This window comes from Haemaphysalis longicornis, unplaced genomic scaffold (assembly GCF_048455015.1).
Source record: "Haemaphysalis longicornis isolate Haplotype H1 unplaced genomic scaffold, Haemaphysalis longicornis Haplotype H1 scaffold_2, whole genome shotgun sequence".
In the NCBI taxonomy this organism is placed as follows: Eukaryota; Metazoa; Arthropoda; class Arachnida; order Ixodida; family Ixodidae; genus Haemaphysalis; species Haemaphysalis longicornis.
In genome coordinates, this window is record NW_027526295.1 from 149,049,762 (window position 1) to 149,114,001 (window position 64,240).

At 48.7% G+C, this 64,240-nt stretch overlaps 1 protein-coding gene across 1 annotated transcript; it reads left to right on the forward strand.

Annotated features, from left to right (window-relative positions):
- Positions 1 to 24,497: 24,497 nt before the first annotated feature.
- Positions 24,498 to 59,465, forward strand: LOC144168351 (acetylcholinesterase-like). The gene is made up of 7 exons (XM_077697356.1): positions 24,498 to 24,533; positions 25,863 to 26,015; positions 33,323 to 33,651; positions 40,846 to 41,062; positions 42,509 to 42,676; positions 45,778 to 46,052; positions 59,351 to 59,465. Exons 1-7 carry the CDS (start codon positions 24,498 to 24,500, stop codon positions 59,463 to 59,465), a joined length of 1,293 nt encoding a protein of 430 aa, XP_077553482.1.
- Positions 59,466 to 64,240: the final 4,775 nt, after the last annotated feature.

The following is a 64,240-nucleotide window of genomic DNA, read 5'->3' on the forward strand; positions in this document are numbered from 1 at the left end:
TTCCCTGCACAGAGCCCCCACGTGGTATGTCTGTTCGCGTGACGGAGAACGGTAATTCGACGTGGTCATTGGCTGCGCTCCAAGTCTAAAGTGACCTAACACATACCAAATCCCCATTAGTAACAAAAAACGTGTAGATCTGAGCTTAGAAAAACATTTAATTTCGAAAAAAAATTCGGGAATAAAAAATTGCCCCCACCTCCCCGAAGGGAATCGTGAGGAAGTGCGAATGCATTTCTTGCGCCGAGAGTACACGGCGTAGTAATTCTGCCATCGCCTTGAGAGGCGCAGTACCGGCGAGGGGGAGCTGTCAGGCGAGGGGAGAGGCGCGCGCCGAGGGTGAGTGCAAACCTAACGGGGGGAGGGCTGCGGATCCCGAACTCCGCGCTCGGGAGGCCGAAGGGAGACGTAAGCGGCGCATCGCCTGCGGTGATGAAGGCCGGCAGCGAGACGCCGAACGAAAGCGTGCGAAGCGAGCCGAGGACCCCGAAGGCGTTCTGGCCCGGGAGCGCGCGGCGCGTGAGCGTGTGCGGGCCCTCGAATTCGATCGGCCGGACGCGCGCTTCAAGCGAGACTTCCTGGACCGCAGCTTCGGCAACAGCTGCGCCGTGTGCGACCGGCTGTGGTTCGATAACAACCTAAGCTGCATTTCCGGCGTGAGGAACGAGACCAACAGGTTGAACGCGTTGCGGGGTCTTTGGAACGAGTTCGGAAGACGGTCGGGCGAACACCGATGCGAGGACATGGATGCGCAAGACCCGCGGTCGGCTCCCTTCGGTGCGTTCCGGGTGTGTGCCTCGTGCCGAGAGTCCCTGCTGGCCGGACGGGTCCCGCCGTTGAGCAAGAGTCACGGCTACGCCTACCCGCCTCGTCCCGCTCACCTTCCCGATCTGAACTCGGTCGAAGAGCGCCTCATCTCGCCTCGCCTCCCCTTCATGGCCATCAGGCATTCGCACTTATTCCTGGCCAATCTCCCACGTGGGTATGTGCCATGTCAGCGGCCAGGCAGCGCGCGCCCATCTCCCCCCGTTGCTAAGGAAGACGAAAAGCGCGCGCATCCGCAGCTGTTGCTATGCGGACGGCGGAAGGTTCGGGGTCGCTTATAAAGTGCATTCGCACTTAAAAAAGAAGAAATTTGCCAGCTGGGGCTCGAACACAAGGCATCAGCGCCAGTACCCAGTATTCTACATCGAGGCTATAGAGCCGAAACTGTGGGTTCATTTTAGCAGGCGCTGAAATAAATTGCGCCCGCAGTGACGTCACACATGTCACGTGGGTGCTCTGTACAGCGAAGCGTTTGGAAACACGCTTCCTGGAAGGGTGTAGTGGGCCGGTGGATATTTGCATCTGGATAACCTGTAGCGATTTATTATATTCCTGTATGTGACTGTCTGTCTTTGTGAGATCTAATAATATGTGCTTGTTCTTGGCTTTCCTGTGCTGTCTGGTGTTGGTATGATAGTGGTTGCGGTGGCATCGTAGTAACACAGCTCGGTTGACTAGAGCTCGACCTGTTGCGTGGGCGAGTTCATTTCCCTGTAGAAGGTATGAGAAAATTTTAGTTTTCTTCGAGCGTGGATGGTGATCAACTCTGTGAACTTTGGTTTCCCGCGCACGATACATACATCCAACTGTAGCCATACATTCTTTCTCGAGGTTGAGCATGGTTAAACCACGTTTGTCGAGCTGAAACGCAGTTTTCGGGATACAGCACGCCGTGAACGCGCGCGAAGTTGCACGGCATGACAAAACACGGACTCTACTCGGCGCAGTGCGGCTGTCAGGGTGAACGCGCAGTGAACTTCTATGCAGACAACGCATTCTTGTATCGTTTTCTGATGGAATGCGCCCTTACTCTTTCCCAGCATGCCCCTCTCCGCGTCCGTCCTCTTGGAACGAACCAGCGATTAGACGCTTTCGCTGAGGAGGCTATGGACGCAGCGAATTGGTCCGATCAGTGGCCTAGGCCCGGTTGGTGGCGCTTCCGACGGCGCCGCGAAACCGCACCAGCCGCTTACCTTGCTTGATCTTCACCGCACGAGGCGCTCGCTTGAAGGTCAGAAGGACGCTACCAGGTGTTTCCTGGGTTTGTACCTGGACTAATAAGCTTCGCTTAAAATCCCGTTCACGCAGGTTCAGAAATTAAGGCTTGTGGCGCGGTGCCATGCCATGGATCTTAGTCCAAGAAGTACGGCAACCGAACACGTGAATATATCTACCTGCTTCTGTCAACATCACTGAACACAGTCTGCATCGCGCTCTTTGTCCGCAGGATCAACCTGGACTAATTCTAGTTTCGTTCAGAGGAAGCGACGCCGAACTGGAACAAAATACTTTCAGCCAAAGCACGAAGGTCAACCAAGGCATTCGGCACCAGTCATGAAGGACCTGAAAACGTGCCCCAAGCTAACTATATCACAGAATACTCTCAAATGAGGTTGCTTTCCCTATTACGACACAGAGCAGAGATGAAAAGTCTGGCCGGTAGAACAGCTGAAACAGCTGCTCAACAAGCAATTTAGTTTGTTCCGACTCGCAACACTTGAACGCAGGGCGGCGCAACTTCATTCATTCTGCCGGAATTGTCCACAGCATATCCTCGGCAAATGTACCATAGCCAAGGAAGAGTCATGAATACAATAGTCACACTTTCTTACTGGTCGTTTATGAAGTTCAGTAATTTCTGCTGCTTATCCGATGAAAATGTCGAACAATTTTTCTCCATTGCCACCGATTTTGGACGGCTATAAAGGTACTTTGATAAACCGCATGGGGCTTACCATTGCTCTGTCACTTATTCTCTGTTTTGAGGCCTGCAACCTGGCTATGTAAAAAAATGTGATTTGTAATTTTACTCAAGTTTGTCTTTCGCAAGACCACAAAATTTGGATTTCCCTACTGCTTAGACAAGATATCAGGGTAACTCCGCTACCACGACAAACGCACGCAGTTTGCAATCAACTCGCTGCATCACACCATCCAGAGTCATGAACAAAAAGTATCGCCAAAACCCGATAAAAAGGTACGCTGGCGTGTCCCCTTTATCTTCGACGGCCAGCCAACGCAGTGTGCGTCACCAACACAACAGGACAAGAAATGACCGGCCTCATCGTCTGTACAACACCCACGGAAACCACAGAGGAAGTGGCTATTGTCATGGCCTCAACGACGAGTGAGGCCGCCATCACAGCGCTTACGGATTCTCAAGCAGCGTGTCGCTATTATCTACGGGGACGCATCTCCAAAACAGCCCTTCGCATCCTCAAAACCAAGGCTCAGCTACCCGAGATACAAATTGTATTGGTACATGGTGGCCTATGCCGCTGCCCGCCCGCATGTACACCGGGTCATTAACTACGAGAGACAAGCATGGCCATCCGCTCCCAAGACGAAACCTCTTGGTAAGTATGGAAACATTCCTGGCCCACTACAACCAAAGCAGAACAATATTCCTGGCTCCCCATCCAGATCTACCCTGACGAGAAGCCCGTCCGAAGACTGCCAACTCCTTAACCCCATCCCGCCCTTCATGCAATCTTCCCCACCTCATACCCGGCCACCTGCAGTTTCTGTACCGTACCCTGTAGCCTATACCATCATGTGTGGGAGTGCCGTAAAACTCACACCTATCCCCGAACCCTTTCTCTCCTCACATGCAGTGGGTAGCTTGCCTGAAAATGCCCGTACCGTGGGACCCAGCGAATACTGGTGAAGCGGACGTGGAAACTCCTAGCTAAGGACGGGGCATTCAGGACTACGGACACCCCCTACCGTGCGGGTGCTTTAACAGCAACACCAAACGCCTGTGAAATAAATATTTATTCCTTTTCCTCCGACATCGATTTCTAAGAATGTCACATTTTTTAAACAGCAGAGCTGTTTAAGCTCTTGGTTGCGCCGTCCATAGACAGAAAGGATACCAAAGAAATGCCGGGAGCACGTGAGCGTGCGTCTCGTGAGGAGCGCCCAGCATCGTCAGGCTTGCGCCACGTGAGGGGCTTAAAAAAGAAAGGAAAAAATAGCGCCAATCCATGCTGTAAAGGTGGTTGGAAAGCAACGCTTCAAACTACGCCCACAACAATTGCCCATGCGACGTAACTTTAATTCGCACACGTGACTCTACAAAGAGCGAAACCAGATATTCTTCCAGCCGTTAGTTGGAATTCGCGCCGCCGCTGCAGCCCGGGCGTGAGTCGGAAGTGAGAGAAAAGGGAGAGGAGGGTCTTTTGAAGGGTGAGACAGCGGAACCTAGCCATCCTGATCGGTTAGCTTGATGCTACACCACCGCGCGACACAAGCGCAGACACCGAAACAATTCGGCATGTGGACTTGGTGATTCCCATTTATACCGATTTAAACTAGTTAGTTTAGTAAGTTTGAGAATTGCGAGAAAGCTGAGGCGACTTTTATAAGCGCTATTTATCAGAACCAGTTGCTACTTTCGCAGTTTGGAATACCGCTTAAAGGGACACTGAAGTGAATTTGTCAAGCTCCCATTTTTGCTTGCACTGCGTAGACTGGCTCAAATTAGCACACTTTTCATCGTTTATCCGGTTGACAAATCGGTAATTATTTTACAAAGCGCGAAAGAAGAAAAACTACCATGCGCGGTTTGCGGCGGCCGCACCAACTAAGGCTGTGACGTTGGGAGGAGGGGCGCCATGATTGGACGATGCCCAAGGTTAGCAATCACACAAGTTTCGGTTTCGGTTTCGGTTCTGTAAAACATAACCAATGGCGTTGTTGGATGGGCATTCTCAATATCTCAGTAATCATCGTACCGCGCTTCTGCCATGTTGTCGGCTGTAAAATGCACAAGATAAGCCTCCCAGGACGGCTTGTAGTCGTAGCATTCACTAGCCGAGACCTACGCAGTGTATGAACGCCCTCCGCGTACCCGCAGACGCCCAAATGTCATGCGCTTTTCCCCCATATTTGGAGCTTGCCTCCCTCATGCATGTATCGTAAAAAGCCTGTTCGCACCAGGCCAAGGGTCTGTTCATTCTGGCCTGTGCCCACTGCCTGCAAGCAGTCGGTGCTTATGGCAACAGCACGCAAACGAGAACTCGCTAGCGCGCCAGTGCCAGCCTGCGCGCGTTTTGTGAACTAGTTCGTGTAGCCATGAACGTTGCGGCCCAAAAAAAGGTGAACTCAATATAGAAAACATCGGCGGAAAACAAAAAAGTTAACTTACAAAAAAAAAAAAAAGCACGTACCCGCGGGGACTCGAACTCGTGACTCGCAAGACATTTGCGGTGACATACCTAGCACCCTAGACCGCTGAGCCACGGAGCGGGACGCGAAGGTATGGCTAATATAGGGTATATATTGTACAACCGGTTTACACTTTTATTTAGTTTTGGCATTTCAAGCAGCTTAGGTGACTGTCACAAACTGCAGGCCAGACCCTCCATTTTTTATTTCCGGACGGCCTCCCGGACGGAGTCGGCCATTTTGCGCCGCGCGGGGGAATTCGGTGTCCCCCCTTCGGCTTTGTGCGCACCTCCTTTGTTTCGTCCTGCCTGCTACCAGAACAATGCGAGCTGCCGCATTCCAGCGTTGTTGTCCCAGGGTGACGTCACGGTCGCTGGCGTGGACGCGCGCTTGCGATCGTAGCGAAGGAAGCAAGGGCCCCCAGGAGGGGGAAAAGAGGAACAATGGGAATACTTCGAAGTGGGTCTACGGGACGGCCGGCGGAGGTTATTTAAGCGGACGCAAGCGATCGCTTGGGGCAGTCGGCGGAGATTTCAGAACGTGCTACGCGGGGAAAGGCCCGGGGGTGACGCGCTTTAGCAGAAGCACATAGGCTCAGCGCTCGAGTTCGCCCGTCGCCGCGAGTCCCATGGCCGACCAGCTTCTGCACCCCGGAGCCCCGAAACACGTGAGCTGCTGCCCGGCGAGGCCGTCTCCACCTCGTCGTGACTTTCTGCCGTTCAACCGGCGGGTTCTACTTGTCTCGTAGAGACTTTCTCTCCCCGCGCTCCCTCCTTCATAATTGTTTGTCGTATCGGACTAAGATATCCGCCTTCGGTTTTTCTTTTCTTTCTAGCGTCACTTGTAACTAATGATGTTTGTCCCCTAGAGGGTTTTGTGTGTTGCGTAATTGTTAGTATTTTTTGGTAGTTGCGTTGTTGAGGTTTAAACAAGTGTTTGCCTCTAGAGTGTTTTGCGTGTTGCGTACTTGTTAGTACTTTTGTTGTAGTTGCGTTGTCAAGGTTAGAACAAGTGTTTGCCTCTAGAGTGTGTCGCGTACGGCTGTCTGAGTATGTTTTCGAGGTAGAAGGTTAAGTCGTAGCCCACGGCGGATTAGTGCCTGCGCGCACAGGCCGATGGCATTGTGAAGGTTTTTTTTCTCTTCTTCTGTCGGGCGTTGCCCTGTAGTCTTTTTGTTTGTACAGTAAACCTATATAGCTCAAAACATAGCCGAGCATCTCCGTTGTGATTTCCTTCACACCAGCAATCTCGGCACACGTGAAAACTCACGGGCCGACCACCCTGTTAAAATACAAATAACAGTTGCCTCGCGCCCCTCCTTTGGTATTTGCAATCGGACGCAATTACTCGGGGGAGGAGTGTGTGACAGTGACTATTTGTTGTACTGCGATCGTGCAGTAAGCGTCGCCCGAGTTTCCATAGTAGCTCACGTATAGCAATTGCATTTCGTAGACGGAAAAGCGTTCGCAGATGCGTAGTCGTGCTGCTGACCGCTGTGCTTGTTCGCCCAGCGCAAAAAAGTGCTTCCCGCGCCCTAGTTTTACGCTGTACGGTAAAAATATCAGTTGATTTTATTTCCTTAGTACCTATATTGACTTCGCTGACTCTTCTCCCGCCTTCAAGAGGCCTTAAATTTTCCTACTGGCGTACCAGTCAGCGAAGCGTCGCATGTGCGCTTGTGCAGCGCTTGTGTGAAGCGACCTTGACTTGGAGCTAGATACAGTGTACAAACAAACCAAGTAAAAAAAGGCACATTCTTCCATTCACAAACGTGTCCTGGCTTCGTTTCAACTAAGCGAACGAATTGCGACCAAGCAATTTTTTTTAACCTCCTTGATTGCGTCGACGACCCGCCGGCGGCCCGCTGACGAAACGCTGGGCCACTCTGTCGGCCGGGGAGCCGTGCAGTAGCGCAGCCGTGGCGCAGCCAATTGCCAGCTCATCCCCTCCTGACGTCACACGAAAACGCCACAGAAAATGGGCGAGCGTAAAGAGAGGAGGACAGCATTTTCGAATTAGTTTTTCTACTAAATAAAATCGCGTAAACGCGCCTAGAGTGGTCGAAACATGGCCTGGGGACTCCGGACTACAATTTGCGCTAGTAATCCCGGAATGTTTACATATCACTTCAGTGTCCCTTTAAAACACAACCGAATAGATGTTTACCAATTCAGAAAACCGAGTCCCATTCGTGGCAAGCAGTGCGCAATAGGAAGCGTTTCTCTAGCGGCCAGATGTCTGTATGTAGTTTCTACATTTTGTTTTCCCGCCTGCCAGCCAATCCTTAACGTATGTTTGCCGTACGACCACTTAATTCCGTCGGGTCCGGGTTACACAGGAGGTGCTGTCGAACAAGTTAATAAAGCCGTGCAAAGGAAGCGCGCAATCTAAGCGAATCATGCCAGAACAGGCCAAAAATAACCACCGCTAAAGCAGACGACAAGGCCGTCACTCCAACGCGCCCGCCGGTGCGAGCATGCAGCTGCGCGCGGGGAACGCTGGTTAAAGAGCCCTATCGCCGCGCCATCTAAACTGTGCTCCGGGGGGGAAAACCGGCCTCCGCCTTCTCATCCGCTTCGGAGTTTCTTGTCCCGCACGCCACGAAGGAATCGTTGGCTGGTAGCGGTAGAAAACTTGCTTTAAAATCCCCCGGCAATCTCCACTAACGTGAAACCTGGGAGGGGCGGAACATGAAGTGTATAAGTATATTCGAAGATTGTACGTCTCCCTTTTCCCACACGGGGAGCGCTGATTGGGCGCGGAAGAGCGCCCGTGGGAGGAGCAATCGCGCGTTTGCTGAGGCGGTGGCACCCTCTCTTGCGTTTAAGGGGATTTAAGCAATTAAATGAACGACAAACTGGCCGTAAGTTATCTTTATGCCACACGCCGCAGTTTTCTAAGAAGTATGTTAAAGGAGCCATGAAGAAAAATACAAGTTTGTTTTATTCGAAAGATTTCGTGTTTTAGAGTGCCCCCAGCGCTTGTGCGGATACAAACTATGCTTTATTCACTGACAAATTAATAAATTTAAGTTAGAAGTTTGATTTTCCGGCTAAAGCGTGTGTTTTCGTGGTCTGCAATGACATCACAGGAGCCGACCGCTCTGCAGCTTAGGGCACCTTGATTCTGCAGAATCAAGGTGCCCTAAGCGAACGCCATGGCGTTCGCCGTACAGGGTGGAGACACGTATACGCTGGCGCTGCCAGGGAAGGATGCAATCGCCCAGAAGAGCAATATTGCCGCGAACCATGTATGCGATTGTTTGTTTGTTTGTTTATTTATTGTTTGTTTTTACTGCCCGGCCACGCCCGGCTCTGTTACCTGTGTTAAGCGAAGCGCGTCTTGCATTCTTTATTTTTATGCCGCACGGGCTATTTTATTCAGATAAGCAGACTGTTTCGTCTTAACGTCACTAGCCCAGAATAATCGCCTCTGATCTAGAATGTTCTGGATGTAAATCGACGGCTCCAGAAACACTCGCGCCGAAAGATAAAAGCCTCCAGAGCAGACGCCACGGCATTCCGATCGTCGACGCTCGCCCGCACACGTCACTTTGTTGACTGCTGCTTCACCGCCTGTGTATTCTTTGAGTTGTTAGGGGAGCACAAGTTCGCTCCAATAAACGTGTTTTCCTTCAAGACAATTGCGTCGTCTCTGGCTTCGTGACAATAGGAAGGGCAGGTCTTCAACGGCGGGGAGTGTTCTACGAAGACTTTGCGGCGGCGGACGATGAAGTATACGAAAACAGAAGGGGGCACTGTACAAATAAAGCACTTATATACTTTACTTTACGTTTCAGTTGGTCTTCTGCTGACGGGCGCCATATATATACAGGGTACATGGTTCGGAATGACTTATATGGCATTCGTCAAGTTTAGCTTAGTGAAAAGAAGACATCTCTGCTTTGACATAAGGCTTGGAGCGTTGTGCAAGCTGGTGTTGGATTTGTTGTTTTGTGATTCGTGATTTTATCTCAATTCCCTGAATTTCGCTTCTCGCGCCTATTTTCTTCTCTGGAAAATGAATTACATTACAACCACAGGCTCCAACAGGAGCAGCCAACGCTTTAGGCCTCGTTAATCCCCCCTTATGTGTGCGTGAGGGATCGCCATGTGTACATCAAGAGCGTCATCATCATAACCCATGCAAAAGACCTCACGAGCTGCGTCGAGACCACGATTTAAGAAGAGAAAGAAAGCGATCGCGCGAATTCCCGTTGGAAGATCGGCATTATACTGACCGGGACGAGTCAGGTGCAAATCAGTCTCCTAAGATTTCGTTTGCGCTTCCCGAAAAGCGCTCTTTTTTAAGCGAACGACGCGCATCCCGCCCCTGCGAACTGGGCCCACCTGTAAAATGCCTTCTAAACTCAAACGGCACAGAAGGGACACTAGCAGATCTGACGCTGCGCCACCCGCCGCCGAGTCTGTGGAACCCGCCGCCAAGTCTGAGCCTCCCGCCGCCAAGTCTGAGCCACCCGCCGCCAAGTCTGCGCCACCCACCGCCAAGTCTGCGCCACCCACCGCCAAGTCTGCGCCACCCACTGCCAAGTCTGAGCCACCCACCCCCAAGTCTGAGCCACCCACCGCCAAGTCCGAGCCACCCACCGCCAAGTCTGAGCCACCCACCGCCAAGCCTGCGCCTCCCACCGCCACGTCTGAGCCACTCGTCGCCAAGTCTGCGTCTGCCCCCGCCACTTGGGTGCCTACCACAGCAAAGTACGAGTATACCCTTGCAAATTCGGCGCCTTCCACCTTTAAGTTTGCGACGGTAAGCACTGTATTCACTCATTCCTTTGACTAAGACTGTACTCACGATGTCGTGTGCCATTCCAGCGAATCGACTGTATACATGTGGGTGTCGACGTGGGGCGCAAGCTCCGGGGATGTGGGAGGAATACCACTTACAAGGCTTAACCATGTAAGTCGGCACATGATGCGCTGACGCGACTTCGAGAATTCGCGCGGGCAGAACCCTCTTGAGCATGCACAGGCTCCGCAAAAGTGCTATCTGCTTGAGTGGGCGTTCAGCTTCGAACGTGCCGGCGCTGTTTTGACCGTTGTATTGGAGACTATGGTAGGCTACCTCTTTCGACTACAACGAATTGGTCTTGATGCACCGTGAAGAAGGTTTGTCTGCGCATTCGAGTTGTCATGTTTTAAACCTGCCAGTGTGACGCTCACTGTGCCATCGCCTTTCTGTGCTCGCCATGCATTCAATCGGTTAGGCTTGACCTTTGAATCTAAAAGGAGGCAACTCTAGCGCAAGCCCCTCGCCCACTGCGCTGCAATGATGGGACGGGTCGTAGAGGTCCGCCTTCGCCCATGTAATTCTATACGCACGACCCCGCATATTCTTCAGCATAGGTTACGAGGGAGTAATCGCATGTCTTTATGGCGTCGAAATATCGTTTACAAGATCTGTGCAGAGGTTGTGAGATTGAATCCCTGTAAATGCGGGATTTTCTTGCTTTTTTGAGCTGGAGTGGGATAGCCATTTTTAGGTTGCAATGGGCACAGGGTACATAAAGCACTGCTCTGATCTTGGACAACTCACTCTTTCAAGGTAATCCGTCAATTTATTTCACTTGTACACACGAAAGTACGGGCGGTCTTGAAATTTCGTCGTACCTTTTATGGTCGTCCCATTAGGGTAGTGAGCGACCTGTCCTGACTGGCCAATTAAAAAAATCCACTGGTCACCTTCCCCACTGGAGTCTGCGACTTCAAGATTTTGATCTTACTGTAAGCTAGAAGCCAGACAGGCATCATTCCGAGGCAGATTGCTTCTCCCGAGCTCCGTTCGAGCCCCCCGTCCCTGAAGATGAGGCAAATTTCTTGGGGCAATCGACACCCCAACGTTGCCTAAACAACATTGGTAAAAGGCACCGAGCTGCAGCCACTTCTGGACTTTTTGGAAGGCCGATCTACCCACAAGCCGAAGCTCTCCGCACGCGGGCTACAGTTATTTTGTTTACGGAACAATATCCTCGGCACAGGAATCTGTGGTTGTCCAAGCAGCAGGGACTACCTTTGAGTTGCCCCCGCGTGCCTTCTCCACGAAATGCTACGAAGCTGCCATGACAAGCCGACTGAGGGTTACATTGGTTAAGCCCGTACAAGTTCACGAGTCAAGCATAGCTGGTTCAGGCTGAAGCTTCCTGCGATGGTGAAACAATAAATTCGTACCTGCCACGAATATCAGCTGTGCAAACACCGCCTGCACGCCCAGTGGGTTTACTTAATTAGTCAAGATACCCCCCCAAAAACACAGTTCCAACGTATGGGCATAGAATTTTTGGGCTCCGCCCCTATTTCTCATTCGGCAAATAAGTTGATAATTATTGCGACCGATTGTCTTTCCCGATACGCCTAAACAAAAGTACTTCAATGTTGCGCTGCTTTTGACGTGGCTCACTATTTTGTTTTGTCGCGGGAGGTTACCGACGACAGGGGCCCGGCGACTGCAGCGAGGAGGGCGCCACGGGGCGCCGGCACACCAGACCGTGGCATGAGCACAAAGTACGAGACCCGACCCGCTTGAGCCCAACAAAACTCCTCAGCCGACAAGCGGCCTTTTATTGCGGATGACCCACAACGACACGCACAAGCACGGGATTGGCTAACTCCAATCACGTGTGTTGTTCGACTACGACATCTATTACACACTTTCTAACACAGAGGCGCACCTAGTGCACATACGCTCATAAGGAGCGCACCACTGGCCTACACCACATATTTCATGGACAACAATATTCTGGGCCATGGAGCATAACAAATTTTGATTACAGACAGGGTAACCGCATTCAACGCGGCGCTGATTCGCGCCACCATGGACCTCCCCGGTACTTCCCACTGAAGGTCTACAGCTTACCAACCACACACAAAACTTTCTTACACCCTTTTTGGCCGAAAAGGGTATAAAGATCTTCTTCCACGACGCACGCCTTAAAAAGTTGTTTTGACTAAAAAAGGGTCTAAGGCTGAAAAAAGGGGGTTCACAAGGCTGTAAGGTTTCTTAACACCCTAAATAAGGGTGTGGGCAGCGCAGCTACGCGTGACAGTGTGGATCGTCTGAGCGCGCAGCATAACATACAGACACATTCAACACCCACAAGTCACACTTGGACGGCAAATGAATTGAGCAAGAAAACAAACGGGATGCATGCGGAGAGCGAGTACTTACTTAGTAATACAAGCGCTCTTATTGCTTTTATAGGCAGCAGAGGAAAGCGCTCCGATAGAGTCGGCGGGTTTGTTGCAAAAATGAGATATTTTAGCGGTAATTTTGGAATTATGCATTTTAATTCGAGCATATACAAGTCAGCATGAGTATTTGCAAAAATGTTTTCATTGAGAGGTAGTTATTATTTTCAGCAAGATTTGTTGACGGGCTAGTTGGTCTGATACTTGAAAAGCCATGAGGATTGCGCGGAACGACGACACGAAGAGGAGACAACAGGACGACCGCTCGTCCTGTTCTCTCCTATTCGTGTCGTCGTTCCGCGCAATCATCATGGCTTTTCAGGGTAGTTATTATGTTCAATGAGCCATAACATTTTATTAAATATTTCCGCAGCAAAAAACTTTAAAAAGAAAAAAAAAAGAAAGAGAACGTAGTTTTTGAACATTTCTTACGAGGTGGAGACGAGGGTATGAGAGGATTTCTTGTACTTCGCAGTGCAATTATATAAGCATGCATGCCCTTATTCAATAAACAGCTGAAGCGTTTTAAAATAGGTCAGTACCCATTTTACCCCACAATAAACGTGCAGAGCTACGAATAAGGTAGTTGATATTCAAGAAAAATGGTGTAATGGCCTCCCAACACCCTTTTTCCACTTATGCTACACACTGTTTGGCCAAAAATGGTGTAAAAATGTTAAGTCCACTAAACTTAGGTGCACAGAGGAACGACCTAAACGAACGCTTAAACCAAGCTATTGCAGGCATGCTAAGGATGCACGTTGAGTTGGAGCACAAGAATGGGGACGAAAGCCTTCCATACATGACATTTGCCTACAACACGGCACCGCAAGAAACCACGCGCATGCACCTTTCGCCGTCCTTTACGGACGCGAGGCAACAGCGATGCTGGATGCCATGCCCCCTCATGACAATGGCGATGCCGACAAGACTGCTCACACGATCGCCCAGCGCGCTAAAGAGGCGGAGCAGCTCGCTTGGTACCGCATCAGCGAAAGCAGATTCATGATTCCACCCTTTACAATTCTCGTCTCAGGCACGCTTCCTTCGAGCCTGGAGACTATGTATGGGTGTGGACCCCCATCCGACGTCGAGAGCTAAGCGAGAAACTTACGAAACGCTGTTGTGGACCCTGCAGAGTTCTGAAGCAGCTGAGTAACGGCCCGTATGCAGCTATTCCGGAAGACAATGTTTCAACCTGGCGTCGCCATCGCCTATCGGAAGTAGTAGTCCTCATGAAACCTTACTTCGATAGAACGTGACGCGCCAAGAGAGGCTGTTTCTCTCCCCACACTTGTGCCTCAGCATCGGGACGATGCTTCCCAGGGGTTGGGGGGAGGTAAACTGTCACTTGCTTTATACATGAGGACACTCTTATGTTGGGGCTACGCAGCGAAGACGGCGATGACGAAGAAACGAAATCGTCATCGGACCGCGCGCTGGTGGCTGGATATCGCTGTTCGAGCGCTTTTTTAAGTATTTTAAGACATTGGGGTGGTGTCGACACATCGTTCATAAAAACTTAATATTTCGAAACTAACAAAATCGTGCGCATAGCCATTCATGTAAAGTTTCACGACGTCGTGCGTACAGCCACAGGCTGTAGTAGCGTTTAGTATGGGCTGGAGTGCTTGTCTTGAAGGTTGTTTTATTTGAGTAGATGCGATGGCACTCCCACGCCAGGAGCATGTGGAAAAAAACCAGGAATAAAAATAAACGTAACTGAGTTAGGGAGAAGGTCGAAGTGGACATTTTGTTATTTGAGGAAGTGGCGTAATAAACGTCTTTACACATACTTATTAGCGCGTCAGGAAGCCTTAAGACATGACAGCCAACTCTTTCCGGATCAGCAGCCGTAAATAGTGGCCGAAGTGCGAGCTGGTCGATAGTCCAGCCAGTGTTTATAGATGATACGGTGGGTGTAGCCTCATACCATATCGTAGATAGTGCATGGCAGGAGGCATTCTTTACGAGTGGCCACTACATTAGGATACGTATTGTCACAGGACGCATAGGCGGGCAATGTCCCATACTGCCAGAACTCAAGACAGGAGATGACCAGGATGACGAAGAGGTGGTTGTGTCCTTGCTCGCGCTATCTTGCGCGGAACAGTATCAGTTAATTTCGAGCTTACTGCACTGTAAACGCAAACTAGCCGGAAATGGAGTTTTAATCAAGTAATGTGCCCTGAAAAGTACCTATAGCAAAAAATGTACTCCCTAGGCATGATCTAAATAAGTGGACGAACCTCCACGGTAGTACCGTTGCCCATCCGGGTAGCAAAAGGGAGGATTTAGAACGACTTAACACCATTTGTGAGATGGCGTTCGGTTCCTTGTATACTACCACGTCCACAATAAACGCCCTATCTGAGGTAATCATCTCAAGCGGGCGGTCGCCATGTTAGTCTTCTGTTGTCTCCGTGCACCAGCACTTCAACCGTGGCCTAATGCTAATTAGAACGAGTAAGCAGGACGCAACGGTTGCACGCAGCTACAAAACCAATACCGTACGTATACCCGTATAGATGCTTCAAGCAGCGCGATCACAGGCAGAGAGCGCGGCCGTGTTGTCTCAATCTGTTTATTTTGGCGATAGGTGGTGTCAAACTCTGCTGCTAACGAAGAGGCAGTTCTCGCCGTTGCAAACAATTGCAACGTTCATCTGCTTCGCTTGCTTGCGCATACATAGACGATTTAAATTCCCGTGCCAGCGCGCCAACGCACCCGACTGCAGCGACTCAACTTGCCCTGGCGGCACGACTGGCTGCCCGGATGTATACAACCTATCAACGCAGCGCAGCCGGTGACTCGGCGCGGCCGGAGCTTCAAGCCTCGCCTTGGGCCGTCGTTTTTTCTTATTTGTGAAGGACTAGTAGTGCCATTTGGTGGAAAGATTTTCATGTGCCCCTGTCACACGAGGAACGGCCGCAAACAGCATTTGGATACGGCGACAGGTGTGGACAGCTCGCTGGTAAGTGGTCTTTCATCAGTCGATGCGTTTGTCAAACGTTTGGATAGGGTTAACAGCGAAGTACCCGGGTACCCGTGCCGCTCACCGCTCGTACGCGCACGGGCAAAGAAAAAAGCGCACACTCGTATTATTTTACTTGTTTGTGGGTTTTAGGGTATGCGTTCGCATTCTTTTGTAGGCTGGTTTGTAACAGGGCATTCGAGGTAAAATCGTTTGTCGCGCGCGGCGTCGTTTCAAAGCAACGTGACGGTTACTTCGTGCTGGCGAGAATCAGCGCAGTCAGACGGAAGCGGTAAGGAAGGTAGAGAGGTCGGGGAAGAGGGCGCTAATATATAAAAGAAAGCGTAATGCAAGACGAGAAATATAACACAACCCGCCTGCATTTCTCCGAACTTCAGGACAGAGCCGCACACGGGTACGTTGTCACAAACTCGAGCGTACGACGTCTAAAAGTACCGTATATTTTTTTTTTTCATTTTTCAACGTGACCTGAGCCACTTATCTTCTCATTGCCGCGCATGCAGACCTGATTGTGTCCCTGTGTTTGAGCGCACAGCCATCCTTTTGCGACATAAGAACCAGCAAACGCGAGAAATTGTAGAAGCCAGCCACATCAGAAAAGCTGGTTCCGAATGTGTCAGTCATCCCTCTATCGCCCTGCTTAATCGAGAAGTCGCATATTTAGACGCACATTGAGCGCTATTTCGGTGCTTCTGGGAATGCGTGTTGGGGGTGGGAGGGGGGTCTTAATCCATGTATGATGCGGTTATCTTTGCTGATTTTTCGCCTTTCGTGCGCCTCAAAGTTCGTTTTGTGGTTTTGTTGTTACGGTTTTTTAGTATTTTCGGCTGAGTGCGCCAAGAACTGTGACGCATTGGGGGCGCGGCAATTGGGTGCTTGGGCATATAAAGCTTTGAATCGTGCAATAATAAACTAGTTGCGAGTGTGCGCTTGTGCCGTCTTCATGTGTTCTTGTCCTCGTTAATTTGCGCGCAGTTTATTTTTCGCAATGCATAATTACCAACTCGCCGAACTCGCAACCCTTTTACAGATCCTATACTCCGTAAAAATGAGTTGCCTGTCCTTTTAGGTACGGCAAAATCTCGCGCAGCGCATCATTCTGCCAGGGGGCCATATCCTAATGTCAATGCACACACTATGAAAGCAGCTTGCACTTAATGCGTCACATTGTCTGCTGATAAGCATTTTAGATTCGCCCCTCTCATCATCATTCACTTCGTGGAGATGGCGGGATTTTCTTTCATAGCTTGTTGTCACTGCAGTAATTAATAGCAGAATCAGTCCTACAAATCACAGAAACGGTTCGTTTCACGTTACACACTAACACACTTTGCACCACACGGAGGAACAATCGGTTGCAGTGATGAGGCATAAGGGTAACTTGTTGTTAAAGGGTCATTGAAAACAACCAGCAAGTTGATTTCAAACGGAAGTCGGACCTCCGCATAGCCATTTCAGCATTGATTTAGTGCCAAGATGCCTTAAGTGCTGAGAAATCGCTGTTCAACTGCTCATCAAGCGTGACGCAAACACGACTGCAGTCGCTGTTTGCATCAGAATAAACTGGAAGCAAGTGAAGCAGCGGTGATTAATAGCAGTATACAAGCAACTGAATACAACATTATCACGTACCAAGCAGTTGGTCAGTTTCGGTCAAATCGCTCATGCTTCCCCAAACTCCCCTGTCATTTGCCGTTCGAGACCACTAAGTAAAATGTTTCTCCATTGGACCTGTGATCAGTATTTACGCTTCACTGAAGAAGAACATTGGCCTTTTGAGGCCTCGGAAGTTTTGGCGTCGAACGATTTTCTCATGCGTAGCTCGCATGCTCCTTTGGAAAGCGGTACTGCCACCCCAAGTATGGACGAGTAGCACCATCCAGCGGCAGCCAAGAAAGAAGTTGTGCGCGTCAGGCCACTTAAGCCCTTCCGGTGAAAACGTGTTTTTGCTAGTTTCAACCTTATTAAAAAAAATGCCAGGTGTAAGAGGGGTATAATTGTGTTCCCCGTGAGCTAATCTATCAACCTAGAGAGACTTGCATTTTAACTTCACTGTCATTTAAAGTTGTGCTCGAGTATATTGTGCGGAAGTAATATCTTTTTTATTGCTGCAAAAGCCACGATGGTTATTGTACTGGCACTTGGTTTTATGAAGCCTTTGCATTCCTAATTTAAGTACTGAAATTCGCAGGGAACATGGCATAACAATTTTATTACTGTGCCGAATTATTAAGTTCGTTTAACCATAGTGTCTGTTTTGAATTTTACATGTGGGGCATTTTTTTTTTGCTTTTTCAGGTAGATGTTCCTTTGACTCCCTGCCTGCATTCCGCGAAAGGGGAAATTAGCCTCCGCATCGATGGCCAGAGTGTCTTGACTGCATCATCTTTACTGGGAGGACTGTGTAGTCTGTTTGCATCGTTCTGGGTTTTCAACATTCAATATCCCAAGAAGGCAAACAGAGCTCTAGCGTTTGTGGAACATGCCATTTTGGACCTTGCCAGCACCAAACCACGTATGAAGGATTTAGAACTAATTAACTTTTATCGCATCAATATCCCTCACAAATATTTTATTTGTTTTCAATCCTGTAATCATTGGATAGTAGTTTAAAGAATTTCGTATTATGTTTCTGACGTTTTCTTTTTTTTTTACTGAACAGGGGATATTTGATGGACCCTTCTGTATGCTGATAATACAGCTATCTTTTAGTGAAGCAATAATATTAACCAACTAATATAACTTGAAACAATTATCTAAATAATGTTGGCAACTGGTGCCAAATGAATCAACTCAAAATTATCGGAAAAACACGAATTACATGGCTTTTTCTTCTCACTCTGAAGAAGCTGTCGCGATACCACCCATTCTGTTCTATATCCTTGCAATTAACTCCTCAGACTGGGTCAATTTTCTTGGCGCATTTGTGTCTTTATCAAAACGCACTGGTATTTTCCGCAGCATATTTCTCGTTCTTTATATTACTCATTTATCCATTGCCATCTCATTGCTGTCTGTCTCCTACATCATTTATCTCTTGTGCCTTTACCATCTACAAAATGCTCGTTACAAATGCTCGTTACCACCAATTGAAAAAAAATTTTGTTGTTGTAAACCACTGCAACCACTTTTTTCACTTTGTGTACTGAGTACTGATGCGTACTGATAAGTACTCACGCGTTCTCAATCCTCTAGTATTATATAATGATGTCACTTACAATGCCGTTGTGTTTGTGCCTATATGTTTTTCGCGTATTTCCAGTTCTTGTAGTAATATTGTATCTACAGTTTGTTCAACTAGCACACAGGTCGCTCATTTCACCACCAACTGAAATTTTTTTGTTGTTGTAAACCACTGCAACCATTTTTTTCACTTTGTGTACTGAGTGCTGATGCGTTCTGATAAGTTCTGATAAGTACTGACGCGTTCTTGATCCGCTATTATTATATAATGATTTCACTTACCATGTGGTTGTGTTTGCGCCTATCTTTGTTTTTCGCGTATTTCCAGTTCTTGTAGTAATATTAATTCTACGGTTTGTTCAACTAGCATTCTATTGCTGTCTTCCAATACTAACTGGCGTGTTTTTAGCAATTTACCATTTTTGCTTTCTTATAGGAGGTCGCCCTAAGTTTTTATTTCGGAGCCTCCTTGTGTACACCATGTACCATGTAAACTTGTATGCGAAAGTTCGTTTGAAATAAACCTGAAACCGAGCAAAACCGTGTGAAATCAGTACTCCCGCAGGAAACTAGAAACTCTCCCTTGTGGCCTTGAAAAAACTCCTTTCGGAAGGCCTACAAAACCGCCCAAACTTTGCAAAACTCCATTCAAAAGAAATATATGCTTCCCTTGAACCTCCTAAAAACTCCCCTCGCGAGGCCTACAAAACGTAAAACTCCATGCAAAAGAAGTAAATGCTTCCCTTGAACCTCCTCAAAACGCCCCTAAAATGACATAAGTACTTCCCAAGGGAGCCATAATAAGCTCCTATTCAACCGCCTAAAAAGTCCATAAACATCACTTAAAAACGCCTTGAGGAAGTAAAGAATACTCCATTTTGATCTCCTTAAATTCTCCCTAACATTTCTTAACACTCCCTAACTACCTCCTTTCTATCACCTAAAAACACCCTGTTTTGAGGAGGTGAACAAAACCTCCCTGTTCCTTGTAGTAAAAAAAACTCCTACAAGGAGGATCACTAGAGGACAGGCGAAAAAGAACCTCTAGGGAGTATATGGGTGGAAAAAAAGTTTAGAGTGTGAGCCTTGTAGTTTCTTTGTATAACGGCCATTCGATTCGCTAATGAGCTGGGATATCGGTTTGTGTGCGTCAGATGCTGGCGGCTTTGAAGGCCGGGGACTGTCGTGTCGAAGGAGTACCCGGTGGTCATGAGCACTGGCAGAGACGTGTACTACTTCATTCTTTCTAGGGACGCGTGTCCTGGGGTCCAGACGATAAGGATAGAGCAGTTCCCTTGATGGCTTAAAGGAGGCGGACGTTGTCGTATTTTTTGGCTGCATCAGCAGGGGGTTTTCCGCCTCTTTCATTGCGGTGTGCTGCCACCTGCGTGCCTAGCGGAAGTTGAAGCTGTAGGGTTTGCCGGCGTTTCCTCCGGCTGCGTTCTCGTTGTATGCACGGCAATCCCACATTACGGCGAGGAACAGCCGAAGTTTTTCTTCTGTGTTGGTGTTATACGCCTTAAGATGACAGCCCCTGGTCATCACATAATACCAGGCGGCTTCTATCACTGAATGAGGGCTGCCAGAGAAATCTCGGACAGATCCGTGTGCCATCCGAGTAGCAGAGCGAGCAGTACTTGGAGTCGTCTGGCATGAACTGCGATCGCCAGCTCAACAAAGGCCGGCAGTTCGCAAAATGCCTTTAAGCGCTGGACACATGTACGATTGGTACACGCGATTCGCGTGCGACTGATCGTTACGACTGTCGCCACGACTAGTCGTACGCGCATGGAGGATGCGTACGCGTGAATTTGAGACGGCCCAATGCGCGCATGAGATGCGTCGTCGGCGTCGCTCCGCCCACTGTTTTTGCTCCATGGTCAACTACGATGATCGCTGAGCTGAATTTGTAGATTCTGCGCGTTTGTTCGCAAGAAATGGATAAAGCAAGCAATCGTGAAGCGTTTTCTGCCTTCGGAAACAGTCCGCGCACACGCCGGCCGCGCCTGCCAGCTCGGCACACTCAGCGGCTCGAACCGGCGCAGACCACGGTAGCAACCGCGCTTGTTGCTGCTCTTCTGAATCAATCTGATCGCTTAAAAGTTCCACATGCGAGAAAGTAGGTGTTAGTGTGGTGAAAAATTGTGCTAGGGATTGTTGTCAGGGCTTATTTTAAAAGCGGCGATCAGATATATCTGCCGCGATGCAAGCCTACGCTGACCAGTCGCCGCGGCGCGCGGTGCGCCGAGCGGCCGAGAGATGGCGATACCTGCGCGGAAGCATCGAAACAGGCTACGCAGATGTCTTGGTCACCGATCGCTCAAACGGCAGTTATAACTTAAATAGAGTTCCACACGCGAGAAAGGGGATGATAGTGTAGTGAAAAGTTGTGTTGCGGATTGTCATTCGCAGTTGCACAGATAGCAGCGATCAAATATCCGCCGGGATGCTAAGCCTAAAGTTCCCATCACCCGAGCCGACGCGAGCGACGCAAACCGCCGTAGCCGATCGCGTGCGGCCGACGGGAAGCGATAGAAGCCGACACCGCTCCCTTTTCGGCACTCCGAGTTACAGCGGAACGCAGCACAAGTTGTGGGCATTGTTCCGCGCACAACGAGCACACACAAAAAATCAAACGATGTAAATACAACCACGACCCCTTCCCGCTTGTGCGGGAGCTGTGGGGAATGTCGTCTGCTGCCCCTACTGGACTGCTTAGGGACTTGGCCGCTAGGGGATTGCCCATGCGCAGTGGGGTTGTGAAAGAGGCGGATTGAGGGTACCGTCAGTTCAGGACATGAAGCCCTGACACAGTTCAGTGCCGGGAGTCAATCCGTTTCTCACTGATCATTAAAGGCCTGAGATGAAGCTACACCATCCCTGAGGAGGAACGTTTGCAGCGATCCCGTTTCTGATCGCTGCGTGACGCTTGTTATGGCATTGCTAACTTCTTGCGCACAGTATACGATTCAATGCCATTCTATCCTTCTGCCGATCATCCTGTCAGCGACGAGCACGGCCATGAAGTCGCTTTCAATACCAGCCTGTAGAGGAAGGTTACGAATATAAAACTTAAATCCCCTTTGATATCTACAGCGCTCCGAAACTCGACACACAGGCGTTTTCATGATTCGCATACATCAGAAAAATTGACGAATCCGACGCATAGGTGTGAATCGACGGGACGGGAACCTTCAAATGCATGCTGTTCCCAATTCTCTTCTCACAAACTGCTTCTCGCTCTCTTCAAAAAAAAAAAAAAAACAAGACAAAAAATTGGCCGCGTATCTGCTCCTTTTGTTGCAAATGTCGCCAAAAGACGATAGTCTTCGTAGACATTTGCCAAGGAAATGCCGCCCTTTGCTTTTCCGCTCACCTCTCATGCTGTTCCTATACCGTCGCGTCATCCCAAGGTAAACACACTAAAGGTTTGCGCAAGGCGATTTGAATTTACCGCGTTCCACTGCTACAGGCCGGTTCCTCGATGCCAGCGCTGCAGTACGGCGGAGACGCGCGTGAATGGAGGCGGCCGACTACAAGGTTTATAGAACCGCGTGGCCGTGCTCCACGTGCGTTCCAAGCAGAACGTGTAACCTAGCTAGTGGAACCTCTCGTTGCTGTTGCCACGTGATTTTTCATACGCTGCCAGGAGGCGGTGGTTTTCTTCAGTAGATGTAGAATATCACTTTGTATCGAAAAATCAACCATCCATCAATTTTTAAATAAATGAACACTGTAAATATCCCTTGTGAACTAATTTCCTGTCTTATATTTCCGTAATGTCTTGTTCTTGTTCAACAAAGTTGACAAGTATGACCATATAAACCGGGCTTAGACGTTTACATTTGGCTGTGAGTATATAAGACTATTGAGCAATGTCGATTTTACTTAGGCCGGGTGGCTGAATGGAGTCACAGACAGACAGATAGACAGACAAACCAAAATTTCTGGGTTTAAGTAGCCCAAGAAAGACTATCGTCTTTAAAAAAAACATGCGCTGCCGTCGCACGGCCACGACAAGCTTCCGTCGGCGCGCGAATTTGAAAGGCCGGGAACCGAAGCGCGGTCAGTGGCATTTCCGTCGGCGTCATTAATTGGTTCGGTCGGTTGCTGAAGCGTGGCCGGTGGCGCTTCCAAGGGCGGCACGAAACCGCACGAGGCACGTGCTATAAACCTTGGCTGAGCTTGAAGGTCACAGGCACGCTACCAGACGTTTCCTGGGTTTGTACCTGGAAAATTCTGAAGAAATTCAAAGAATTATAGACTAATGCGCAGCATTCTTATGCCGCTTGTCCTGAGTGTGAATTTCTTACAGATATTGTTTTTGTTTTTTTCTAAATTGTGTCCGACCAATTATCTCCATATACGTTATTACGATTGCATTTGAAACTTTTGCAAAATCTGCGTTATTGTGGAAGTTCAGGGCGTCCACGGTTGGCCAGTTTCCGTAATTATTTCGTATTTTTCTTACTTTTTTAGTTTTCCGACATTTCGTTCTTTCAATCATGTCAATTTACGCTATTGTGACGATTACAGGGGGAACTTTCGCGAAATCTGCATTATTCTGCAAGTGCCATGCATTAACGTTTTCCCATTTTTCCGTCATTTTTTAATATTTTTCTTGTTTTTTTAGTTTTGCACAATTTCGTGCGACAGATTATCTCCATTTCGTTATAATAATCATTACTTTTGGAACTTTCGTGAAATCTGCATTATTGTGGAACTGCAGGGCGTTGCACGGTTCGCCATTTACCGTAATTATGTTGTTCCTTTTTTTAAGTTTCAAATTTCGTTGGACCAACTGTACCGATTTACGCTATTATAACGCTTACAGGTGAACTTTCCCAAAATCTGCATTATTGTGGAAATGCCATGCGTTATACATTTTGCCATTTGCCGTAATTTTTTAGTACTTTACTTATTTTTAGTTTTTCAATATTTTGTCCTACCAATCATCTCCATTTACGTTATTATAACGATTACAATCGGAACTTTCCCGACATCTGGATCATCGTAAAATGTTAGTACACTCTTTTCCAGTTGCCGTAATTATTTGATATTTTTCTTAATTTATGAGTTGTCCAAGATTTCTATCGACCAATTACCTCCATTTACGCTATTGTAATGATTGCAGTTGTAACTTTCGCGACATCTCCATTATTGTGGAAATGCAGACAGAATCGCTATTTTCCGTAATTTTTGTATTGCATTTTCCTTATTTTACAGTTTTTCAAAATTTCGTGCTACCAGTTATCTCCATTTACGCTATTATAGCGATTACAGGTGAAACTCCCGCGATATGTGCATTTTCGGGGAAATGCAGGGCACCACACGGTCCTGGCTGTGGGGGTACTAGGCAAAGAATGCTACACATTTATATACTTTCGCCGCGACTTGGAGTGAACCCACGCCCTTGGGCTTACGCCGAAAAGATATGACCTCTTCCCATAGCCGCGCTCGCTCTCCTCCAGATCGTTCTGTTGCACACGTAGACTGTTCTACGCACTCCGTTTTTCCCCCTGCCTCTAAAAGAGAGCACATTTTTAGACTGCGCGTAAAATCTTCTGCGACGTCGGTGCGTTTCAGGGTATGTCATTCGGCTCGTCCCCCGAAGTGGCCGGTGACCTGATGCCTCAGACACCGGCGACAAGCGGGGTTTCAGGAAGGCGCACGAGCCTCTCCAAACGCGCTCTCTTCTCGGAAGTGGTGCACTCCTTCTGGAGCATGCGCACCGGCGCGTCCGGAGCACGTGTCTTCGTGTGAGTACAGCCTCTGCTTGCTTGAGACTGCTGCAAGAACTTGCTCTGTAGGAGCCTTGTGCGAACAGCGCACTCCGTTAGACAAAAAAATTATGCACACATCATGCCTTGTGTTACGCCTTTTATCAGAGGAACGTTGGCATGATTCCTTCCAAGGGCAAAGTTATGTACACGGAAGTGCGTATAGGCCTTGGCAGCCTCTCTGTCATTCTAAATATCCCCACGAGCGTTCAAATGTTTTGGAGCATCTCATTGTTCCTTCGTTTTATTGTAATCATTGGCATTCTGTGCAGCTTGCCCAAAGATTAAGCATTTCTCCGGTGGTGGAAGATAATATTATTTGTCTGCTCGACATTTTCTTTTTTAAGTGGTACTTCAATAAAATCAACTTTGCGAAGATGAACATTATCGGTCCAATATAAAGCTCAAGTCCTGATATCAGTTCCTCTAGTACGCGATTGCCGTTTTTGATGGCATTAATAATCTTGCTACACTCAGTTAAATGGTCCGATGCTGTAAATGTATATTTCCCCTTTCCTTCTTGTTAACTTATAGTATCACAATAGTACGTACGGCTTTCCTCTGGAAAAAGTTTGTCCTTTCGTACACAGTCACAACGTACGTCACTGCGTACTCATCGCCAACATCAATCATAAGAGGAAGATGCGAAAAAACAGGCCTTCCTCGTGAAGGGAAAGATAGTGTCGATATGAGCGGGGTGTGGAGCGGGAGCATCCTCGCAGCACAACTGATCATCGGAGACGATGCCGCTCGATGAGGAATAGTGCAACATGAGCATAGGGTTGAGTAGAACGACACGATATGCACTTTTCTTTCTTAAGTCATGGACTATTCCCTCATTAGGAACGGTCATGTGTTATCCGTTTTTTAAACAAGAACCGGAGGCACGTTAGCTATTCTCAGCGGCACAATTACCACTTCTGTTCATTTTATGTTCTTCTATAAAAGGCAATTTCGAGCGAGACCTGATTGGCAGACAGCAGGTGGGCCGGATGTGACACAACACAAGCAAGGCGGAGCGTCATTTTCTGTGCACGTCATTGGTCAGAGGCCTCGAAACTGCTATTATGGCACGATTGAAATGGAAGCGAAATAAGCACTTTTGAAAGGCACACAGCTCGCTATTCCGTCTCGGGAGGAGCAATGGCGCCTGTCATTCGTTCCTCACCACGTTGAGAACGGAGGGCGGAGGGGTTTTGTTTGGGTACATGCACTGATAACAAATGTCATGTTCTCACCACTTCTCTCGGAATAAGAATGAATCTAGAATTTCGCTGGTGCAGTTTTTTGTTGCATATTTTGAATTGTCGTAGCCCCCTCAGGAAAATACATTCATCCCCGAATTTTCTGGCGTGAAACGCCCTTTGCGGGGCTGCGTACAATTGTGCTTTGACGAATAAATATCGCCTCAACAATGCCCCTACGATTTCTAGAAGCCAAGTCCAAAACTTCGTCCCATCACAGTCCGTTCCCATACTGGCGCAGGCGCGAGGTTCGAACCCGGGACCTGATGGCGCGATTGCTTGCATCCTGGTCTTCGGCCTTGTGCTGGTGGTGCTCAACGCAATGCTGGGTGTGAGCAACGAGCAGCAGCAGGACGTGGTGGTGAACGGAAGCTTCGGCACCTACCGTGGCACCGTCTCCTCCCGTTGCCGGCATCTTGGTGAACGCCTTCATGCGAGTGCCGTACGCGGACCCTCTGACGGCACGCTTTGGGGAGCCGATTTCTTGGCACCGCAAGGGGACAACAGTTCGACAACACGGCGCCCGGACCCGGCTGTGCACAGACCGATTTAGACGGCGGTAGGCTCCGAGTCTTGTTTTAAAGAAATTTTACTGGAGAGAGAGAGAGAGAGAGAGAGAGAGAGAGAGAGAGAGAGAGAGAGAGAGAGAGAGAGAGAGAGAGAGAGAGATAGAGAGAGAGAGAGAGAGAGAGAGAGAGAGAGAGAGAGAGAGAGAGAGTGGCAAGGGAGGGAGGGAGGGAGGGAGGGAGGGAGGGAGAGAAGTAACTTTAGTGTGGGAAAGATGGTAATCCTAGACGCCGATGAAGAGCTGTTAGGCTCTAGGAGCGTCTTCGGCCAGCTGAATGGCCCAAATTCGACCCGCTGGGTCGGAGCTGAGCAATACGGTCACCCATTGATCTACACTAGTGATGCTGCGACCTAACGCTGTCACTTGTGGACAGGCCTACAGCATCTATGCTAAGTCTGCCCTGTCCTTACACTGGTGGCACAGCTCAGTTCGAGTGGCGCCGTGTGCGCATTCGTTCCCGGTCAAGCCGTAGTGTGCAGGTACCCATATTAGATATATCTTGCTGGACTACAGAATATTGTGAAATAAAGTCTGAGCATTGCAAACGCTTACGGGCAGACGCACCCACTTGAATAATTTAAAATAGCAGACTGAGCCGCTCACCGCGTATGTGATGTTTCTGGACGACATCATTGCCGAGGCGATCGATGACCGCCTCTTCACTCATTCCCGAATCATTCGTGTTACCCGGAGCACATGGAATCGCGTTGTCAATTTACTATCATTGACTATCGCAAGGTGTTGGCATCGCGACCGGGTGATTGGCTGCGACCACGTATACCACGTCCTCGAAATTAGGTGTCGTTGGTGCAGGACCTTTCTCTCGCCTCTCTGCGTTCCAGACAGTGGACCGGATGCATGTTTTGGGGGGTCGGCGGGATGTGACTGTGTTCTCGCACTTCGTTAGCCAAAGGTATCTTGTGTGTCCGGTTCACGAGTGGTGGATCTCCCCAGGGAGCCGAGAATATGCCGAGTCGTCTGGCTGTAGCTAAGCCGCTCTCGGTCAACTAGCCGTTCGGCCTCTATTAGTACACTAAGGGTGCTGTGGAGCCCGAGTGCCTCCACCCGTCCGGTCGGAGCAGTGATCTGGATGTCTAGGGCCTACTTGTAGGCCTGCCTAATAGGGGCGACAATCTTGAATTCTTCGTCACATTTCAGCTGTGGGAGAGCGGTGACGTACGTTATCCTGCTGAACACAAAGTCTTCAACTAATCGCAAGCGATAGTGCTCCTTCATACCATGATGCCAGTGACATATTCCCGATATCAGTCAGTAGACTTACGCACGCTTTTTTCGAGCGCCAGGGCCGTCTCTGAGTTGTGTTCATTGGCCTGTATTTGGAGACTGAGACTGTTGGGATGGGGTTGCGTTCCATTCTCGAAGATCTTCAAAGCCGGGCAGTTGGGTCTGTACGTCTACCTTTACTAGTGTGTCTGTAGAGCGCCAGGTCTGATTTTCGCGAGGAGCAGCTCATGCCCCCCGGACCTTCGTACCACTCGAACACCTCAATGCTCGGTTTTAAGATGACCCGAAAGCGCCCGCCACAGCCTCCGCTGACCGAAACACTGATATCACCCACAGAGAGACTGTGTTGAAGGCCATCCATCTGTTAAACCATCTAAGAAAGCCCCATCATAGCTACGTTGAACAGAAACAGGAAGAGTACTGAACCCTGCGGAGTCCCCCTTTCATAAAGTTGATCACATCTGAGTGAAGTGCCCCTACGACAAGTGTAACTGTGTCTTTGCAGAAAAAGTTACTGATGTGGTTGTATACTCGTATACCAAAACCGAGTTAGCCCAGGTTGTCACAAATTTCCGAGTATTTTACGTTGTCAAAAGCCTTAGGTAAATCTAATTCCAGTATGGCTCCGGTATCTAGAGGGAAACAGCGGTCCCCATCGATGACGTCATGTTTGAGAACGAGCATGATGTTCTGCGTTGAGAATTGTGTACGGAACCCGATTATGGAGTCTGGAAAAAGTCGATTGTCTTTCATGTAGTTGGTTATTCGACTTATAACAACGTGTTCCAATAGTTTCCCAATGCAAGAAGTGGTGGAAACGGGTGTAAGGTTTTCTATCTGGAGTTTTTTCCTGCTTTAGGTACCATGACGACTTTGGCTGTTTTCCACTTAGCCGGTAGTCCCTCAGTCTCCAAGGCTACGTTCATGTATCATGTCAGGGCTTCAACGGTCTCCAAGGCTACGTTCATGTATCATGTCAGGGCTTCAACGGACTCGTCATATAGGTGCCTCAGCGTTTTATTTGAAATGCCGGCCGGGCTAACAGCAGAGCAATTGCGAGCAGAGCAATTGCGTTGTGCCACGGTAGCACCCCTAACTTCACTTGCAGGGATAGGCTGGTAAAGCGCACTGAACATCTTTAGCTTACCGTGCTACCATACCGTTACCATTGTACCGTGATGTAACTGCAAATGCACGAGCAGCTATTAAAGGTAACTCATCGGCACATGTCTTACAGTCGCCACCCAGCTCTCCGCGCCGGTGAAGCGTGAAGAGTACCGTCGCGTCCTGTCATGCACTCTGCACTTGGTGCTTGGTACAAAGATAAAAATAATCATACTTGATGTTTTTATGCTTTATTTTTGTGGAATCATGCTCAGGAGTACGACAAACGACGATTTTTCTCAGATTGGAGAGCAAAATAGATTAGGAGAATAATACTTGTGTCTGTTCACACGGCAACTTAACAGAGCACAGAGAAGAGTTTAACAAGTTCTGAAATTTTTTCGTGGCTTTCAACGTTAAGTTAACTACATCGGTGGGAGAATTGTTGCGCCGTAAACCCAGGGTTACGTGTAAGGCACAAATCCGACGCAGAGTATATGCGCGACATCTGTTTCCCTATCCAACCGTGCTAGGTTTCATGTCATTTAAAAAGGCCATGTGTTAAAAGAGCCATGAAGACCAAATACAAGTTTGTTTTACTTAAAATATTTGTTGTTTTATAGTTCCCCCAGCACTTACACGGCAGCAAACGGTGCTTTATTCACTGGTAAATTAAACAATTGAAGCCCATATCTTAATTCTCCGCTGTATCGTATGTTTCATGGCATCTGCAATGACATATTCAGTATCGGTACCTAATACAATGAATAGTTTGGTGACTGAGGCTTGCAACATGCAACAAATTGTCTTTTGACGCCCTTACTTACAGTGCGCAATCCTAGATGGTACAACAGAGTTCGCTTTTAACCGGACTCTGTCTGCCGTGTTTTTGTCACGGTTTAAAGTAATTATTTCGTGAAACATCATGTATGACACGACAAACCGGGTCACGGAAGTGGCCCTGCCGCTGATGCCAGTTGGCCAGTGTCGTGTCAGACACGCCCAACGCACCCGACAGTTGTGTTAGGCTGTGTCGCCCGGCAGGTGTCGTACTAACTTCTTCCATGTTTACGTGCTCGTTCTTGACTTTGTTTGTTTGCCCCTGCACTCTTAATGCCATAAAACGAATATGCGCTAAATTTAAGCGCGAATAGCTTGCAAATTATAAGCTTGCAAAGCGCAAATTACAAACCTGCACAATGCGCAAAGCGCATCGCGCAAGCTTCTAATCCCTGTTTAATTTGGCTTAGATTTTGTCGGAATTTTCCAACGCCAATCAGCTGCCCATCATACGTCATAACTTTAGGGCGGAAAAGTAGCTAGGATGCCGCATGCCTACTACCTATTTTCCTTATTATACAGCTGATTTGAGTGAAGTTTGCGTGAATGTTGTGTTCATGGCCCCTTTAAGAAGCGCATTTTCCAAACAGATGTGACGCTACGGCTACCACAACCGCTCCGAAGGCCTCCGGGGATTCGTTGAGACCGCTGTCTAAACAAGTAATTTGAATAGAAACTTTCTTCGCTAAGATAAACTTAAATTTCATTGCGCTAACTCAGTCAAATTATGCTACATCACAATGTGTCAGTGATCTAAATTTCGCAACCCTTTGTCATATATTATACAACTATAAGACGGTCTCTTGGTTCGGTTTTAGGTTCTATACAATGTGAAATTTGATTCAAGTGTGCTTTGTGCGCTTGTTGACATACTAATGGGAAAATAACTGGACTTTTTAGGATCAATGTTTTCACCAAAACCATTCGCAGACGAAATGAACGCGAACACGTCGGAGGATTGCCTTCACCTGAACATCTGGGCTCCTGCATGCAGCGGCCCTCAGTGCGGCGGAAGAAAAACCGTCGTTTTCTTCCTCCACGACGGCTTCTTTCAGGCGAGCGTCATTTATTTGCAACTGGTCTCTGATGCCAAAGCTCAGAATGTTAAGACTACACGTATCTGCGAATGCTAGGGATGACAACACGGCTTTTGCTGCATCTTTTAGCGTCAACTCAGGTTATTAGCAACGGCGTTGATGGATTGATTGTTGGATTGATTGACTGATTGGATGATTGGTTCCTTGATTCATTGATTCCTTCATTTATCCATTCGTTCGTTCGTTCGTTCATTTGTTTGCTCGTTCATTCATTCATTCATTCATTCATTCATTCATTCATTCATTCATTCATTCATTCATTCATTCATTCATCCATTCACTCATTCATTGATCGGTGGGTCCCTCGTTTGCCTTACTGGCTAGAGCTGCAGGGGAAAATGAGTCCGCCACGTAAATAAAAAAACTAAATTTTTAATAATGCCTATTTAATGCACACGTGACCTAAAAATATGAAGCCTGTTATTCACTTTTAATGTGTATGCCTGCATTATCCCATTCCGAACGGTTAGCATGCATCGCATGCGGGGAAAATTCTCCAGAAATTCAGAGAATCGTGTAATTATGCGAAGCAATCTCATGCCGCTTGTCTTGAATGTGACTTCTTTAAGCCATATTTTTCGAATTTTTTTAAAATGCTGCCACACCAATTATCTCCATTTACGCTATAATAACGATTACAAGTTGAACTTTCGCAAAATCTACATTGTGGACATGCAGGACGTTGTACGGTTTGCAGTTATACGGTTTTTATGTTTTTCTTAATTTTTATTTTTTCACAACTTTTTTCGACCGACTAGCTCCATTTACGCTATTATAACGATTACATTTGCAACTTTAACGAAATATGCATATTGTGGAAATGCAGGGTGTTGCATGCATGGTTCGCCATTTTCCGTCATTTGTTTATATTTTTCTTATTTTTCTAGCTTTCCAAAATTTCGTGCGACAAATTACCACCATTTACGCTAATATAACGATTGCAGGTTGAGCTTTCACGAAATCTTTATTATTGTGGAAATGGAGGGCGTTATACGGTTTTTCATTTTCCGTAATTTTGTTACATTTTTCTTTTTTCAGTTTTTCAAAATTTTGTTCGATCAATCATCTTCATTTACGCTAATATGACGATTACATTTAGAACTTTCGCGACATTGACATTATTGCGTTTATGCAGAGCATGTTACGGTTCGCCATTTTCGGTATATTTCTTATATTTTTTTTCTTATTTTTCCAGTTTTTGATAATTTCGTTCGGCCAATTATTCCCATTTACGCTATTAAAACGATTAAAAATGCAATTATCACGAAATCTGCATTCATGTGCAGTTTTCCGGCTCATAACAATTCCTTCAGAAGTAATTACTCTGCAGTAGTTATCTAACGTAATTAAAAGAATTTTAGCACTGCTAATACTGAGGGCGACAGCTTGCATTTTGCGGAGGTTGAAGCTGTGCGCTCAACTCTACTACGTTCCAGAGCCAAGGAAACTATCCCATTGAAATGTATGGGCGCTAACCTTTGACAGCGAGTAAGGCAAAAACTCTTTAGAGTTCTGGAAAGGTCTTTCACAGTGTTCATTCCAAAGTCGACTCTCTGCTCCGTACGAAATATCCCTTTCTTGGAGTGGTTCCACTAGGTTTCTGGGAATTCGGAATCTTGAGCGAGAAATCTGGGGATGATTGTTGGAAGGCGAGGCGTTGCACGGTTCACCCTTTTGTTATTTTTTAGTTTTTCCAAATTTTCTGCCACCAGTTATCTCCGTTTACGCTATTATATCGATTACAGGATCACTGAATTTTTGCGGAAAAACAGGGAGTTACGCGACCTGGCTGTGGTGGTACTCGGCAAAGAATGCTACGCATTAAAAAATGTAACCTTGTCAAACTTTTAAGTGAATGTTCTAAGTTTGCCCCCCTTCATACCACGTCGTCGAAGAGTAGGCGAATCCATGTAATGATCCCTCCCTTTGCTCCAGCGTTTAATAGAGGTGATAATAAGGGCTTTACTGAGCTCCCATTCTTGCAGGCAGGGTTATTAGGCCTTTCTTTAATAGTTATGATTAATTCGTGAATTGTCTCCCCAGGATGTCCTCGACGTGGTTGGCTATACAAGACCAGGCGGCGATAACGTGTGTCTGGAAGTTGGAAGTTGGAGAGCCACCCGTTCGATGGCCTGAGTGACTAATGCTAGGCAGTAGGGTGATAGGTATATTTTGTCGGACTTCAGGCAATCCTATAACCGACGCTTGTGCTCATGATATGCCAGCACTTACTGCAGTTACGTGTCCCTCTGCGATACGTAATGTTAAGTGAGACGTACTCGGTTCTGAATGATCTAGTTCAGCCAGACCATTCTATGTCAAGGTGCGGGTGCCTGTTAACGACGTTACAATTCAAAGCGTAACCTTAGGCCTAACGTCAGGCCGGAACATGCCCGCGTTCGCATCTGCACGGGCAGCGCCGTCCGGTAGCAGGTTTCAGTAGATGCCGCATAAAAAGACAATTACCTGGAACTTACGTTGCTGCTCGCCTGATTTCTGCATCTGTAATTAGCACGATCAAATTACTTATGTACGCCACGTCTCTAACGCACGCGTCTAAGGCCATACCGCTCTCATTAGGTCCGCCTTCAGTAAGGCAGAGCCAGCGAGCCGTGGTGGCGTTAGATATGCGAGCTCGTCTCGCGCTCCGCAGTTCCTGGGTTCGACTCCCAAACACAAATTTACCCAATTTTCTTTCCATCTCGATTAGTTCGATTGTTCTCGCCCCGCCGGCTATTTTGTGAGCTAAATCTGAGCCCCGAGGTCGGATTTTTAAAGTACGGAGCTTACTAAGGCCTTCGCATAAGTAAAAGCTAACGCAATTTAAACTGACCGGAAACATTGCAGGTTGGAAGCGACAACTACGACGGGCGAGCGTTGGCGGCCCTAGGCGACGTGGTGGTCGTGGTGCCCAACTCACGACTGGGCGTCCTAGGTTTCCTAAACTTGCCCGTGCCTGGCGTGCCCTCCAATGCCGGGTTGCTCGACCAAGCCGAGGCGCTGAACTGGACGGCACGTAACATCGGGTTCTTCGGTGGGGACGAGTCCGACCTGGTGGTGGTGGGCCACGGTTCTGGCGCATCGGCGCTAGCATACCACCTCTGGGCTCGTGAGGAACTGACTGCCTTCGCCAACGTCCACAAGGTCGTCTTCATGAGCGAGAGCCCACTCACCAGGCAAGGCCGACTAAGATCGTTGCCAGTGCTTCCCGCGGCGTCAGCTGCTTTTGCGCGCAAATGAGTTGTTCAGGCAAAATCTGGCCACCCTTTCGGCGAGAAAAGTTACATAGCTCACCCAATCAGCAGAAAACTACTATCTCGCTGGCAAATCATAACAATCAAGCCAGTTATCGGAACCGTAAACTGCCATTCCTCCACTCCCGAAACCCATTCCGTCGTTCCGAATCTCGGAAGATATTAATAATAGACACGAATTATACGTTGCCATTATCGGAGTGATTTCCACGCCGCTGTTGCACTCCACCTAATCATACTGCGCTGCCACTTCCTGGAGACAAGAGAAGTGCACGCTGATATTCATCCGTCATGCTGCATGTGCGTTTGCTGGCATTTTGTGTTGGCTAGGCAACGCAGTCTATACAATTTCTACGAAAGGACCCAAGAGCCGCTCTACTTTTTACTCCAATATCTTCTCAGGCCATTTTTAGTCTATTGGCACATTACCCTTTCCTGATGATAAGGGAAGGATAATTCGCCGGAAGCTTTGTCTGATTGGCTTTCAGTTTTGGTCCCGTACTTCCGGTTGACAAAGCGGTTGTGTGAGCTTTCATCATTTTGACGTTTCGTGACGTTTACTGGCACCAGTTCTAAAGTTTGCATTGTTTCTGTCTATTTGCAGCGCGTAATTCTTGGCCGGCAATTAAAAACTAGACGAAATGCAGCAGACATGACAACGTAGGCCTGCCTCCGCTATTCAACAGCAATGCGGCTTGCGCGTCACGTCATCTCTGCGATTGGCTGAGAAGACGTGACGTAATATAAACAGTTAGCGGAACGTTTACAGCACACACTGGCAACTCGAGCTTGCCGAAAAGTGAGTTTTTGCGTAACAGCTTCGAAATGGCTGTGGCCGCCGGACTGAAATGGGACGAAACATGTCACCCACTTTCGGCGCCGGGAAATCCCCGCGAATTCGCCGCAGGCGCAGTTTCGCCCAACGCGCGGTTTAAAGGGACCCTGCAACACTTTCGATAAGCGCTTTAACTCTTTCGCTCGCGTCTGGAACCACTGCGAAAGCTATAGTTACCGCCAGCATGGACCGGCACTGTGGGATTTACTCGTCGCACCTGATACGCCTTCCATTTCTGCTTTGTTTTTGTGGCTTTGTTAAGTTGGGGCCCTATTCTCGTCTGCACAAATTCCCTTGGAATTGGGCAATTGGCCGGAAGTCTTTTCTGATTGGCTTTCAATTTTGATCACGTGCTTCCGGTTTACAAAGCGGTTGTGTGTGGTTTCGTCATTTTGACGTTTCATGACGGTTACTGTCAACAGTTCTAAAGTTTGCCTTATATCTCTTTACTGAAAGCGCATAATTCTTGGTCAGCAATGAAAAACTACACTAAATGCACCGGACAAGACAACGTAGGCTTGCCTTTGCTATTCAACAACAATACTTCTTTTAATACAAGCCCTCTCTCTGATTGGCTGAGAAGGCGTGACGTAATTTAAACAGTTGGCGGGACCGACACGTCACGCTTTGGCAGCTTCAGCCTGCGTAAAAGTGACGTAATGTTACGTAACAGCTTGAAAATGGCGGCTGCTTTTGCCGCAGAATAGGGCAAAAAATTTCGGGGACCCTCGGCGCCGCGAAATGTCCAGAAATTTGCAACAGGCGCAGTTTCGCTTGACGCGCGGTTTGAAGCATGTTTTCTACCGAAAAAAATAATAGTTTCAACTATTTCGAAGTCAGCGATCATGGCGCATACAAATGACGCGCAGTATTTTGCTTTTATGTTTGACAATAAAACAATAATCATTTGTTTTGCGTAATCGCAACATAAGAGGGCACTACAAGCCTCTCCATTGCAAAGAAGCCAACGCATGAGATTTGCCCACACTCCTCCTAGTAAACAGGGGCTCACATGATCGAATTCAAGATAAAAATAAGAAAGCAATCTGACCGTTTTATTTATTGCTTCACTGATTGAGTTCGAGCTTGACGAATGAGTGAATCGGCGGCATCAGTACGCTCCACCGTTATCAGGCGTAGCGTTCCGCTCTCCATACCGCGTCATGCAGCCCATGGTCTTTTTCTGTGATCACGCCATAAAATTGCTACATGGCAGCAGACGGTAGCTTGGTGACGGCGGCAGCCGGAAATTGGTAGCGCAACAACACAGCTTCCATTACAGCAGAGAGCTGAACCACGTTACTAAAAGTAAGTTGAGGAAATAAACAGATACGACAAAAACATTGCGTGTTGTTTTTTAGCTTAAAGGGGCCATGCAGACAAAACACAAGTTTGGTTCATTCGAAAAATTGACTCGTTAGAATCAAACTGCCACACCTTTTAACGGAAACTCCACTCAAATAACCTATATAATTAGAAAAAAATTAGTGCCCTTCCGCTCTGTGAAAAGGGATGACCTGCAAAGCTGGACGCGGTCAACGGAGTGCACGAAAGAAAACACATTTATCGTAATTTGCGATGGAGCATATTTTCTAGCCAATTAGCTGAATGAATCTCTGACGGAACCGAGCTTTCTTCTTGCCGATATACATGGAACTAACTGCCTGTGTCCCTCCCGCGTCGTAAGCATCTCACTGTTTGTGTAAGGCCGGGATCAGACTCTTGCCGCAGCTGTCGTATTAACTTTAAAGAATGACGTCATTTCACGTCTCAGCCAACCTAACTGCGTGACATGTAATTTTTTTAGATGCGACGCATCTCTTGCTCTCGGGTATGTCCCTCCGGCGTCGCGGCGTTGTACGAACGCTCACTGCACATGCGCAACTCTCCTCCATTCTTCTCTCCTACAGCTGGGCGCAACACTCTCACTCCGTCTCATTATCATAACAACAGCTGCGCGTGTGCGCTTCGCTGCTCTGGGTGCGCGCATGTGTGCGCATGCGCGCGACTCCCCCCCCCCCCCCCTCCCCGGCTCCTCTCCTTTCAAAAGCGGGAATATAAGCGGGGGAGCACACGGCGCCGGATCAGTACAGCGCTCGCTCTCGCACTTGACTTTGCTTGACGATACCTCCGTGCAAGATCTTCCGATGAAGACGTGATGGAAGCGACAGTCCCTTCAGCGAGTGGACTGACGCAATCCAATACCAGCGTCAGTCCAAACGCTCCCCCCTGATGCGTCGCATCACATCAGGGTTCCCTCGCGGGAAGATGGGCGTAATTTTACGTCCTTAGATCCCGATACGGGTTTTGCGTCGGTAATCTGAACGTAGCCTAACACACAAATCAAATCCTCTCTACCACTAGGGACTCCGGACTGGTCCCATTGGGCCTTTGAACGCCCGCTTTTAAATCTCGCACCAGCACAAAGGAGATTCCATCCATCAGTACGGACATGAAACCTACAGCTGCGCGTGCACGCCTCTCCTCCTCCCTCCCACTATTCTCCACTACAAACCTGCGCGCGCATAAACCGGCAACCGGTCATGTACGCGTGCTGAGAAGTGACAGACGCCGTCGAAAATGTCTCCCGAAAGCCATCAGAAGAAGAGATATTGGCTCACGCCGGCGTTCCCAATTTGCTGTTCATCCAGGAGGGATTCGCCGCTACTCGACGAGCTGAACTTGAGGCGGTTACGGCGGTGCCAACAGCTTTTCATTGTTTTTGCACCCATTTGCGCTTGTGTTCGGGACAACGCTTCGATTTTTGCTCTTCTTCCTCCAAACGAAGGGCATGCATCCGTCCCCTAACGATTTAAAACCTGGAAGCCCTTGTGCTCTATTCTCGCGTACAAACATGGGGCTGTCGTTTTTGTTGCGTCTGTTGCCGGGGATTAATAAAGTCTCTTTCAATTCAATTCCTCGTCGTATGCATCTTACTGGGTGTGTAAGATGTCTATGTAACAAATCAAACCATACCCGAACCACTCGATTGAGGACAGCCGACTAACCGCATTGAGACATGTAATCTCGACATCTAAATACCAGCACAACCGGCATTTCATCAGTAGCGGAATAAAGCCAAGATGGGCCCACACGCCCCCTTTTTGTACCCGAAAATTGCGCACCCATAAACCGGCAACCGGTGCTGGTTCATACCTAGGCGTGAAAGACACCGGCGAAAATGTCGCTCGGAAGGCCTTCCCAGCTGAAAAAGAATTATGGGCTCAAGCCGGCGTTGCAACTGGGGAAGTTTCTCTTCTACTGGGAGGGATTCGCAGCTACTTGGCGAAGTGAATTTGAGTGGAAACGGCGATGGCGGGTTTCGGCCGTTTGAAGCACTAGTCCTTTGGCAGCCGTTACTTGTGCTTCGCGGGAGCGGTGTCTGTTTATGTCCCGTAACCGAGTGAGCGAATGCAGCAGCGACGAAATAAGAAAAGAAGAAAACGGATAGGAGCGTCTATCGAAGGGTGAAATGGAGTAGGACACGTGCGGCTGCGGCTTTATATCACTCACTGCCTTTCCCTCACACGCCTGATGCGTGGCCACCTAGGAGCGCCCTCCCCCTGACACTTTCACCTGACGCCATTCTATTCTCCGCTAATGAAAACCACTTGACATTTGCGCGGGTGGTTCAAACACGATATGCAACAAATGCTCGCTGCTCCCTTGTGCGGGGCTAATCCGAACTACGTGACATTTGCACGGGAGGTTCAAGCACGATTTGCAACAGCCTGGGTGGCGGCGGCGGCGCATTGCGAGGTAACAGCAGAGTAGAGCACACCGCCGTACATTCGCTGATCACGCGAACACTTCCTGAGACGCAGCAGAAGTGCGCCGTGACCGAGAAGACTGCACGTCGCACTGCGGACAAATTTCATATTAGGAAGTGAAGCAATGGTCAGTGCATTTTTTCCGCCCATCCATGCTTCTGTTTATTTTTCGCAATCATCTGATAACCGCACTACCGCCGTTAGCTGCCGACTGCGCAACTTGCCAATGGGGCATCGGTGGAGGCGAGGGGAAAATAGTTGTGAAAGAGGTGTCAGCGGTGGTGAGGAGGGGCCCCGGAGCGGCGCGGAGTAAATCTATGACACCGGAATGAAAACTGGGGGGGGGGGGGGGGGGGGGGGGGGGTTAGACATATATTGCTTTGCAGAAAAGGGAATGGCCATGCGATTCACTAGTTCATTTCCCTCCCGCCCTAGAACATGCGGCGCACAGCTGTACGATTGGCTGCCCGCAAAAGCAAACACAAGTTAGGCAGGGTTTGTAAGCTTGCAGAACGACCTATTTTCGCTTAAACATAATGCATATAAGCAGTAGCAATGTTGGGGCAAACTGACGCATGACTCTGACGTGTGACTCAAATTGACGCGTGACTCAAATTGACGAACGGCGCTAACTGCGGATCGAAATGTTCGAGCGGCTTGTCGGCTCGAAGTATGTTGCTCTGCCACTTCAGCCACGTTTACTCGTCTTCCGGCATCCCGAAGAGCGACAACTTCTGAAACCATTAGCCGTCGTGCAACCAAGCACAAAACAGTGAAGCTAACGCGGTGCAAGCTTCCCAGATAAAATGTCAGCACCACATCTAGCATAACTCTGACCAAGCACGACAAAACGAAAAACAGTGCAAAACGCGCTTACGGCCATGTATCGTGCGCGCAGCTCGATGTGCAAACGACCGCAAACGCCATCTCGCGGATGCATGGAAGGCGGCGACGGCGGTAGCCATCGGTGCCGACCGGCAGTAATCGGTAATGTTACGAATCGGCCAGCGCCGCCGTACTTTCCCGCATCACTCCTCGGCTGTGCGGCGAAGCCACTGCTTGCGCCTTTCAGCCGTCAGGCGCCACCATGTCGGTGACAGTTTCGACAAGCCGAGTCAGACGCTTCGCTTTCGGCGCATTTCAAACCTTCGGCGGCTGCCGGCGAGGCTCGTCTCCACGCTCTTCAAGGACACAGGGGCCCCGCGAACTCAGCGGAGTCCTCCTCTTTCCCCTCTCCCGGACTCAACGTGCGCCGAGGCTATGAACGGCTTACGAACTTTGGAAAGAGCGTGTGTGTGTCTGTGACGTTCGTGGCGTGTTGCTACTTGTTGGCGTTTTGACCGTTACCGCTTTTGGGTATAAATAGACCCCCGCAAGCGCTGTAAACCATTCCTGTCAGAGCAGCGAATCGATGCTGTCGCTCTGCTCGAGTCCTGTATGGCAACCTCGCCCGTCGGGGCATTGTTCTTTGGCTTCGGCTCACCTCTCGCTATGAAGTAAACAGTTACATTGGCCTATCAGCTCAGGACCTCTTCCCGGCTCGGGCCGGCCCGCCCGGTCGCAACAGTAATCACTACGCGGGTAAAGCTGGCCCTCAAAAGTGTCTAAACACGAGTGCCGCCATGATGCCACGGTGTTGTTGCCAGATCAGAAGTTAAAGATACGGCTAACAATTTTTCGCAAATCAGGCACAAATTCAGGGCCCTAAACTAAACGTAGGGGTACATTTACTACGTATCGTATGATTTTGATTTTTTTTAATGCATTCATGTTTGATGAACGAAAACAAATTGGGGCTGAGGCGCGAAATTCAGTTCCGCTATTTTGCGAGGAGCGTCAGTCATGTGGAAGTAATTCATAAACCTTTACACTAGCATACCACGGTGTCGTCTACTGTGTCACTTCGACGCTTGCGAAAACTATTTTGTCTACCCCCGTGCGCCCGTGCTGCAGCCCGCACACTGCCGACGATACGAATAAAGCCGCCACCACCTATATTCAAGGATACCATTCCCTGCATGCCTGGGAGTGGCTGCTGCCGATTTGAACTCGCAGTCAGCCGGTCATGTCATGTCACGTGAGACACTGCTGGGCAGATCGGCTCCCTTTGAGTATATATGATTCGTAAATTAACAACAAACAAGCGCCCGAAAGATTTTACGATGTCTAGGGTAAAACTAGGTTCTTGTTTAGGTGTTCTGTTATCCTCACTGATTGCTGTTTTGTTTGAGTGAGAAACGAAACAGGCGCCAAATAATAGTAATAATAATAACAATGGAACTGCCTATGTTGCCGGCAACCGGCAAAGTAGGCTGCGTGGATTGTTGCCGGAAAGGAAATATACACGACAAAAATCGGTTGTCTGTCCCTTTAAGAATGAGCGCTGTGCCTCTAAAAACCAATGTAATTGGCTCGATTGGAATTCGTTTGCACCATCTTGTGCACGTTTCAGAGATGTTTAGGTTATCTAAAAAGTCGTGTTGACAGCGCCTGGGTTCGTGCTTTTTCCAGGTACCCCGTGTGCGACAACGGAGTGTGCCAGACGACGGCATCCCTCGCAGGGCGTCTATGCGAGCCGGAACTGCCGAAGTCTCTCTGGCTGCACTGCCTTCGTACTGTTCCCGTGCAGTCGCTGCTCAGGGTGCCTCCCGAAGTACACAGCGGCCTCTTTAGGTTCTTCCCCGTGCTTAACGTCACGTGGGGCCCCACTACCTGGAAGCACCTCAACGTACGCCAGTTCCACACCGGCTAGCTTTACACTCGTTACATTTGCTCAGTTTTTCGAGCGAAAGCTGTACTACGCTACATCTTTCAAGGTCATTCATCGCGTCGCAACTGACATTGAGCCAACGGCGCGCAAGCTGCGCCTTTTTTGTCGCTTCGCTTGCGAGGAACCTCGGTAAAACGCGACTAGGCGAGGGTGAAACTGCTTCTGCGTCTGCGTTTGATCGCTCAGCGGCGGCTGTGCCTTCTGCGCATGCGCTTCAGCGCAAGCAAACCACACGACTTGGGAAGGATCAAAGGGCTGCTTCGCCGGCGCTTGGTCAATCCGTCTCGTCAGCGGTGGCGCCCAGGCTGGGCTGTCTGCGCGTCCCTTTCAGCCCAAAGTGAAGGATGAATTCAGTCGTCCAGTATGTATGGGTAGACGGCAGGCTGCGAAATTTCAAGGAAAGGCTAACCGTCACGGAACACTGTGTACATGTTCCTTGTTTTCGCTCGTGATAACAAGGTTTAGAAACGTTAAACCTTAGCCACGTTATAGATATCTTGATTGCGCCAGAACAAGTTCAATTCATTGTGGGCACATTTATCGCGGTGTTTCCCAACGTAAAGAAATCAAACTAAACAAAAATGCGCGCGGTTGGGGCGTACGCGGGTGTATTGTACAAGGACAGACAGGGGCAGAAGAAAGCTTACAAAACGAGCGCTGACCCAGAAAATGTTTACTTTTTTTCGTCAGTGGGTCACTGCCGGGTCACCGAACGGTAACCCGTGATTCATATTGCTAATGTCCCACCTCTGACCAAGTAGTAACCTGCGCATAGATCAACCACTAGCCACAGCTGGGACACGTGACCCGAGGGGAGATCGCGTGATTCGAAGGCGGAGGTAGACAGCTGGGTGGGGGCGGGAACAGGGAGAAGAAAGGGGGAGGGGGAGGGAGAGGGGAAACTGAGTGGAGAACAAATAAAAGGGGTGAAGAGCTGCGCAGTGGAAAGGATAAAGAACGGAAGGAAAGTTGGATGGGGAGAAGGAAAATTTCTTTCTTTCCCGCTGTTGTTAATATGTGCACCTAAATGTTCCACATGCCGAGGAAGCAGGAAAGGAGGGTGGGTAACTTTACCACCCCTGACGCCAGCGTACTCTCGTTGCGGTTTGTATTTCTTCCGTTGGTGAACATCCGAGTTGAAATGCGTGCTAACATATCCCTTTGCTCTGAGCGTTCAACGGAGCGATTGTTCTCATGGAACAAAACGTAGACAACGCTAACTACCAGGGCCCGCCGACGAAAAAATAAACGCGAGGTGTCGCACACCCATTGTCCCACGGCAATATCAATGGACGCTGATATAAAACGTTATTAAGCAACCTAACGATCAGATAAAGAGGAAAGATTAAACTCAAAATTTTGTTCGTTTCATGTGCCATAACCGTACTGGTGTCTGGCATGCAGGTCCTGGTGGGCTTCTCGGACGACGAAGGGTCGGAGCTGCTGACGTTTATAAACAGCAGCTTTCGCTTCGGGCCTCAGAACATGAGCGAACAGGTGCGCTCCGTTCTTTCCAACTACTACGGATTCTCGCCCGAAGATGCCAAGAACATCACCAGCCTCTACGATAAGGTGAACCGTTAATAAGCCAAGAGACGGCTAAAATTCTGTTTTGCACTTCGCGAGATGTGATGTATACGCATGGCTTCAGCGAAAACTCTGCCCTCTGTACGAACGCATGGGCCGCAGTCCTTGCTCCACAATCTCATCCAGCTCGACGTACCATCCGGCTATTGTGGCAAGAGGAGTTAGTTATTCCAGTGAGCTTGTGTCATAAATAAAAGCTTTGAGAGCATCGAGCTTATTGGGGTTTTATTTCCTCATTCAAAGCACCTTCTAAGCACGAAATGCGATGATGATCCAATACAAAGATTTCGGGGAGCCACGGACACACATATACCTATAGGGTGACTACCTGCGAGGATGCCCGCTGTAGTGAAAACAATTGCGAAAAGATGCGACCATATTGCTTTTTTCTTTGATTTTTCCGTTATCTCCTCTACTTGGGGCATTTCAGCGGTGAAAATGCGGGGACTGACATTACTTTCAACTGAATAGTTTCAAATTCAGCGCCCTATAATCTTTGCGTGGTTAGTTAATGAAGGTTTGCGCGAACTATGCGAGCAACGCATCTGTTCCGTTTGGTTACTTGCCAAGACATCCCAGGCGAAGTATCCACTTTCTGAGCTCATCTACTTCATCGCCCTGTTTCACCTTGGGTATATTACGTCACGAACTCCATAGTGAGCTCCTAAACTCAACAAGCCAGAAGGCCTTACAAGGAGGAGACGATCGAACTTTGCCTGCATTCGTTCTTCCTCCATGCGCGGTGTTTTCGCTGATTATGTGACTGCAGTCCTAAGGTGTTTGCTGGTGGGTAGAGGTGTTCCTTACAACCAAAGGTATCTACTGTATCCACCAGCCAATGAGGGAGGATACAGTGTCGCTTTAAAGGGACAGCCAACCGACTTTTTTATAGGCGATAGTCTTTCTTGAGCTAGTTAAACGCAAAACTTTTGGTCTTTTGTCTGTCTCTCTTTCTGTAACTCGATTGAGACACCCGGCCAAAGAAAACAAATGCTGCGCAATAGTCTTATATACCCACAGCCAAACATAAACGTATAAGTGCGGTGGCAATGTTCATACTTGTCAACATTGTTAAACAAGAACAAGACATTACACAAATGTGAGGCAGAAAATCACTACGTAAATGATATTTCCAGTGTTCCGTTATAAAAATTCATGGATGCTTGATTTGCAAATGAAATACTACATCTACTGCAGAACACTCCATCGCCTGCTGTCGCCCGCGCCACTATAGCTTCTGGTGGCATATTAACAAATCAAGCGGCAACAGTTACGAAAGGCTCTACTACATAGGTTTCACGGTCCGCGTGGAACGCACGTGGAGAAGGGCAACGTGGTTCTATAAACGTTGAAGTGCGGCGCCTCAATTCCCGCGCGTCTCTAACGTACGGTAGCGCTGGCATCGAGGCACCCGGCCTGGAGCAGTGGAACGCGATAAATTTAAATTGACTTGAGCAAACCCCCAGCGGGTTTACTTTGGGAGGAGCGCCACGGGAGAGGAACAGCAAAATAGGTGAGCGGCATAGCGAAGGGAGGTATTTACTTGGCAAATGTCTACGAAAGACTCTCGTCTTTCGTTGACATCTGCAACGAAAGGAGCAGATACGCGGCCGATTTTTAGTACATGTTCTCTATCCCAAATGAAACGGCATCCCTTAAAACACCTTGAACTGAAACGGTTTTCCTGATAAGGCCCTGGAATGTCTGCAAGCGGAATTTATCTTCCATCCCTCCGTATGCTGCAAAACGAACGCTGCCAACCGTTACAGTGAGCCACACTGCAACATACTTAAAACTGTAGGTGAGGTGAAGAGAGGTACCTAAAAGCTTTTCCCAGGTAAAGCAATAATAATTTTTGAGCGTTCCCTATTCCTTCTTGCAGGTTTTGAATCGCGATTGCAAGCGATGGAGCTCTTCGTACACGAATGGTTATGTCACGCCTAGACACTACACGGCGCCACCTACCATGTTTCAGAAAGTTTAGTGCCAAATTAAAATTATTCACCCCAACTTTTTTATTACCCCATTATAGCTGGTATTCACTAAAAAGTTAAGTGGGCGATTTCTTCGCTATGAACGCGATGACCGTAACCACTGTGCATGCGCAACGCTTTGCGCCCGCATCTCGTACAAGAAAAAAAAAACACCAGCGTGCATCGTCTGTCGCGTTTCAACCCGACTGTCGGCGGTGGCGTCAACAGATATCTTATTTATTGGACTCACATTATGTGGTGGCGCACAACTAGCGCTCGAGCACTTCGCATCCGTCGTCTCGGCCGTGGCGTTAACAGATATGAATAGCAGCGACATTTTCAAGTGTTGGCCGAGATAGAATAGAGAAAAGTAAAGATTATAAAGGCGAGGAAGGAGTGGCAGAAGAGTATTTCCGCTATGGTTGATCCCGTTGCACACAACACGCCTCGAACACTGCTGGCTGGTGTCATGCATGCTGCGTCCGGAAGACGAGAATCCTGAGAGGACGGGTAAAAACGTGGAGGCGAGCGAGCGTACTGTGACGAGGAGTGTAGTCTGCGGCGGTTTCAACCACTTCGGAGTTCCCTAGAATGGAGAATGGCCGACAGACGGGTACTGCGGAACGGGAGCTGGCACTCGACGGCCGGTACCAGCAGTGCGAAAGCCGGCCGACAAGCAAATCCAGGGCAGCGGACCGCCGAAATTAAGTGCCTCCGAGAGCGCCTCATTGCAAAAACAACGCTACGCGATACCCGCTGGCTCCGTAATCGAAGACGCGCGGCGGAACCACGTGCGAGCTGAGGGAGCATTACGCCGCGGATAGTACTACTGGTGGTACGTCGCTTGGAGTGAAAGGAATAAACGCTTGTTTCTCCACAAGGTGAGGTTTTTGATTCCGTTGGGACCGCCTGATGCGCGCGCCTCCACGATGGAGGTTGCGCGTCCCCGTTGCTAAGGCGACACACATGGTTGCCAGCATGCGGGCCACGCCAGTGAATACAACCTATATAAAACGTTGGGTTTCATATGAGCTAGAGGACGTGCATTTGACGGAAGAGACGAGCACAGCGGCATTCAAACATCCACGTGGATCCGGCTATACGTTCCCGCAGGGCCAACGGGACGGTAACTTCGCCGAAGAACTGTTCTCCGATCTCCTGGTGGTATGTCCGGTGCGGCTCTTCGCGGAGCAGCTGCACGCCTGGGGCCACCGGGTGCACACGTACGTGCTGCACCGTACCCGCTCTGAAGACAGTGAGAGCGGCGTGCCCAGGGGACAGTCCGTCAGGCTACTCTTCGGCTACCCCGTCCTGCAGCAAGCAGAGGAAAGCGAGACGGCACTCAGCACTCGCGTCATTTCCCACTGGGCGCACTTCTTTAAAACCGGGTACGTCTTGGGAATGTTTGGGGTAGTGGGTGCACGTGCTTAATTGGACCACCTGCGCTGTTTCAATAGGTCAGTGGAGTATTACCCAAGAAGAGAACAGTGTACAGGAGTTACCGCTCCAAAACTGGGATGACTTCGGATTTATTCCACCTTTTCGAGGTGCCGCAATGTAATGGGAATGAAATGAGGACAACGCTTAAGGGAATAGAATTAAGCGCCTTTTGCCCAGAATGGAATGGAGATTTTTAGACGACGGCGTCAATATCGCAGGCTATTTAATTAGCCTGTGGCGACGACTGCGCCGGTATATCTCAAAGGGAGCCCCGGCGGGAAAACAAGAAAACATACCCGGCATCTCGGGTAGCCGAGTCCGCGCAGCATGCGGCGGCGCGTGTGAAAGTGAACTTGGAGTGCCACAAGCGTGCCATGCTCGCATTCCTATGCCATAAACGACTGCGTACAGACCCCGCAAGGGGCAGTTGCTGTAAGTCGCTGCGAGTGGAATCACAAAATCCATGCTTCTCCACAAGTCTAAGGTTGAATTTTAGAAGCTTGTTTATACTCCAAATTCTAAACAGTGTTTTTTTCAAGATTTTGCTTAGCCCCCACTACACCCTTTTTTCCATCCTTGATACAACTTTTTGCTGTACAAAAATGAGGTTTATTGCTCACATGTAAGTGGGTGCGAAAAGGAGCAGTAGTTTTGGAATACAATTGTTGGAGCTATAGGCCAGAAAATGTATGTTCGAAGTTAGTGGTTTCTGGAGCGCCAGCTCTTTCGTATTGTTTTACTCTTCTGGCTGCCTTCGGCAGGTTAGTGCAACACTCCCAGACCCTCGACCACTCTTCCGAAGTGAATACTGCATTAAATTGTTTCGTTGTGTCAAATTCACTATTCTTTTTAAATCTTTCACCCTTTTTCTGCCTACCCACATTGTGCAACAGCCCATTATTACTCCGCTTCGGTAACTGAAAGGAAATCGTGAAGTCACTGTACCTACACTAATTGGCCTGTGAGGAAATATCTTAATACCTTGTGAGCAAATTAACTTAGCTCCATGTTGGGCTTCAAAACGATTTTTTCTCGCTTTGGAAGTTTCAGTAGCGATTGCTGATGCAACACGGAGCTGTGAGTTGCCGGAGCTCTGCGTTGCCCGTTCATGCCGTGGACTAGTTTTTGTCCCATTGTCGTGAATCCCCACGTCTGGCCAATGGCGCCGTTAGGTCAACTCTTCGTGCTTTGCCAGGCTTTTTGAGGCATAGCTCTCTCTGTCCGCAGTTCTCTCTGTCCATAGCTCTCTCTGTCCACAGCTGTCTCTTTGAAGCATAGCTCTCTCCGTCCATGGTGCCGACAGCAGTCGGGGAAAAGCATCGAGAAGCGGTAGAGGGGAAGGAAGGGAGAGTTAAAGGTTGACAGATGAACAGCGCGAATCAGAAGCAGTGGTGTTTTTTTAACCACAATCTGATACCGCGAAAGCTTGCAGCTAGCAATATAAAGCGTCCGCGCATGAAACATGAAACAACGAGTCTGCAAGGAGTTCTCCTCACACCCTCCATACCCGGCGCGCAAAGAAGCGTTGTAACTTGTAAGCCGCCCTGGTAGGCATCTCCCGGGATTACGGCGCGAACCTGTCAACCATCTGCCCCTCTGTTGCAGCGCGGCCTCGGGGCTCTATCAACGGCTTATAATGATCAAAATATTAACGACGCTGGCTTGCCGCCCCCTATAAGCCATGAGATAGAGTGAAATCAAAACCAAGGCAGCAAAATTAAAATTGTGGGTGAGAACCGTGCTGCCCGGCACCCTCCATAAGCGTAGGAAACCAGCTTCGGATGTGTTACTGAGCTTTCTACCTTCATGCTATGCAACGGTAGTGGGCAGCTGGGATATACGATTACATTAAATATTATATACGACAATGCAGAAGATGCAGCTGCTAAAAGGCGTTTGTTTTTAAGAGTTCCGGCTCCAGCAGCGCCCTTGTTTGCTAGTGCTTGGACAGATCTCAGCAGCGGGACACCGTATGCTTGTTCTTGGTTTGGTTACTGCATTTCTGTGCACGTGGCCTTTGCGCCTGCGCACCAACGTGCCTGATTACTGAAGCTTTAGTCATCGGCTTGGAAGTTGGGGCACCGCCACTACATAGGTAGGAAGGCCTCATTTCAAAACTTGGCTCAGGTCCTCATGGATATACATTGCTTGTTCGTGGGAGCAACCTGCCTGCGCATATTTCTTTTTTTGCCAGGGCTCCCGTCACAATATGGTTCTGTCACTTTAAATGAGAGTGCAGCAGATAAAGTCCTGTATTTTATGTATTGGGCTCGGATAATGCCGGGGTAATTAACAAGCCAAATAGAGGTCAACCTGGTAACCGTGGCGACTTTCCTTAGGTGAATGCAAAACTTAATGGTGTTCGGTGACACTGGCCTGCCGTTTCTCATTTTGGTACAGTAGCATTAGTGCAAAATGCTCTAAATTCATTTTAAACCATTCAAGTAAGCATTTAGAGTGCGTGAAGGCGTGAGCAAGCACCGCGCGACGTGCCTTTGAGTTATCCCGCAGCCTGCCCATGGCCCTGGTACGACAGTACGCTAAGCAGATAACAAGATAGCACTCGCCAGGCTGCGCAAAAAACTGAAAAAGCAGACATCAACCTAATAGCTGCTTCATCTCGCGTCACGCAAGAACAAACCATTAAAAAATTGATTGATTGATTGATTGTAGGGTTTCATGCGCCGACGCAACGCAGGCGATGAGGCGCACCGTAGTGGAGGGCTCCGGATTAATTTTTGACCGCCTGGGGATCTCTAACGTGCGCCAAAATTTCGTACACACAGGGGTTTTTGCTTTTCGCCTCCATCAGAAAAGCGGCTGCCGCGGCCGGGAATCGAACGTGCGACCACGTGCTCAGCAGCGCAACGCCTTAGCCACTCAGCCACCGCGGCGGGTCCATTAAAAAAAATGCTAACATCCGGACGCGGCGGACGCTTTTCTGGTGGAGGCGAAAAGTGAAACGCCTGTGTGTTTGAGATTTCGGCGCACGTTAAAGATCCCCAGGTGGTCAAAATTAATCCGGAGCCCTACCCTACGGTGCACCCCATCGCCTGTGTAGCGTCGGCGCTTTAAACCCCACAATCAATCAAAACATGCCAACAAGCAAATACTATAACAAAAAGTGGGACTCCCACAACTTATTATGCAAAAAGGGGCAGTGTGACGCTGCCCCGTTTTAAAGCGGAAGTTTTCTTGGTTCGACCGATGGCGTTCTGTCAAGAAACTACTACATTTTCCCGTAGACCAGTTGCTCTACCGAAAAGCTCTGATAAGTCTCATCAGATCTTATCAGATAAGATCTCTGAACACACGGCGTGTGCGTGAAACTGGGGACCCCAAAGAAAGTCTCTCTCTCTCTCTCTCTCTCTCTCTCTGAAACCGGGCTTCCATTGTGCCAAAACGGTTACTTGAAAGTCGCGATAAAGGAACGTTTCTAAATAAAACAACACACTTATCGATCATGAAGTACCGTTATCTCATAAACCACGTGGCGGTACACATTTAGATCGTTCGTCGATGCGTTTACCGTGCTCGAAAAATCGTCGCATGGGTTCGTTCTTCGCTCGCGATTTGGGTGTTTGAAAGTTTGACAATCGGTTGGACTCACTTTCAGAGAAAGTTGGACGCACGCTTAGCTTTCGCGCGTCTCTCAGCTTTCGTTAGGAAGGAATGGTAAATTATTGCATTAGAAGGGCGGTTGTTCTGCACGAGATATGAGGTCAAGCTACTACCAGCTCCCAAATTCGGTGACAAGTGACACATTTTGCATAATTTTGCCGTTTTCAACGCGTATGATAACGTAAGATTCGTGTTGCGTTCCTCAGTAACTCGATACTGCAACACGAGGCAGTTTCTACGTTGAGGAATTAAAGAAGGAAATTAAATGCCCGTCCATTGCATGCGTGGGAATAGGCTAGCGTTTGTCATTCCGAGGAATTTAAACGAATGGAATGGGGATGGCAATTCCGCGACACTGTAAGAGAATATTTACTAGAACACGAAGAGTAAGCACGTCTTGTCATTTTATTACCCGAGCCGCATACCTATTAGGACGCGGCACACCAGATGACCTGGAAACTTCCTCAACTTTTTTTTTTTTTTTTTTTTTGCGGTGTTGTTGAAAGTTCGGCCATTCTTTGTGCCTGTGTGATTTCAGACACTAAATATCGTCGCTGTTAGCAGGCGGCTTTTTGCAGTGCACCAATAAAATCATCCGGTAGCCGCTTTAAAATAATCGCAACAAAATCGAAGCAGTAATCACAAAAGGTACCTACTGCGACGAGCAAATTACCATGTGCGTTCTATAGATATGGCCGGGCTTCAATACCAAAACGACGAGAAAAGAGCGTGTATCAGCAATATTGCAGGGCCAATTTCATAACATTTTGATGCACTTGCCTATGGTATTTGCGTTTCATCTCAGATTTAGTGTGTAATCCTACGGCAATTGCACACTTCAAATCCTACGGCAGGTGCACCATGCAAATACGTCCGAGAGAAGCGACTTAAAATTGCGCTAGGAATTGCAAGGAGTAGCTACTCGTGCGCGCGAGAGGTTTTAGAGGTCTGCGGTAATGATGGAGGCGTGCCGGTAGCCCAAGGACGTGGGTTCGATTCGCGGCCGCGGCGGCCGCTTTTCCGATGGAGGCGAAAAGTGAAAACGCCGGTGTGTTCCGAGGTTTCGGCGAACATTAAAGGGGCCATGCAGACAAAACACAACTTTGGTTCATTCGAAAGCTTGCCTCAATAGAATTATAGTGACACCACTTTTAACGTAAATTTCGCTCAAATAAGCTTTATATTTAGGGAAAAAGGGAATCGCCATTCAACCGACTTGCTCGTTTCCCGCAACAGGACCTATTATGTCATACTGCCCCGTTGTGCGATTGGCTGAGGCCGGCAAAAGCAAACGCAAGTTATGCAGGGCTTTTAATCTTGCAAAGAGAGCTATTTTCGCCTAAATGTAATTTATATAGTCATTTTATAGAAGTAAGAATGGTGGGGTCAACATGGAAGTTACGAAAATACACGTAACGATAGAAGTACCAGAGCGCGCTGTTGGTGGTACTTCGCCCACTAGGCTTGTTATAGCTGCAGAGCAGTATAGCGCTTTCTGGTTGTCAGACACGACATATGCCGATTAGTGTAAGCGCCATACTCTTAGGTGACCCTGTTTTTCGAGTACACCCGATGTTTCACAAAACGAGCCCTTTCTACCACGAAAAAGCCAGGTGCAAATATCGTCAAAAAAAAAAAAAAAAAACGTGCAAAGGTCAGTTACGGTATGGTGGCGTCATCTGGGAGGATTGATGGTAAACAAGGCTTTGTAGTTTTCTAAAAGCCTAGTGCTGCATTCGGGTTCGCTTGAAGACTTGTTTTGTGACATCATCGCAAACTACCTCAAGAAACACAGGATTTGGCGGGAGAACCAAAATTTTAACCTACTTTGATAAATATCTCAGTGAATAAAGCATCGTTTGCAGCCGGACAAGCGCTGGGCGCACTATAAAACACCAAATCTTTCTAATAAAACAAACTTTTGCTTTGTCTGCATGGCCCCTTTAAAGATCCCCAGGTGGTCAACATTAATCCGGAGCACTCCACTACTCCACTCCTCATCACCTGTGTTGCGCCGGCGCGTTAAAACCCCAAAACAATAAATCAATCACTCAATCAATCAATCAATCAATCAATCAATCAATCAATCAATCAATCAATCAATCAATCAATCAATCAATCAATCAATCAATCAATCAATTAATCAATCAATCAATCAATCAAACAGTGAATCAATTAATCAGAACGCGTGTTGCGGGTTCATCTGCTTGAAAGTGTGTCGTTGCTTCTTGAAAGCTGAACAGCTTCTTATTATGACGGATGTCGAAGGTACAGTACAAAACGTTCGGCCAAGCTGTGCCCCGTGTGAACTCCTGTTTTGCAGGAATGTTTTCTTTATAATAATGACATCGACATTAAAATACTTCGGCGATTGTAAACATTGCTGTGATTATGAAGTACACGTTTTGGAAACCCAAGGACTTAAACAATAAATTGTCATTGATTAAAGTAGTTCCATATGCAAGTTTTAAACGTCGCAATCCTCAGACAGCCTCCGTGAGCACGGTGCACTTGGAATAAAATTCACACGGAATACCGCTTCGTGCAAATCACATATTTCTGAAACAACAGGTGCATGATGACCTCCTCGCTTCCACTCGTCTGTACACATGCATAAAAATTGTAATTGTTAGTGATGCCCTGTGATGTTGCAGGCAGGAACTGTACACTTAAACTGCGCAATGTATTCAATTCGAGTGCGCGCCCTATAGGTAGAATGTTAAATGCCTAGTAACCTGTACAAACACGAGGCTCGAATGTCGAGCTAAATGCCTCGTAACCTGTACAAACACGAGGCTCGAATGTCGAGCTTGAAACGTACGTAACGTATCGTTGTGTGCCACGGGGTTTGAAAATACAGCCCCAAAACGCATGCCTAACAATAGAAAAAAGTCGACGAAATACCAGCTTAAAGGTCATTCACTTTTCGCCTCAACAAAAATATATCAGTATTCCCCTTCTATATTAGCAGTAAACGAATGGAATTTTGTACCTTCAAACATAGTGAGGCTAACAGACGCTTCAACCTTTCAAACGCTGCTTCTCAGCTGTTTAACTCAAAACCCTATCTGATTTGCTCTTCATTGTGTTTTAGGTTGTAACAATGATTGTTCTTGCCTGTACGATATCACATCTTGTGTTATAGGTCATTTTACATATGTTTTATACATAGTTTGGTATTTGATTACGACGTTGAGCGCCGTATTTTGCAATTGCCGCGTTTAAGTCTTGTATTTTTATTCTATTTTCAATGTGTTCTGCTCTATGAGTGTTTTTGTTTTGGTAAAATTGTATTTTAGTACCTTTACAATTCTTCTCCGCCCCTATGTAATGTCCACTGGGCCCCTTAGGGTGCATCAATCAAATAAAAAAAATGACCCAGAACAACTGTAGGGTTACTGTATGTGTGTTGATATTCCTTAGATTAACCCATGACAACACTTTTTTTCAACAGTGAAATCCTATTGGAGGCCGACAACAACCCCAAAGGGATGTTCGCACTAGAAGTGACATCTTTCCTCACTGGGCCACCCCGCTGGACTCCAGACCTTCGTAGCGAAGCCTGCGAACAACTCAGACCCTATTTTAAGGCTATCACGGGCTTTCCCAATCACCATTAACTGCGTTTTTATCGTTGGTTGAATTGTTATTGCTCGCTGGAACGTGTCTTATAGGTAGAGAACTCTTTGTAGACTACTTCGCTTTCATGTACCTTCCAAAGACATATTTATCTTCGTGTGTTAATGTTCACTGCTGCCGGTGCTCTTGCCAGTGATAACAGTACTTAATATTGTTCAATCTGTGACAATCCCTAAAACGTTCTTCAGTAGCATGCTTGTTTTTACGTTTCGACTTATATATTGTAGCGTTCACTGTATGTCATGCGTGTGTTATGATCACGATTATGATTATATAGAATTTCTGACCTACCTGTTCAGGAATCACCTGTGGAACGCGTGATGTCAGTCACGTTCCAGACGCGATAAAAAATAAACAGTCGCCTTTTCTCGCTTCTCATATTGAATTCCGAAACTCTGTCAATGTTTGAAACCGGTGCTTGACACCACGATCGGAAATGCAACGGTCACGACTTCGTGCACTGCTTCTGCGCCATCGCCAAGACATCACGGCAAAATAGCCTGTGCGTAGAACATCACATCACCTTGCATGAACAAGCTAAGCGCCAACCTAAAAGTTATTCAATGACAAAGCTTCGATATATGCTACGGTTGGCAGGTGTGTATTCAGGCAAGCGACATGGGGGTGGTACCGTATGTCATGACCAGAAATATTTGCTGGGGCGGGTGTATTCAGTTAGCTTCGGCAGTGATAGCTCAAATGCGCATTGTGGAGCAGGTGGGCTTTGCCGGGCGCTTGCTTCTGGCTGGCGTAGTCGTCGCGTCGTCCAGTAGGCGACGGTTTTGCGTGGACGCTTGATTAGTAAGGCTGGTAACCATGGCAGCTTCGGACAGCTAGCGCCCATGGAAAATTGCTCAATGAGCCCATCAACGCTCCCAAGCTAATATACTCCAGTGCCTGTCAAAAACGCAATCTCTAAGCGCGCACGGCCTCTAAAGAAGCCAGAACTCATTTGGCAGCTCCCAACGAGCTCACAAAGAAATACAAGCGTAACTATCGTGGGCCTAGAAAAAAAAACGTTTTGTAAACGTACGTTAGGAAGTTTGGAACCGCAAATGTTTAGTGAATACGCTGCGTTTGTCTCGAGAATCCTTCCAAGTAAGAAAAGTTTGATTGATTGTAGGGTTTAACGCGCCGACGCAACGCAGGCGATGAGGCGCGCCGTAGTGGAGGGCTCCGGATTAATTTTGACCACCTGGGGATCTTTAACGTGCGCCGAGATCTCGAACACACGGGTGTTTTTGCTTTTCGCCTCCATCAGAAAAGCGGCCGCTGCGGCCGGGAATCGAACCCGCGACCTCGTGCTCAGCAGCGCAACGCCTTAGCCACTGAGCCACCGCGGCGGGTCCAAGTAAGAAAAGTTAATCCCGAAAGAACGCACTGGGTCTATGTTTCCTGTCTGCCTTAAGCAGACTGTCGCGTGTAATTTAACTTGCTCCCATCAACGGTAGTCGCTAGCTTTTGTTCCTCTTAACAGAAAGCTCAGTTTGTGACGGTGATGAATAAAATACTGAGCACCTCTGCAAAAAAGCTACCATTGCGAATTCGAAACGCATTCCTTGTGAATACGTTTGGAGTTGGAACGAACCCGAATTCCATTCCAAAAACGGTACGTGCTGCTCTATCAACTTGCCTGCCGGGATCGTTACTTTTAACCTCACCGCCCACCCGTCTCGAGCTCAAGTTTTCTACTCAATCCCGGCTTTCCTACTTTCGGAGGAGTGGGTGAAGTCATTTTCGGTAAATGACTTAATTTCGTTCCTGATCATTGAGAGAGAGAGAGAATACATTTATTGAGCGTCTAAATTGGGAGTGGTTCCTTATTCACTGGAGCCCATATGATGTCATGGCCGCCTGCGCCCGGTCGACCAGCGCTAGCTGGGTCGCCAGTGAGGAGCTGGAAGAAGGATGCGTGGGAGTGAGAACACTTCTGACGCATTTTCAGAACTGCACGCTGTCCGTTTTGCTTTGAAGTGGAGCTTTCACATCGCCTGAATAATTCCAAAAATAATTTAAACACGCAGAGGTACTGATGTATAAAAATAGGTTTAAGGGTGCACCTAGTCGAGCATGCACCTACACGCGACCGTAAGCGTCACCGTACGTTGGTCTGAGTGCCAGCGTAACCTCTTTGTATGCATGCCCCATGTCTGCTGCGCTATCTTTTTGTAAAACCATGCATGATATTTCCAATTTGGGGTATTAATATTTAGCGGTAAAGTAATAACTATTATATCCCAGATGTCTTGAAAAACATAATTTCCGCTCACTTCGTGTAGATGGGAAAGAAAAGTTGCCAGAAAGATTGAGTACCGTTCTTCGTTGGGGGAATAAAGAACAAAAAGGGAACCTCATATTGTTTCAGAAAATGAACAGCGGCTTAATTCTAGGTCGAGGATGGGGTGGAGCGGAAATAGGTGTGGTGCACGGAGTGTCCTGTTCGATCATTGCCTCTTTTTCTGGACCCCAGAATTTTTGGGTAAAAATACGAGTCACTAACCAAGTGGCAGATCAAACGACATTGCAGAAACTTCTACGGATAGCGTGGTCACACTCAAGACAGGCGTGATTAAGAAATGTTTTTTTTTTTTTTTCAATTTTAAATTGTCAGAGCAGTTTCCTATAGTGGCTCACCTGTACGTTGCTTGTTTAACCCTTATCCGTGACCAAACAGAATTTTCCCAAGTCCATGCCCCAAAGGGCGGATGTTCATACCCCGTTCACCTTATCGCGTAATAAGAAAATAAACATGAAAACCAGAGATGGCAGTTTCACAAACGCGCCATATGGGCGTTGCCCCTTTCCCGCGACAAGTTGAACAGATATTCGGATGCACGATAGACATTGCTTTTACCGCCTTGAGCTCGCTAAGGAATACTTCGAGGCACTCTACATCATTTTCCAGGCACATTTGAAAGACAATTTGTGATGCCCATTCTGAATACGAGATCACCAAATCGTGTTGTAGTCTTTACCGCATTGTTAAGCTGCCCCCTTTTTGGTAATAAGTGTCTTTGTTCCGTGTGTCTGTCGTGGGTTGACCGGTATATAAACGCAGTTATCCCGGGTGTTTTTTCTCTATTCGCTTCGACTAAGAACCAGACAGCGTGACTCTTAATGACTTCATATCTCTCTTTTTTTTTTTTTTTTTTGACCCGCACACAGTGTTCACCGGATGGCCGTTCTGAATACGAGATCACCAAATCGGGATCGTTCGGCTGTTGCGCCGAGTGTTGGGCTGTTGCATGAAGTAGGATCACGAATATTTCGTTCCTGTGCGCATTCCGGGCGAGCGCCTTCTGCAGCTGCTTGATAGCCCGCTCGCATGCGAATATCGCGTGAACGCCCATGGTTTGTAGCGCGAATATTGTACAATTCGTAGTCGGCGACGCTGGCACCGCTTTTTCGTGCCTCCGTGCACGTAGAAAGGCAAGTCACGCGTCGGAAGACGCAATCAAATACCTCTGTCCAGGAAAGCAATATCAAAGCTGTCTGTTTGTCACTTTCGTAAATTCCTGGACCGTAAGATAATCGGCACTGTTTCACATGATGCCGCAGATAGGGACACTAGCAGATAAGAGAAAACAAAAGGTAAGAAAGTCAGGGAATAAAAAATGGCAGCATCTCTACTCTGTGGATGATGGCGATGGTGCGGAGTACGGGGACTCGAAATTACATCCAAGTTGCGCCCCGAGTGATATCCGATTTGCGTCCGACCGTCATTCGATTTGAGCCGTGAGTTGCACTTTGATTATTCCCTAAATGAAACTGCAACTCGCGGCTCAAATTGAATTTCGCTTGATTTCCGCTTGATGGTGGTGTGCGCACGGATGGACGCGGACGGACATTGGGAGGTCCTATGGTACTCCCCACCGTTACAGGCGAGGGAGTAAGCCGTTTGACACTGGGGTACTAACTTACGGTCGTAGCCCAATGGGTAAGAAGTTTGACACTGTGTCAAACTCTGTATGGTCTACCAGACACAGGCTCGAATGCTGCCGGTGCCTGCGTGATTTTTTGCGATTGTAAATGCCGTGCGCAAGGACGCGGACGGACATTGTGCGGTCCTAAAGTACTCCTCACCTAAAATGTTTAACGGCATCCAAGAACTCCTCTTCATCAAATCTATATTTTCTTCACTTTTTTCTTAATTTTGTCGTCTTTGGGGGCCAGTTTGCCGCAACTAACTACGGTTCTTGTACAATGTAGCAGTTTTGAAGCAGTTGGAGATGCCCAGCAAATAAATCCGGTAAAAAATGGAAAGCAACCGTGCGTGATATGTCATGATGTCTCTAACCCCTTTGTCTGCAAAAGCCACCGGAAATGTATATTTTTTCGCCAATTTCAGCACATTTTCATTCCTTTTTTTTTAACAATTGGGTAAACGATGCTCGTTTGCTCGTCGCTTTCGTCAACAGTGACGGGATCACTAAACTAGATTTTACGGAGTTGGCCACATCAACTTCTTGGGCAAGGGATTGATGATGTTCAAAAAAAGGAAACTTGCTGTGGAGTGTTTATCAGCATGCCCAATGTATCGCCCCTGAAATGGCCAACTTTGATTGGGCTGCCTGTTATAAGGAGCTACGTGACATACCACATTGTTGCCAGAAAGGGAAAGAGGGGAGGTCATTTTCAGTTTTGCTTCTGCCAGGGTAACTCGTTTTTGAATGGATCGTATGGCGGCACGTCAAGTCATGGACCCGATTCTCAGTCATGCACATTGTGTGACGGTAGGTGGAGCGTATATAGTACAAAAGGCACGATGCGTGCGTACGCACGCTATTCAGGTTTCTCTCTCTCTCTCTCTCTCTCTCTCTCTCTCTTGCTTGCTCGCACACACACATATTACGAAATCTCAGTTGCAATAAACTCGTTAAGAACGATGCTCATCACGAACGGACTATTCATTCGCTGCGCTACACCTCCAAATTTCGAGTTGTGCCTCTCGGCCAGTGTCCCTGTGTTGGGTTATTTACAGTCACTCGCAAGGTCCAATGAAATGCCGACACCTTGACTGCTGCCTCTTCTTCCCACCCCACATCGGCCGATGCCGTCCACGAGTAGCCGACGTCGCGAAAGTCAGCCACAGCAGTTTCGTTTCGCTGTAGCGCACAATATATAAGCCTGCACGATAGCCGCTCGCATAGCCTTCGCGCAAACACAGGGGAGGGCAGCCGTCCCCGTTTCTGCGTTGCTTCTCTGATTCGCACTGCTAAGCCAACCCGGAGACGGTCGCTGGGTCACAGGGTGTGAAACCCCCTTCAACACCCAGCAAGGTAGGTTCTGCCTCCCCCCACCCCCTCTGTCTCTCCCTCCCTTGTGACCTCGTTCTTCACTATATCATGACCCGAGATGGCACGCCCCACTGTCAGGTGTGTGGTGCCTATCCCGACGTTAAACACCCCTACTGTACTTGTCCTCGCGCCAGGAGATCACCTCACTTTCTTCATCCACACCTTTAACCATCCCACATTCCATACTCATGGGAAAACTAGGCCGCTCCTTCGCCTGATCTTCGCCCAATCCTTTGGCCTCGCCTCGCCCGGCACATTGCCCACGTGCGGGGCCCTGACACCTGCGGAATTCCCACCTGAACGTCTTCCAGGCCCACCAGAACCACATTTTCGGCAGCCCGGACATGGGCCGCTTTAAATAAAGTTTGATCTCTCTCTCTCTCTGTCTATCAAACATAATCGCGCACTGTAGTGAGCCAAAGTGCACAGTTCTTCGAGTGAGGAACAAAAGGTGAGGGTGAGGAAAGACTAAACAATTAACGCACGGCCCGTCGTCATCGTCGCCGACGCTGCAGCCACCGAGGTCGTGGCGAATAAAACGGGCGAAGCTGGAAGACTGCGCTGGCCTTGCGCTGGATGGGTATGCGCTTAAAATCGGGGAAAGGGCCGCCGCTGGCTGTCGACAATGCGGTCCTGCTGCAGGCAGTCGGGTATCTCGGGTGCTTCCAACGAACGCGACCGCGTCGCAGGCAATGTAAAGAGACCGAGAGCGGCCACCTGCAGGCGATGCTGCCGCGGGTCGTCGCACTGGACAGCCTATTTGAACTGTTTGAAGCGGGCAGGATTCAAGTGCGCGTGTCCTGACTCCTGAGGGCTTCCCTGCCACTCTTTCCGCGAACGCCACTCTTCGTTTGTTGTTGCTCTCTTTTTTTTAAATGCAGAGCATTTCTTTAACTCACGATGTCACCCGGCGTTGGCGTGCCTCGGCGTCCGCAACAGCCGTTCCTGGTGCGCCCTCTCCCCCACTCCTCCTTTCCCGCATCACGCTACCCTCCTCGCTCTCAACAACAGGTCCGCACCCCTCCCCCTACACTATATAAAAAACTAATTCTTACCGGCGCCTGGTTTCGATCCAACTACCCTGCGGGCGGAACGCAAGGTACATGGTGCTCTACCCACTGCGCCATAAAGCCGACACAGAATGGAAGGCTACGAACGCGCCTTATATCCTTGACTCATTCAAACTACGTCAAGAAGCTGCTGATACAACGCATTCACTACCACCAACTCCCCAAACACTAAACGTTAACGCAATACACCCCCCCCCCCCCCTATGCGACGGATTTACTCGAGTCCCCCTCGCTGGGAGATGGGCCCTTTTTTCACATGCAGGTTGATCTCCGGCTAAGCGTGGCGGCATAGCAACGTGGTAGACTCGTTTATGTCGCTCTTGACGCATGACCCCTTCCAAGAGCAGTGGGAAAATGATATACACTTCCAGATGTCTACCTGAAAGAGGCCCCAACAAAGACCGCGCTTTCATACATCAGAATACCCGGCGATCTTCCGTTTGTTCGCGTGGCGTTGATCTGATGAGGCGCGTTCCGCACTTTTCTTTGCTTGTCCCTCTCTTCTCGGGAAGAGCGACGCAGCGGGAGACATTTGCCCCCTCTGTATTTTGGGTGTGAGGGCCGGTGACGCGGAGACGTATCTGGGTCGCGCAGCCGGTGATGATCCCCGCCGCCTTTTATTGTTGCTCGCTTATTGAAACTGGATCTACATAAAGCCCTCTCGGAAATTATTGAGGCCCATCTCCAAAACCATCTACAGCGCCTACAACTCACACCTGCCGGTCGTCATCTGTTCAAAACGTTAGGCCGGAAGGTGGTACGAACTCCGGACTCGCCACAACGCATACCTCCATCAATGCGACGCAACATCCATGTCCTCCCCATTCCGCGTCATATGCCCCCTAAATAGACAGATTTAGTTGGGCGCGCGCTCCGGACGAGCGTACGCCCCGGCGGGGCGGGTCGCGACTGCGCATGCGCAGTACGCTACGTAAACGCCCCGGCGATGCGGTGCTACGCACGCAACGGCTGGGAGCGTATGCTCCGGGGCGCTTGCGGGGCGCTGCGGACCTGCTGGGAGGCCCCTTGCTTTCAAAATGGCTGCTGCCTCGGCGATGTCGGCGGCCGGTCGTGGCAGGAGGTTCCCCGACTGAAAACGCGGACCGTCGCGTGTTTTTCTCGTTGGGCGACAACGTTTCACTTCCAACAGGCATGCAGACCAGAAATGAGCGACCAAGGACAACCTGGATGGCTCCCGAAGCGGGCGGCGGTGTTTGTGTGCGTGTCGCGGCGGTGGAATGCGCGCAGTGTTGGTGCAGATTAGGGAATTCAAGAGTTTTCGCCTGCGCCGTCGTCGCGCCCTCGGGTGCGAGCCGAGGACGTTGCGCTACCGTGTGAAACGTGAAGGATTTGTAGTGTGACTCCACAAATAAGAGAAAGTGAGTAATAGGAACGCATCGTGTATCTTATTGAGTTACTACACCCGGGTGAAGTGTATCACTAAACCGCCGTGCCAGCCTACCCGCTGTTTCATTTTGCGCGTCGCATTAGCGTCGTATGCCATGCTCAGTTGTATTTGTCGCATGGTCCTGCCATATTTCAGAGCTGAATAAAGTGAGTATCCCGAGCACTGCGTGTTGCTTCAAAACTTCGGCGTCGCGCGGTTGAGCAAAACAATCGCAACGGGTGTATCATATTTTTCCCTAATACTGAATGAAGGTAAGAGTGTATTTTTTATCGTACTTGCAAGATTTTTACAATCGAAACCAGCGTTAACGCATTGAAAAAAAAAAAAAAAAAAACGCCGTCCACCTACAGTTTGCCTTGGTTAGCCACGTAAAAAAGTTAAATTTGGGTACTTTGCGTTGGGTTCAACAGGTGGCGCCGCAAGGTTAAATTTGGGTACTTCGCGTTTGGTTCAACAGGTGGCGCCACAAGCGTTAGCGCACGCTACGAAAAACGCTGTACTAAAACTATCCATGGGCGCGTCGCGACGAGCGTACGCTCCGCTTTACGCCCAGCAATACGCTAACGCCCGGAACGCCCAACTAAATCTGTCTAATACAACGCCGGCCGTCGTCAGCATCGTACACGCCTCCTCATCAGAAAATACGGCAACGACCCGACCACCCTCTATACGGACGCCTCTCCCTATCCTCAACGACCAGCTCACGTCGCTACTGTTGCCCGCTTCGACAATGCCTTACTCACCTCGGCAACTGTCTGCACAGCGTCAACTACCACGGCCGAAGAAGCAGCCATTGTCCTCGCAATGACCCAAGCCATGAGTCCCAGCATAACAATACTGTCTGACTCACAAGCTGCCTGCCGTCGTTTTGCACTCGGACGAGTCTCGGCTCTTACCCTGGCCATTCTTTCTCAATGCCCCACCCTCCCTCATGCCCGCATAGTGTGGACACCCAGCCACACTTCCCTCCCTGGGAACGAGGTGGCACACGCCACCGCCCGAGCTCTCCTTCACCGGGCATTCCCAGAAGAGGCCAACAATGCAGCCAGTATTACAAACTCCCTCACGCCCCTCTCCCAAACCTACACTGACATCCTCTACCACTACAGAGCAACCCGACGCACCTTTCCCCCCTCCTCACCCCTCCCTTTCTACCGCTGACACCCGAATTTGGCGCCGACTTCAAACCAACACTTCAACTCCATCTCCACCACATATCCCCTACTAACTACCCACTTAACTGCCCCCAATGCGATGAGCCTAACACCACAGCTCATCTCGTCTGGACGTGCCCCACCAACCCTCCACCACCCAGATCCCCTACCCTTGAGCAGTGGGAGTGCGCGTTGCAGAGCTGCCAGCTCGAAGACCAGGTGGCCCTGATCTCTCGGGCGAGGATGGCAGCCGCGGCACGTGGCCTACCGGAATAGGATGGCCGCCCACAGACTCCTAACTCTTTTTCTCCCCTACCCCGCCCTGTTGTTTGAATAAACGTTCTCTCTCTCTCTCTCTCTCTCTCTCTCTCTCTCTCTCTCTCTCTCTCTCTCTCTCTCTCTCTCTCTCTCTCTCTCTCTCTCTCTCTCTCTCTCTCTCTCTCTCTGCCCGAAAACAACGCTTCGCTGCATTCGGCTCACTCGTGTCGCGCGCACGACAATCAGAGGGGAGGGAGAGCGCTCCGGCGCCTTGGCTATTCCCGCGATGCATGCATTCGCGTTCTTTATGCGCACACGTGAGGATGTATGACCAAGCTCCGAGCAGTACATCTTTGGGGTCTTTTGCGTCGTTCCGGGCTTTCCCTTTCGTGTAGGCTGCCGTACTGTAGCGTGCGCAGGCCACAGTTTGAGTTCGTATGTGAAGCCCCTTAACGGATAGTTGTGTTTTGCCGTTACCTTGAAATGTCCGCTCCCCCGCGCTGCTGTTATCTGTTACGGGGCCCCAGGAACGCCGAATACAGTACACTTCCTCCTACTCCTGTTCATCATCATCATCATAGTCGTTGTCGTTGTCGTCATTGCCATCATCATCATCAACAACAGCAGCCTAAATAGAACTCTCCCATACATCTCTAACCGCTCGTCTCGTGCACCCCTGCAGACACGTGCCGTACACCTGTACGAGTGTTCCTCCTTCTAATGAAATAGCCAGGAAAAGGTGTTGATGTGCTGTTATTTAATAGCGCTCCATAGAGCTTGCCCTGCTTTTTGTGTATGCGTATCACATTTCTGCAATAGGTGGTCCTTCGACAGTTCCGATTCCGAATGACCTGTCAGCGCATCTCAAACGTTTCTTTTTTGTGTTTTTTTTTTCGTTGTCACGCGTATTACGGATCTTTACCAGAAGCGTTAGATTTCCATCTTCCTTTCGTCTTTCTGGTTTTTTTTTTTTTTTTTTTCGCGCATCTGACGAAAGTTCACTCGAAGCGCCAAATAATTGCCCCCGCGTAACGACGCATCCGCTCGCAAACACCGGAGGCGGCAGGAAACCGTGCCGAAACACGTATCTGGCCCTATTTTGCGTGCATGTGCACACACGCACGCACACACACGGGGGCACTCACCCGTTTGTGCCAAGGTCGACCGGGCGGCGGCTGAGAAGAGCCAGGCATGACCGTTGGCACCGATGCACAGTGGGTGGTGCTGGATGCCGGCCGGAGTGGTTCGCTCTCGGAGCCGGGGCTGCATGCGTGCGCGCGCGCAGTACGCTTCGCTCTTGGGGGTTTCTGAAGTTCTCTCTCTTCCCTGCACTCTTCCAAGGCTCATTCATATACCCATTAGGCATGCGTGCACGTAAAGAAAAAAAAGGAAGTGTTGTTACGTGCGAGAACACATCCGTGATTTACTACGCTCTGGTATAGCATGTCTCTCGTTTTGCGAGAAGCAGTTTGTTTCAAATTGGCCGTAATAATGCAGAATGCCATCAGAGGTAGACCCTCACAGGCGTTTTTTCGGTCCGTTTCATGTGTACAATATTTAAAAGCATCTCACAAAATAAACATTGCGGCCCGTCTCGGGTTTGTAATGAGAGTATACATTTGAGGGATGTGTCGTGGTAGGCTTCTAACTTGCGCTGTAATTATGTAGGACGGCGCGTTTTCGGTTAAT

What these genes read in the sequence shown, in the direction of transcription:
- LOC144168351 (XM_077697356.1), top strand. Translation starts at nt 24,498, where the DNA reads ATGATTCCTTCCAAGGGCAAAGTTATGTACACGGAA. An exon ending in CTACCTGGAAGCACCTCAAC is followed by an intron (nt 41,063 to 42,508) that starts GTACGCCAGTTC and finishes TCTGGCATGCAG; the next exon opens with GTCCTGGTGGGCTTCTCGGA. An exon ending in TCACCAGCCTCTACGATAAG is followed by an intron (nt 42,677 to 45,777) that starts GTGAACCGTTAA and finishes ACGTTCCCGCAG; the next exon opens with GGCCAACGGGACGGTAACTT.